This window comes from Neodiprion fabricii, chromosome 7 (genome assembly GCF_021155785.1).
Source record: "Neodiprion fabricii isolate iyNeoFabr1 chromosome 7, iyNeoFabr1.1, whole genome shotgun sequence".
NCBI classification, from domain to species: domain Eukaryota; kingdom Metazoa; phylum Arthropoda; class Insecta; order Hymenoptera; family Diprionidae; genus Neodiprion; species Neodiprion fabricii.
In genome coordinates, this window is record NC_060245.1 from 20,276,947 (window position 1) to 20,347,644 (window position 70,698).

The 70,698-nt window shown below is 39.7% G+C and overlaps 5 protein-coding genes and 1 long non-coding RNA gene across 12 annotated transcripts; 4 read left to right on the forward strand and 2 right to left on the reverse strand.

Annotated features, from left to right (window-relative positions):
- Positions 1 to 6,887: 6,887 nt before the first annotated feature.
- LOC124185949 (probable 28S ribosomal protein S6, mitochondrial) lies at positions 6,888 to 8,808 on the forward strand. Its single transcript, XM_046577206.1, has 4 exons — positions 6,888 to 7,075; positions 7,302 to 7,441; positions 7,617 to 7,778; positions 7,864 to 8,808. The coding sequence occupies exons 1-4, from the start codon at positions 7,031 to 7,033 to the stop codon at positions 7,958 to 7,960; spliced, it is 444 nt and encodes a 147-aa protein (XP_046433162.1). The 5' UTR covers positions 6,888 to 7,030; the 3' UTR covers positions 7,961 to 8,808.
- Positions 8,809 to 8,930: 122 nt separating this feature from the next.
- LOC124185948 (myophilin) lies at positions 8,931 to 21,928 on the reverse strand. Of its 2 annotated transcripts, none has more exons than XM_046577203.1 (4): positions 21,704 to 21,928; positions 9,818 to 9,954; positions 9,496 to 9,700; positions 8,931 to 9,376 (listed from the first exon to the last, which is right to left on the reverse strand). In XM_046577203.1, the coding sequence occupies exons 1-4, from the start codon at positions 21,755 to 21,757 to the stop codon at positions 9,206 to 9,208; spliced, it is 567 nt and encodes a 188-aa protein (XP_046433159.1). In that variant the 5' UTR covers positions 21,758 to 21,928; the 3' UTR covers positions 8,931 to 9,205. The 2 variants fall into 2 exon arrangements, with proteins under 2 accessions (XP_046433159.1, XP_046433161.1); XM_046577205.1 differs by lacking the exon at positions 21,704 to 21,928 and adding an exon at positions 18,804 to 18,947.
- A 2,293-nt stretch (positions 21,929 to 24,221) lies between these two features.
- LOC124185950 lies at positions 24,222 to 26,929 on the forward strand. 2 transcript variants are annotated; one of them, XR_006871510.1, is made up of 4 exons: positions 24,222 to 24,300; positions 25,146 to 25,436; positions 25,531 to 25,639; positions 26,235 to 26,929. It is a non-coding gene; the product is annotated as an uncharacterized LOC124185950 (long non-coding RNA). The 2 variants fall into 2 exon arrangements; XR_006871509.1 differs by lacking the exon at positions 24,222 to 24,300 and having other exon boundaries at positions 24,879 to 25,436.
- Positions 26,930 to 28,081: 1,152 nt separating this feature from the next.
- Positions 28,082 to 30,576, forward strand: LOC124185947 (60S ribosomal protein L13a). The gene is made up of 6 exons (XM_046577202.1): positions 28,082 to 28,123; positions 28,632 to 28,762; positions 28,959 to 29,068; positions 29,727 to 29,872; positions 30,074 to 30,196; positions 30,444 to 30,576. The coding sequence occupies exons 1-6, from the start codon at positions 28,103 to 28,105 to the stop codon at positions 30,525 to 30,527; spliced, it is 615 nt and encodes a 204-aa protein (XP_046433158.1). The 5' UTR covers positions 28,082 to 28,102; the 3' UTR covers positions 30,528 to 30,576.
- A 160-nt stretch (positions 30,577 to 30,736) lies between these two features.
- On the reverse strand, positions 30,737 to 32,090 carry LOC124185946. Its single transcript, XM_046577201.1, has 4 exons — positions 31,856 to 32,090; positions 31,528 to 31,783; positions 31,083 to 31,451; positions 30,737 to 31,004 (listed from the first exon to the last, which is right to left on the reverse strand). Exons 1-4 carry the CDS (start codon positions 32,005 to 32,007, stop codon positions 30,792 to 30,794), a joined length of 990 nt encoding a protein of 329 aa, XP_046433157.1. The 5' UTR covers positions 32,008 to 32,090; the 3' UTR covers positions 30,737 to 30,791.
- A 410-nt stretch (positions 32,091 to 32,500) lies between these two features.
- Positions 32,501 to 42,205, forward strand: LOC124185945 (transient receptor potential channel pyrexia). Of its 5 annotated transcripts, XM_046577198.1 has the most exons (3): positions 32,556 to 32,601; positions 33,531 to 33,699; positions 37,133 to 40,608. In XM_046577198.1, the coding sequence occupies exon 3, from the start codon at positions 37,180 to 37,182 to the stop codon at positions 40,171 to 40,173; it is 2,994 nt and encodes a 997-aa protein (XP_046433154.1). In that variant the 5' UTR covers positions 32,556 to 32,601; positions 33,531 to 33,699; positions 37,133 to 37,179; the 3' UTR covers positions 40,174 to 40,608. The 5 variants fall into 5 exon arrangements, 4 of the variants coding, with proteins under 4 accessions (XP_046433154.1, XP_046433153.1, XP_046433156.1 ...); XR_006871508.1 differs by lacking the exon at positions 37,133 to 40,608 and adding an exon at positions 41,690 to 42,205 and having other exon boundaries at positions 32,501 to 33,699; XM_046577197.1 differs by lacking the exon at positions 32,556 to 32,601 and having other exon boundaries at positions 33,520 to 33,699.
- The last annotated feature ends 28,493 nt before the right edge of the window (positions 42,206 to 70,698 follow it).

Consider the following 70,698-nt stretch of genomic DNA (forward strand, 5'->3'; position numbering starts at 1 on the left):
AAAGAAAAAGAAGATAAGTCTCTCGATCAGTGACTGTGAAATTGAACGAATCTGCTTAATCATTTCCAAACAATTTTGAAGAAAGCATAGTTAAACCATGTATTTGAATAACGAGGCTTGATAATGTTTCGAAATCTGAAATCAAACGACAGCTACACAATTTTTGCAACCGTCAAATTGCAGGGCTTGTTGTAATTCATGCCAAAAGAAAAGACACAAATTTTTACACGCTTGCATGATTCGCGAAGATTGCAATACTGTAAAATAAATTGCCTCATCGCTTTGAGTAAAAAAAAAATAGATGAAAAAAATGTTAATTCGTGTCTTGCAATTTTCACAGATAGAAAGAAAACGACGAGATACTGAAAATTGGGAGAGTTTGATTTTGTTTTCACCGTTCTGAAATATCGACTTGGATAAATAAATTTTGGGTACCGAAACAGAAACACACGGAAAAATCAATCTCTATAATAAATATGATACATAGTACAGTATCGCCATTATGCTATTTGGGGATGTAAAATCGATCCTGATGGTCTCGCCGAGTCGCAGAAGCGAATATAGAGTTTATAGTTTTATATTCGTAAAACTTATCAAATATTACGACGAATGTTATATACAAAGTTACATAAGGTGAAAGGATATATTTCGGGCGTTTGTAGGAATCGTCGACCGGTGCCGTATAAATTTCGCGTTCACGACGCAGTCCGTGAATTTTTGCCGAATATTTTATAATCCGGTTGGCTGAGAAACGGGGATGAAGAGCTGTCTTAGCTGTGCGTTATACATTTAGATTTACACGCGTGCCAAGTTGAGTTTTATCAAAGGCATAACGAACAAATTCGCTGCCGCACCCTGCAGCCGGGTAGCTAATTATAAACCGGCGCAAACCCATGTAACGTGGATTCTGTTTGATCTGGGTGAAATTTCCATGATAAACCTGTTAAAAAAATTCGGTAATCTTGTCGGAGAAACACTCTGACGTCGACTCGGCTTACCTCTTCCCAAAGCTAAGCCCCCTCCTCACCCACCTTTTGCTTCGTCGCAGAAGCAATTTGGGAGCACCGGCTAAGTAATCCGAGTCAAAGATTTCGCGACATTTGAACTCGCAAGGATTCGACGAAATTTCCGTTCTCCGACTCCGTATGCTGATATTAATTCGTATTTTGCTTTATCGAAAAGTATCGATAATTATTTTCTCAGATTACGTGATGACGATGGTAAAATTATATCAGACAATAATTGGGGTTGACAAAATTTGGCTGTTGGAGTATTGAATCAAGTCGATGTTCAAGTTCGGTTGAAACATCTCTTGCCTGCATGCACCGAGAGAAATTTTTCTGCAACCTTTTTTTATTTTTTCACCACAATCGACGAAATATAGTTCTAGGGAGAAAATGAAAGTTAGTTTTATAGCTGTTGCCGGGTGTGAATGCATAAATTGAAATATTTTGAAAATTCGCTAGTTCAATGCGCTACTACTTGTACCACCTGAGGATTTGGCACTTGTTAGAGGGTGGATGGTGCGAAAATTAAAGACCCTACCAGACCGATCGACGGTTTCTCTTTAGGGGATGAAGGCGGAACGGGATTGGGAACGGAAATGGAAAGGGACGACTAATCGGGTGAGAAGTTTCTCAGGGGTGTTTGATTCCGCTGGCTATACCCAATTCAATTTCTAAAGCATTTCGTTGCACCCGGGCATTGAGATGAGCCTGATTGGGGATGTTAACGATTTTGCCGTGATTTTCAAGACGTGTGACGAAGAAGAATGAAAATGATTGCAAGAGAAAATATTATACGGTATCTCGTATCGTCACATTTTTATGAACATATCGACTTTTAGACAAGCGGCAAACCGTCTATACGCGGAAAATTCTCTCGGAAGCTTTCGAGTTTAAGACCTGCCGTTAAAATCACAACCCCGAGTAGCTTTTCTCACACTATTCACCTTCCAGAGTCGATAGTTAACATCGACGAAATAGAGAAAATATTGATCACTCCGGTGCTCTTTTCCTGCGCACATACAGTCGCGCTCAAAAGTATTTTGATAATATGAAATTCGTTATTACTTCGATGAATCGTTTTTCTTACCCTTCTTTGTTTTAACTTTATATTTCCGAGTAATCGAGAGACAATTTTTAACAACTGTGTAGAACATCGAATTCGTTTCAACAAATAATATTGCTGATTTTTGTAGCTTATTCTTGCACGTAATTGACTCAACTACTATCTTTGTCAAAATACTTTTGAGCGCTACTGTACGTACGTGTATCGTGTTCTTTATCAAGACTCCACGTGAAAAAAGAATGAAACCAAAGTCGTAGTCACCGCCTGTATCCACCTGCGTACTCGAATATCTATAAGGTAGGCCAATATACGACGTATATATATGCATAGCGTAATGTATGCGTATGTACATTATCGTCCATGTACCGGGTCGTTTTATGTGCACAACGTGCATGCATGGGAACACGTATCATATGTATACATACCCGCCGATACGCAAGTCAGAATCGTAAATCGGAACGAAGTATTCGAAGCGAAGATCTTAGGGTTCGCCGATTCTTTTTTCCTTTGTTTAAATCGTTCAAACAAGTTTCTACGGAAAAGCGAATATGTCGCGATTTTTCCTCAGAAAAATCATGTCTCTGGGTTAAGAAATTGGTCGAAATTTGACATGAAATTTCCCCGCAGATGTATCTTTCGGAACGCTTTTCCATTATCTCGTATTACTTGCCCACCAACAGTCGAAATTGAATTGGAATTGAGCCAAAGAATTGCCGATGAATTTTCTGGGCAATTTGAAAAATGATAAATGAAATCCCAACTGTTATTTCCACTCGCGCAGGCTTGATTCGGAAAACTTGGAATTTCTGAAATTCTTTCTCACCCGAGCGTCAAAAAATGGGAACAATACGAAATTCCAGAGAACGTAACGCTCGTAGAGATAATTTCAGAGACATTCCTGTCGGGCGAGTAAATTCATCGCTAGCCGGTTGCAAAAAAACCTAATTAACTTATTTCTAATCCGGTTGGAACAGGAGGAGGATATTACACGCGAAAGCGAACCCTCCCAAGACAGGAGCGGCAGCATCAGCGTGTAACGAGAATGTGGCTTTTAGCATAAGGTCTTCTCCTTTTTCCATCCGTCAGGATAGAATCTTGGGTACGAACCCCGTGACGCGTCTGCTTCTTCCCATTTCCCTTGGCATTTCAATTATGCTCGTCCCGTCGTCGCCGCGTCGCGGCGTCGTTGCAAAACGGCACCCGCCATTCCTCGTTCATCCACCCACCCCTATGGACGGGGGTGAGATTTTGTACACGCGTAGTTGTAGGTATACACGAGCGTCTATTTAGACCTTGTCAGTACCGAGTGCCGGCACTTGACCCCTGACCCCGGGGCTCAAGGGTCGAAGGATCGAGGCTGCTGCGGAACGTCCGGAGGACCAAATTCATCGGCGATTAATTCCTCGGTAAATTTTCACCTTTGATCGGGGTGAATTTTTCCGCCCGGTAGATGAGCTGGGAAATTTTGCGAGATCGCCTAGCCGGAATTTTTTTCACTTCTTTCCCCGGGGGAAAGACTCGATTAACGATTAATTATTTCATCACTGGGTTTACGTGTTCGTTATTTTTCCAAACCCACCGCTCGCTCGCTCTTTCCTGCATTCCCCTCGTTTTCACCCCCCGTAATCCGAGGGCCCCTCAACCCTTCAGTATAAGCACCGCTCAGTTCACCTTAACGTTTTGCCTCCGGGGGCTGAGGGCGCGATTTCCGAGGGTCAAGCTTCAAGTATTCATTCTGGCCGAGGTGCTAAAGTCGATCCCTGAGGTGCCGTAAATTTTCTTTATTTAGCCAGGTGACTGCTGAGCGGAGAACCGGTTGGCATTCTTATAAGTCAGTATTTCGATGATCTTCATTTGGGACACGCAATTTTAGTCGTATATTCTTTGTTTCGACTGTAATCGATGAGATCTTATTTGTTAGGACCAACTGACGTTACTTTGCATCGTTTTCACAAGTTTCTTCGGTGTTGTTCGTACCTGTCAATGAGCTGAAATTAATACTGTTCAATCAACGATTACACCGGTCAACGCGAATTTTGAGAGTCTGGGTTATAGACGTCAAATTTTGATTTTTTCCACCTAACCAATGAAAGGAAAAAATTGTTTTATTGGATAAGGTTTGCTTTTGTAGAAACCAGAACGATGTTTCGGATTTTAAGAAAGATTGCCCATTTTTTCATACATTTATTGTGAATAACAATTAAACAAACATTGGTTTAGTATTTAAATCACTTTTGTTAAAAAAATAATATTGCTTCGGTTTTTTTTTTTATTTACTGAATCATTAAAATCATATAGATTCTCTTCAATTTTGAAATAGCAAAGTCAAACTATTTCAGCCACAAAATCTCTACAGACTTGTGACGGCAAAATTATTTCTCCCAAGGCAACAAAAGCAAAATTTAATAGGATGGGGTGTATATATTATTTCCATTGTCTTGACGTATGCCCAATAAAATAATAATGAACCCAACCCAGGCACAAAAATAAAAAATGAAAATTTTTGTTTAGCGGTGTTAACATGGCCTTGCACATTAATTATTTATCCTAATTAAAGTCCGACTTCCTATAATTTATATATACTGTGTAATTTCGGCACGGTTTTTCCCGCCCACGAATCCGTGAAGGATCGCACTTCGAATGATTAGTATCGATGAGTGTGCAAAACGGATGTAAAAAGCGTCACTAACATCCGGTTAAAACTCACCCCCCGAAGATCGAGATCGTCGATAAGGATAATGCTATTGCGGGTACTATTCATGAGTAACTGACGAGACGGATAGGCGTGCAACGTAGCTTTAGAGTGGTGCACTTTACCTGTGCGCGAAACATCGATCCGATAATAAATTACCTGTTGAACGATACCCGCGCTGTATGTTCGAACGTAAGTTTTCAGTTTTTTCTTCTCACACCTCTCCTGTCCCTATTTTTTTTTTTTTTTATTTCATTTTTTTGTCATTATTCTCAAATTGACCGTTTTCTACTAGAACTTATACATACATATTTACATTGGCAATTCTATGTATGTTCAATAGGGTGGTCCTTGTTTAGGATGTTGACGAATTTTTACCGCCCCATCACGGAAATGAATTTCAAATAATTTAAAAAGAGTCGCCAAATTTTTTCAGATTCTTACAGCAAGTCTGAGATAGCCCGCATTGTGATCGAAGTTTCTTATGGAAGTGACACGAGAAAAGATTTTTTTCGCACTATATATTTTATCGTGAAAGTAATAATGTTCCAAAAAATCTGTAACTGCGAGGTTTTATTCGGCAGTATTGATGCTATATGAAAAAAATTATACACAGCGTCGTACGAGGCAATCTAGACGAATTGCACTTCCTCTGAATAAAAAAAAAAAAAGGCAGGTTTCGAGGTTGTGCAATTCGTCTAGATTGCATGGTACGATGATGTGTATTTTTTCCCAGATAGTAGCATTAATTCTCACCAAAACCTCGCGGTTACAGATTATTTCGAACATTATTACTCTTGCAATAAAATATATACTGAGAAAAAAAGTTTTACCCGTGTTCATTTCCATAAGAAACTTCGACCACAATGCGGACTATCTTAGAGTTGATGTAAGAATCTGAAGAAATTAGGCGATTGTTTTCGAATTATTTAAAGTTGATTTCGGGGATGGTCTGGCAAAAATTGAATAAACCTGAATAAGAACCACTCTAATGTTCAATCGCCTGCATTTATGCAATCTGGGATACATTTTCACCCCTCGACTTTGTTTCAAACTCCACGATTCGTTGGTGAGTGAAGAGTGTCGGCGAATCGTGAAAAATGAGATAAATGTCGATCGGTAAAATTTACTTTCAGTTGCCTGAATGCTGGCGGACTTTGGTATGTCTACGGTAATGATCATTAATAGGTTTCCAGTGGCTCACTATTTTTTTTTTTTTTTTTTTGGGAATTTAATTTGGAACGAGTTTTCTTTCTAAGTAAATTTTATGTGCCAATGATTAGCAACGCACGTCACAGGAGAAACGAACGATACGTTGATCATAGGCACATAAAATTTCCATAGAAGGAAAACTTGTTTCAGTTATGACTCCAAAAATATAGTTAGCAACTGGAAACCCATTAATGAACATTATCTATATATTTTCACACTCCAGAGTTTGACTTTATCCTCTCGTTAACTGTACAACCAGCTGTCTATCACGAGCCACCCTCGAAATATTCGTAATGCGAATGGCTCCTGAATTCTGATTGGATATGATGAAATTTCAGAATTCATAACGATGGATATAATGTCAGGTGATTACTAGCGATTGGCGTCGAACGAACTCGATGGGAGAAATTCGAGGGATCGGTGAAAATAATTTTATCCTAAAAAATATCTTCGATCAAACCGTCGTACGACTTGACAACCAGCAAAACATTATCGTAGACCGTCATTGATCCAAATTAGGTCAGAGTGTCTCAAAAAGTTAGAATTTCTAAATGTAGAATTTTTTGATGCAGTAATATTATTTTATAATACAATCTTCTATGTTTCTAGAAAGTTTTTGAAATTTTGGCATTCAGAATTCTATCGCAAACTGAAATTTTGCAAATTCTTGAAACCCTGCGACAGAATTTTATCATCCATCAAATATATGCGTTAATTCCAACTTGAAATCGGTTATCGGAAAATTTCTAACTCTACTTGTAAGACACTTATCGAGAAAAAAAATATCGGAACCAATTCTCAGACGTTCGAATTTCAAACTTCACGCTTAATATCGATTCCGTAAATATTTTTCCGCCGCGCTGCTAAATGGCGCCACAACACAGGATCCGTTTAAAAGTTCAGTTGATGGTGGTCGTGGTCGACGCGAGTGTGGTTGGCAGCACTGATCAATACCGAATTCGTTTCGGCGTTTCGGAGTACACAAGGATTTCATTCGGACGGATTGTCGTAATTTTTCTGATTCCGCGCGAGAATTAAACCTGGAAAGTCTCCGAAATGCCGACATACGAACTGGCGATGCTCCTTCGCGTCATGCCAAAGGTCTGTTGTGGCTAACTTCGACTATTTCTGCTTAACATAACCTAATACTTAGCCAACCGCAACATAACCTACAACTTTGAATAAACATTCATGTTGCGAATTTGTGCTTTTTGTGCAGAATTCTTAGTTATCAGCGTCGATTATGCTGTGAAATTATTCACAATATAACTCGGAACTTGGAATTATCCACGTCGGTTGAGTCGTGAAATTATTTTTGTTCTTGCAGACCGATATCGTGTCGACTCTGAAGAGGACGGCGAACACAATCTTCAGCACCGGAGGCATAATCCGGAAAATCGACAGTCTGGGGTTCAAGAAGATGCCGTTTAAGACAAGTGCTCACAGTTTGGTGCACAGAGAGGCAAAGTATGAGAAAAATATCGAACCCAGCGAAGAAAGTGTCGAGAGCAGGAGACGGGCGTACATTCTCAAACGAGGAAAACAGCGTCGCCGTCTTTGTTCCGACACTTTTTTCGGCTATACCGTAAATATCCTTGAATAACACACGATCACTATCGACGTCGGTAATCTATTCTTGCAGCTATTTCATCATTTATTTTGATGCCCCGCCGTCGAAGATCTTTGACTTAGACGAGGCGTTTGGCAGAGACGTGGATGTCGTCAGGAGGCGCATTTACAAACAAGATAGCGAGCCACCCGAACCCTGCACTCTGGCTGATGAGATAAAGCCACCGCCTTATAGGTGAGAAGCTGAGCGAAAGAGAATGCGAGAATCTTTCATCGTCGCAGACTTCTGATTGAGAAAAAAATGTTTGCTTCGTTTTCAGGAGCGAGGTACAGAAAATGCTGGAAATGGCTAAGAAGGCAAAGAAACCACAGTTCAGTTACAACACTGGCTTGGATTATTATCCATTCCAGAAATAAAATTTTTCAACAACTTATCCCCTTGAACCGGTGATACTCGTCTATGAAAAACGTAATTTTTTGTACATAAATGTTGTACACGTTGTAATTCTGATTGTGTACGTGACCGTAGAATATATTTATTACGCATAAAGTCGAGGTCCCTGATATGTCTTGAAATTATTTGTTTTATCAACTGCTCGCATAGTCGTTGGTATCTGAACGTTACGCGCATTGCTATGATATTCTGTACACCTTCGAAAAAACGATTTCTCTCTTATCGTCGAATTTTTCAGAAATTTCGCAACGTGCAACAAGTGTGAAAAAAATAATATCAGTTGATAAAAATAATGTTACCGTCGATTTTTAAGAGTACTTAGTTTCTCTGCAAGTATGGAATGAACGCAATTCCCAATTTTCATTTCGCATTTTCAATCTATAGTTTGATTTATTAATCTATAATCTTTCTTAATACATTATTAAAAGTTACATCTGATAATAGTATATATAACCACCAAAAAAGAGTTTGTACAAAATACTTGGTAAATAATCTTTCTATCTTATTTATAGTGTATAGTATGATTATCATATAACATAATAATCGTTATTATATTATTAATAATAATAATAATGGCAACATTATTATCTTCGTTTATCATGAATATCTCCTCGCGTTAGAGAATCCAACGAGAACGTAAAGCGACTTGGAAGATTTTTGCAACGCGTAAATTTTAAATTAAAAAACCAAATTACTTGAAACGCAATCGTCACTTCCGTAATCGTTAATTGTTGTTACACGCTATCGCGCGAATCGTGTCGCAAACATATTTCCGTCGTTGCCTCGTCGCGAGGAGATGAATGAAAACAAACGTGGGAAAGAAAAAGATAAAGAAATGAAGCAAAATGAAAAATTTCGTGAAACGTTGCAATATTATGTTCGTCAATTTATCTTAAGTAAACTTGAATAGCGATTGCGAACGTCGCAGCTTCGTTGTTTGTTGTTTTTTTTTCTCGTTATCGAACCAAAGAAAAAAAAAATATATATATATATATGTATATATATATATTTAAAAATAATAAGGGAAACGAAAGAAAAGGGGAAGAAAAAAGATATGAAAGGATGTACGAAACGTTCCGTGTCCTTTGAATGTAAAATTAATCGAGTTACATGTGTGTGTGTGTGTGTGAGAGAGAGTTGTCTAATTGTAAGGCGGTTTTGGAAGTCTGAATTTTGGAAAATGTGCTCGAGCAGGATGGCGGGATGATTTACATGTGTCTTGTATTTCCAAAATTGATACCACTCTGGGTTGCTCCCTTGTTGCTACCGTATTGAAGACTTATCACACCAGCACCAGCCTTGAGCTGTTCGTCGCTAAAGTTTCGCACGTTCTTGTCAGCCTCTTTCGGCCCGATGCTCGGTTTGCCGTAATTTCCAGCCTGAGGTAAAAATGAAGATAAATTTATTCTTTATTTATTTATTTTTTTTTATGTATTTTTCAAGCGACGCCTATTCTCAAAATCTTTGTCAAGAAAAAAAAATAAAATTATCCACCCACCTTGCGGCCTAGCGATTGAAGACAGATTACGACAGAGTTTAAATTTTGTCTTTCCCATAGATCGACGGTCTGAAATGTTTCCTGGGCCGGTACTCCCAGAGCTCTTGCATTTTCCAAAAACGCGTTTATGTTCTCCATACACTTGAAAGCTAGCCCGGTGTTGTTTATCTTCTTAACCGATCCCTCCTTGATGCTGTTCACCAATCTGCGAAATTAAATTTATTTATTTATTTTTTTGTTTTTTTTTTTTTTCTTCGATTTCAAATTATTTCAACTCAAAATTTCGAGACGAGTTTCGAAGCCTGAGTTTAAAAGCTCTCACCTGCAGAGGAGAGTTCCGTCCTTGAGGGTTTCGTAAAAATTGTCCATGTCTCCGCTCGTGTTTATGTCCTCGCCGGTTATTGTTTTTATCCATTCTAAACTCTCCTGGGCCAATTCCTCGCTGTATTTACTGTTTATCTGAAAACAGAAAGAAAAATAAAAAAAATCGTTTTAAAATTGACGGTCAAATATCGTGTCGATACTTAGGCTAAGAACGTGTAATGGAAAATCGATTTTCAATAGTAAAAAAAAAAAAAGAAAATTGTCAAATCTTCATTAAAATCGTACACATTTAGGCGGTTATATATTTTTTTCTCGTTCGTATATTGATAATCGACCAAGAAAATTGATACGTAAATAAAATACAGATTGTTTTCTCTAAAAATAATATACTTTACTCTGCATACGTATTGCATGAGTTCTAAAATCTAACCGATCTAAAACATTATCTTGTTATATACTGCCGTCCTAGTTTTGTTATTCGATATCGATCGATATCGATCGCGATTGCTACATATTTTTTATTTTTTTTCTATTTTATTATTCAAATTGTAACAACACTCATATATATATATATATATATATACGATATCGCGACACTTTACGAGGGAATTATAGTTATCGGATTACTGGATTGGCGGTTGGAATTAATCGTACCCGAAAACGAAATATTTTTTTTCTTTTTTCTTTTTTTTTTTTTTTTCCTTTTCTCCCGCATCATGGGGAAAAATTCACAGAAACGTTATTTCACAGGTATAATTTAACGAAGGATATTTCGCGGAAAGAATTCGTTGGCCCCGTGAACGACGTCAAAAGATATATTATGCCAACGGCTGCATTCCATCGAGCATGACTCATATTCCCAGACGGTGACATCACGTGGCAAAATCGATGACGAGTTACATTTTACAAGAATCCTTGAGAACGTCGTTGCTGTCTTTTAATGAATATCACGCTTGATACAACTGGAATAAATTATAAATATTTTAATTACATTTTGCGGAATGAAATCGCCAATATTGACGATATTTTCATCGGTGTAATTGTGAAAATGATGAATTCCGTTGGATATTTATCGTTTATAGTTATAAACAACAAATGAATAAATCTTGATATTCCCGCACGTAAATCGGCAAATTTCTACGAGGTACGAATTTAGGAACGTGTCGAGCAAACTTGACGTTATAATTTTTAAGAAAATATATATATATATATATATATAAATATATACACAAATTTCAAAGAAAGAAGAGGAGGGGTAAAATTATTACGAAATTTTTAGTCACATGCGATGCGCGTTTGAAAATTGAGACTTGAAGATCAACGTCACGTCCAATTTCTGCAAGAAGCAATTCACGTCTAAATCTAAACGTAAAAGTAAAATTCCTTTCAACGCGATCGAAGCATGAAATTGCGGTTTACCGAGCCGTAAAATTCTCTACGACATTTTGACACCGCCTTTGACCTTACAGGCAGAATGGCGAAACAACCATCCGGTTATCTTTAAAAACAGCGACTATAAATATGCATGAATATAATAATGCGTAAAATCGACTAACCTCATTGTCAAAGATTATAATTAATTAATTAGTTCGCGGTTGTTTGACGATAATGCCAAATCCGTTTCTTAATGAAAATTATTACGAAATTCACTTGGCGGTGTAAAAAGAAAAAAAAAATCGTTTTCATATTCGTTTCTTTTTCAAAAATTAGTAAAATTAGTAATACAAAAAAAAACAAAAAAAAAAAAACGAGAATTTCTACATCAGCTCCAAGTACTGAAAAAATGTTTTTTCTTCTCTACTACTATTTTTTTTTTTTTTTTTTTATTTTTCATTGTTTCCACCCTGATAGTCAAAAGTTTTATTAAGCGAGTAGTTCGGCGGATGTTCTCATAATATGCGGTCAGACATTCGCGTTATCAGGAACCGAGCAAGTCAGACCGACGTTTTTATTCCTGACGCAATCCGCTCTCCTCAGCTTTTCGCGATTTCGCTTGCATACGTTTTTGCTATTGTTATTATTATTTTCACCGTCAGCATTACGTGTACATATTTAATGAAAGACACGTGCGTTTATGCACATATACATGTTGCGCGTGTTGGAAGAAATTCCGAATGATAAGGCTAACTGAAATATGTTACATAATTCCCGCGATATGAATTAATCGTTATTTATGTACATATGTGTATGTATATATATATATAAACGCAATGCAGATGTAGTATCAATTAATAATAAATTAACGATTATCTTATCGTAAGTAAAGCGATTATATTTAAAACACTTTTTTTTTTTTCTTTTCATATCCTTACACGTAAATAATATAGTAACGGATCGATAAATTACGGTAAAGTTTGAAGGAAATTGATTCATTTTTTTTTTTTTTTTTTTCAACTATTCCCTCGTTGTTACACTCAACCAGCTGAATTCTGTATAATATCATAATATTTAAAAACTGATATTCAAAGTTGCCGGATTTGTATAAGGGAAGATATTAAATACTCGGTTGGATACTTTCGACGAAGTTGCGAGATATTTAATATAAACGCAACGTCGCGTTTGGATAACATTAAACCTGCCTTAGGAGAATCGCTACGTAGTATATCAAATATGTGCGTACGTACATAAATAAAATATGTGGAAATTCAGTCCCAATAACGATTGGAGAAAAAAAAAAGTGTCTCGATCCGATATAAGCGAAAGTCAAATTTTCGTATAACGTGGAGAATTTTATTTTATATCTAAAAATGTTACGGCAAGCGTGTTTTTAATTAAAACAAACTTTCTGGCAACTGTAATATTATCAAAAGACAGCTACAGATATATGTTATGCATATATACATATGTATACATGTATATGTATGTATACTATGCGTGATAATAAAACATTTTTATACTCACTGTATAATTAATTTTATCGCGATACTTGTAATTTTATTTCTTTTCGTTGGATCGTGGATAGAAAATTGATGAATTTATATGCATACGTACAAACGTATAATCTTCGTTTTATTACTTGGTCAAGAATTTGAAACACTATCGGTGTAGCGTCGATTCTTCATTTATATTGATTCGCGAGTATATTAACGCATATAATATATCCATGTAACGTTCTTAAGACTGTATAAAATAGGAATAATAAAAAGTAAGATGAAATAATGAAGAGTGAATAAATCCCGGGATTTCGTAATCGACGTTTTCGAAAATTTCATCGAAACTCCGCGTAAAAAGTCACAGCGATAACGATAAACACGCGTCATTATACTCTCGGCTGTAAATGCATCGTCGGATTTTTGTATAACCTGCTGTTAAAAAAAACGGCATTAACTATGATATTGAAATTTTTATACCCTTCGACGTGCCACGCGGCCTAAGATATTATACTTTTTATACACTCAACTGCGTGCCGTCGACTGATGCATCCGAACGCGATAAACTCTACGCATATCCATGTATATGGGTTCGTATGTAGGTGTATGTAAAGTATAAACATGTGTCGTGGTGGTGTTAAGAGCAAAATAAAAAAAAAAAGAAACGAAAAATCCAAGTGGAATTTCTCCTGACGTCATTTTGCGGTAATAAACCGTCGGAAAACTCTGTACACACGATATCCGATTTGTGCAATATTGAAATTTCAATGGAATTTTTCTCTGCTTTCGGTTTCCCTTTATCTTATTTTTTTTTTTTCTTATCGTTCGAGACGCGGTATTAATATCATTCCAAGTCTCCTTATCACCTTCGTACAAGTGAATTTATCGTGTCATTCAATATGTAACGTGTTATATATGTCAGGTATGTATATAGTTCGTGCCTCGGAGAATTTCGGCGTTGCCTTATCGGTTGAAATTTATTGATATAAATGTACCATATGTACGTACATACGTACATGCAAGCAGAGTATATACGACGACACGGTGTTCAGATTATATTATAATCGAATACCTGCTTTATATGTATGGTCGGAAATTGTTTTCGCGAAAAGACTTGATTCCAATTAAATTTTGCGTGAAAAACTGGGTCGCGAACGTGACAGGTATACGCAATGCATTACGAGAGTAAATAATAAAGATTTTAAATATCGTCCGATAAGAATAAAGATCCGCGAAAAAAAATTCAAGCTGGATGAAAAAGAAACGATCGACGAGGTTAATTGAAAAGGGCCGCAAGTAACGTTGCTTTTTTCTTTTTCTTTTCGGTAAACATTCGCCTTTGCGCATAAATATTTTCCTAAGAAATTTGTTTTGAAAAATAAAACGACACTTTTACAACACTTTTCTTTTTTTTTTTAGACTTTTATTCGACGACGCTCAAGACGTTAGCATTCGGTTATAATGTGTGCGGAAATCGGAAACGTCCAAAGTGTAATCAAGTTTATTACTCGAAAATTATTGATTGTATAAAAAAAAAAAAAAAAATTACATGTAATACGTAATTGGCTCGAGTTGAGAGACTCTAAAGATCTCTCTCTCTCGTTGATGCTGGGTCGAGGCAGTCGAGTTTGCGGTCTCGGATCTCGAGAAGTCCGTAAAAGGAGCTAAACGGACCTCCCGGTATGTATAAGGTACGTGTAATGACACATACGCGTGATTCAAACGTTAAGTGTCTTCACATACACGCTTGTTGCTTTTACGCTAGTATGCTTCGGGCATTAATTTACACAGGGTTCAGGCGTCGCATATATATTTACATATATATGTATTATTACGTATATGTGGGTACAATTCTATTTGTGTGGTTGTTATCCCGAGTGTAAAATCGTTGACCCACATGCAACAAATCGTTTCGTGTTTAAATACGTACGTGTCCATGTATTGAAAAAAGAAAAAAAAAAAAAAACTCGGTCATTCGGTGGCATCATCGTTGCTGATGTCTTTAACTCTCGTGACGCGATGTACGTATATATATATATGTATGTATATATATGGAATTGATTTGGATTTTACACATACGTACAACGTACGTGTGTACGCGTGACTTGATTGAACGAGAACGAGATCCTAATTCGGTTAATAATTCACCTGCATTTACGCTACATAACGCAATACTGACACGAATCGTCTCGCGATCGTTGATACGACGCGAATCAACAGTTTCGTAACAGGAATTCATCGCGGCTTTGGATCGTTTTAGATCCTTATTAGGACACGATTTTTTTTACGAGTATGCAAACTGGTCCGATCGCACGGTCTTGTTTTTTGTTATATTACCTATCGCGTAGTGTTATAATCACTGTCTGAAGGGTAAAATTGCGAGACAATGAAATTTTTTTTTAACGAGATTCAAAAGGTTCGATGAATGGTTCGTCGGTCGATCGAGTTACCGTTGAATGTCGATACCTTTTTGATGATTTCTTTAGCAACTTGACGAATCGTTTGGTCGTATCTGACAAGTAATTGAAAGAAAAATTTTTAACACTAAAATCATTGACAGGGACTTGGAAATATAAGCTTCTTTCGATTTATTTATGCGATATTGTACACAATGCGACTGTTTGGGAATAAGAATAAATAACCAAAGAATATCGACATTTAACTTATCGACTTCCTGAACTTTGAAATACGTAATTTCGAAATCCACCGACAATGTTTTTAAATATACGAAGAGAGGCTTTCGCGAGGACGAAGATTAATTTTTAAAAATTCAACTTTTATGAAAATCCGAGGACGAACGTTGCCGGCTGGCAAAAAATGAAAGAAAAAGAAAAAGAAAAAAAAATCAACAAAGTAAAATTGGAGCTTGAGCGCAAGATTGAAATTTTTACGAGTTTCAACGTAACGGAATTCTCGTTTCTATATAAAATATTTCATCCGCGTATCCAGCAAGCATTATTTTCAATTTTTCGAATGTTCTTCCAACACTTTCCACAATAATGAAAAAATAAATAAACAAAAATAACGTCACTGTACATTCGTCGAGTAATCTTCGCCGAAATTTAACGACGCGATTGAATACCAATAGAATAGAATAACGCTTCTGTATCTTGAAATATGAATATTACGAAATGGTTTTTGCGGATGAAAAGACCTCCAGGCCTATCTTACAAGCTTTCATATACCTGTAATAATTCGTACACGTATGTACGTACAAATTCGAAATACTCGCACCGTTGAACGTTTAAATCTTGTGTTTGTGTGCTCGGCATATCACGAAACACATGCAATGCACTGAAACACGTCTGAAGGATACGCTTGTGAGAATCGTTTCGAATCTCTATCGGGAAAAAGAGACTTTGCCCCTCGGCCAGCCGCGCTCTCAGATAAGAAAGACGATGCTTGTTGTTATACCGGTTTCTCACTGTCTACACGTAATACAGTCTGGGATACCTCGTTCTATCTCCAGGAGCACCAGACTCGACGGAAATCCAGGGTTGAAATATATTTATTCACTGTAATCGACTCTCTTCGTTTTTATGCTGGTTGGAGATTGTAGTTTTTTTTATTTATTTATTTTTTCTATCATTCAACACGTCGTCGATTTCTTTAAATCTTGACAACGGTGTTATAAAAATTAGAGCGTTTTGTTTCTTAACATATGTCGCGATTAAACGTAGAACATAGATAATTTACTACATACATTGAGAAAAAATTCATTCGTTACGGTAACTAGAAAAATTCAGTAAAACAGGTATCGTTAAAAAAAAAAACTGTTTTAATATTGTTGGAATTACGAAAAGCGAGCTATTATCGATCCTTTTTTGGTTATTGCAACGCAAAATCAGTTTCTACTTTTTTTAGTTAAACAAGGCTTTAACGTCAATTTATTCTCGCGCGTGCATTAAATTTTCGCATCAGTTACGAGAAAATATAGCAACAGTGATCGTAAGGAGAAAGAATAGTAACGGATGCTATACTTTCCGGTAACAGCTAGAAAGCTAATTTTCATTTTCTACCTAGAACTGTATTTTGTCGATTTTGATAAAAAATGAAAATAGTTAAAGACTGAGCGGTAACAGGAAATAAAAATTTCTCTAGGTGTACGCAAACAGTTCGGCGATAACCGACGGTCGGTTATTTTCGTGTTAAATGTGATGGGAAGTTTCGCGTTAATCACCGATTATTGGTTATTAATTCGAATGAGTTCGGAGAACGCGAAACCGGGTCGAAGTAAAAAAATAAAGAAAATTAGAAAAAAAAATAGAAAGACATCGGTATATAAGCACGAAAGTCGGCTAATTATCGCGAGAAACCGAGATACGAAAACTTGTACGTCAGAAATTCGTTTAGAAACTTAATTACACGCATGTATTATAATAATATCTTCTATTCTTCGATTATCATTATATAGCTTAGCAAACATACATCTTACGTTTTAATTAGAATAATCAATTTATGTATGTACAACAACGGCCGACGAACCGCAATTCAAGATAGTAATTGTATAATTTGATACGTTGATGAAGTAGTTGGCTAATTATAAACTTGCCGCGTGAGTCAGATGAATGACTTTAACTTACGAATGGTGTTGTGTTTTTTTTTTTTTTTTTCTTCTTCATACTTCTGTTCAGCAGAAATGAAAATTAATCAAAAATCGGAATAACCGGCAGTCACAGTCACGGTATTAGAAAAAGCATGTATAAAAAAAAAAAAAAAAAAAAACACTGATTGATTTCGCGGTTACTCTTCTACAACCGAATTCGGGCAACTCTCTGTCACTGTCTTGATCGGTGGCAATGACTACTGGCCATGACTGTGTATATATATATATATGTAAACTATACAAGTTATACAGTGTATAAACGTACAAGTTTGTACAGCCGTACGCTTATAAGCACATGATGATTATTATTAAGTAAATCGTCGAGTTGGATATGAAATAGTATAATAACGATATCCGGGTGACTCATAGGGCCAGAATCCCCCCTATATGGCAAACTTCAAGTCTACACATCTATTCCTCTCTCTCTCTCTTTTTAAAATATTTTTATTTGTTATTTTCTTATTCATATATTTAATTTGTCAAGTTTTTCAACTCATTATTTCTTCATCATATTTATTGTTCCGTCTTTATTTTGTACTCCCTTTCGGTCTGTTTACCTATTTATCTATTTTTTATCTCCTTCTCTGGTCATTACTTTTCATTGTTTTTCAACCTTAATTTTAATCTACGTTGATTTGTTGTTAGTTTTGCTTATGCTTATAATTTGTTTCTACAAGCTTTCTGTATGCCGAATGAAGGGACTTGTCCTTTGCGTTGCAGATTACGCGGAAGACACCTTCCGCGAACACGAGGTTTGATCATCATTCGATAATTTTACCTCGAAGGTGAAATAACGAGGCGTAACCGCAGTCTGAGCTTACAAATTAGCTTCGTACTTTCAACGTCCGACAAATGTCGATGTGTGTACTTGCCGCATGGAAAACAGGAAGTCTGTCTAATCAGTATTATGGCTCTGTGCTGTGTGTACAATGCACACCTTAATGTGTATAATGTGTTTAATGTGTACGAAGAGCCGCTTTGTCGACGTCGGACTAATTGCTAATTACCGTTTCACCTCGGACGTTGATTAAATGTAACGAAAGGTTTAACCGGCCATCGTACATTTTCGCCAAATTATTTTTATCGCGGCTTATAAATATATACGTATACATATATATATATTTATTATATATTTACGTCGGAAACTCTTTGCACGCTTAAGTGCTCTTATCTTTTAAACTGTTAGTAATTAAATTCAGCAGGTGCGACGGTAAATAAATTATCCTGACACAAAGAGAAGGACGAAAAGAATCGGTACTAACCGCGGCGAAATAATTTTTAGCAAGTAAATAAATCAAGCTTATATGGATAGACACTGTGGAACAATTGTTGTACGAGTTACAAGTTTGCGGTGATGGAAAATGATTCGATATATCATTTCGCGGCTTAATTCCTCCGCGAACGGAAATTGTCGCAAATACATGCACGTTTGTACGTAAAAAGTTGAATCGACGAGGTAACGAACAGATCGGACGTGATTAATAAACCGCAAATGGAAAACGACTTACTTTTCTCGACGCCATGCTTACGTCAAAGTTTCTCGAATATACGTAATTACGTTTGCGATATCTACGATGTATCAGCGACGATGTTGGCAATTCAACCGAACTACACCTCTTTGAGGAAATAGGCAATCGTACTGCAGTATTTCGCGATTTTAGCTATCTTTATATTCGCAGATTGCGTATCTTTGACACGACGCACACATGCAACACCTTACATACGACAAACATTGTGCGAGCGACATGCGATTAGATTTACCGATTTAACGCTCGCTGGTCTATGCGATTATTTGCACCTCGCGACGCTCCGCGTTTGCGTCATTTTGTAATTCTAGAAATTATTCACGTTTCATCGGGTTATTTATTTATTTATTTTTTTTTTTAATGTTTTTTTCAGAACCGGTGAAATTGTTCCAAAGACGATAAGAAATTATCGTAATTCGTACGATATACACTGAGAAGAATTTCATTTGTTACGGTAACTGGAAAAATTCAGTAAAACAGGTATCGTTAAAAAAAAAAACTGTTTTAATATTGTTGGAATTACGAAAAACGAGCTATTATCGATCCTTTTTTGGTTATTGCAACGCAAAATCAGTTTCTGAGGTTTGATCTACTTTTTTTATTTAAACAAGGCTTTAACGTCAATTTATCGTTGCACGAGCGTTAAATTTTCGCAACAGTTGCAAGAAAATATGGCAACAGTGATCGTAATGAGAAAGAACAGTAACGGATGCTAGACTTTCCGGTAACGGCTAGAAAACTAATTTTTATTTTCTACTTAGAATTATATTTTGTCGATTTTGGTAAAAAATGAAAACAGCTGAGGACTGAGCGTTTACCGGAACTAAAAATTTCTCTGAGTGTATCGACGCTGATGTATTTAAAGTGCGGTTTTAATTCAATTACAATCAACCGATAATTTTCCCCTACGAGAATTCATCCTCGTTACGGTATTCAGGATGTGGATAAAACCGCGAAAAGTAATCTCGTTTCCACCTTTGATCCTGATAATCATAATTTCCTCTTTCAAGTATTACCGAAGTCGGGTGTTTCTTCGGAATACTTCAATCACTCCTCGATATAGCGATGACACAATATATACACATATACATATAACTAGGATTCCGTTGTAAATTTTTCTAGAAGCGATAAGCCACTCTTTAGATCTCGACTTGTAGATATAAAGATTTTATTCTCGCGATTAAATTCTCCGGCTGCAATTGGACGTCGATTACTACTGCCGGTATTATACATATAGGAAAGACTGTTAATCCTCAACCTTAATGTCGGAAACCTATCAAAAATTATCGCGGCATAATACAGCCAGACGACTGATACGCCTAATACTTGCAATAATATTCTTCGGGAATAATTTATCGATAGTCAAAATTGACCGTTTGAATGAATTTTTTTTATTTCATATTCTTGTAGATTGGAAAAAAATATTTTGGACGTATTTTTTATTTTTTCGATTGAATCAAAATTGCCATTAATATAACAGATTGAAAACTTTGAAAACTATAACATTGTGACGTCACCCATGTTAAGATATATCTATATATATATATATATGAAAATCAGTGAAATTCAATCACCTATGACATGAAAAATTATCGTTCTTAACGAAAAACAAAAAATACGTCCTCGTTATTTTGGCTTGCACTGATTTGTGCACCCCTAAAAATGGAAAAAAAAAAAATTTAATTCAAATACTCAATCGAAAATCGCATTTTGCAAGCCTGTTGTTTAATCTGACGTTGAAAATAATTTGGATCATCGGCAGCCGCTCAATGAGCAGCGTTCCGCACCGTAAACGGATGAAAAAGTGTTCCATGGTCACCGGGTCTCGTACTTAAGTTACGTGCAACGAAAGTAGAATAATCCCTTTTACACGTTAATCGCAAAACTGGGTCGTCGCGAAACTCACCGGCTACCTCGCAATTAAATTATCTTCACCCGTTAATTGGCGAATTTTAAATAGCGCGGGTGGTGAATTTCTACCTTCCGGATTTCTCACATTTTCTCAATATCTCTGTCAGCTAATCACGAGAGAATTTAGCAGTTTCGCGAAACGACTGTTTTAATCTCGCGAATTTAACGTCACACCGTTCAGAAATTAAACTGCTTACTAAAGCGACTAAATGTTGATTTTATTCAAGAATCTGGTATATTTTCATTGAAAGGAAAAAAACTTTTTCATATCATATTTGATACGTACGTGTGTGAAAATTTTTAGTCATCGAATCGTAGTAAAACGTAACTATAATAACTTACGTTGCAACAATTTAAACAATCAATAAAAAGAAAACAATATTGACCAATTTTCGACCAATCATTTTTAATGTATAATAACTTACTGTCAGTTGTCTCGTAGGCCTTAATTTTTTTAGATTGAAAAATCACCTGTCCGTAAAATCAATTGAAACTCGGTATATTGTTCCCCGTCAAATATTCTGACGTACGTTTTTCAACCGTTCTTCGAGTCTTACGGGGATGCTCAAAGCCGCGAATATCGGAAAAGCACCACGTTTCTCGTGATTAAAGTCGGCACGAGGGTGAACCGGACGAATAAACCGATTTCCAAAATTTCACGGAACATGCGGTTCAAGCCGTTTGATATTGCGAGGGCGGGTGTAAAAAGCGGGAAATTGGTCCAGGAGGCGACGGAGAGTCTGGAGCCTCGGGGTATCTGGGAAATAACGATTTCTCGGTTGACCTACATTTACTCGACTACACGAGGAGCGAGTGTGCCACCCCAAATATCGGGGGTACACGGTATCCAGCATCCCGCGTTAAACGTTCCGAATAAAAAAGAATATTTTAACGATACAGCCGGAGCGATATCGAGATTTGAAATTGAGAAACGGGTGTAAAGATAACGCAGAATCGTGTCGTGTGTTCACCTTGCGTTGAGCTTCGGCGGCGAATCCGGACTTGGTTGCTCTGTTGTTAGCCATTGTTGTCGTTGTTGTTGTGTTTCTTTTTTTTGTTTTTTTTTGTTTTTTTTTTTTTTAAGCGTAGGATCAAACGGAGCGAAATAACACTGCGGTACTACGGTTAAACACTGAAAAACAGGTGATGAAACGGGTTTTACAAAGCTGCCGCTTCAACGGTCGCAACTCTACTGTTCGCCGTCAAAGGTGACAGCACCGGGCTTCCACGACTCCGTTTTCCTCCTCTTCGCAGCTCCAGCTGCGACTCGAGAGCCAATCGCGAGGATGCTTCGGACTCCCGGGTCACGTGGGAAGCGATTCGAGGCTTCGATTGGCCGCCGGTGACGTGACGGATTCAACCGCCGCCAATCGGAGTGCCGGCTGTCCTTGCCGCGAACGTAACTGTCAAAATACGAATTCAACGCTAAGGATTAACGCTGTTTAATTTTCCTGTAGATACCTATATCGTGCACGATTCAAAGGTCGCGCAAACGTAAAACGTAACCTAGATCTTCGTCTTATCGTTATTTTAAATCCAAATTTAAATTTGGATAATTATTTTCACGCGAAACTGGTTTCACTTCCCGAATTCACGTCTGTTCGTCGAATAAATTTACCATCGCGTTACGATTCCGTACGCGGAGCACGTCTCGTTACGTTGGAAATATCGTATATTTAGCCTTGTACGCGGATGGTATTGAGAAACTGTTTTCATTCCAGCAGAAAAGTCTGCAATATGTCTTAATATAGGCATGCGAACGTCGAGACGATATTACGCTTGAAAAATTCAACGTCGCGATTCGTTGCGCGCTTTTCAAACGTTCACGAAGTTTTCGTTCATTCGATCGCGTGTACTCATCGTCATTGAAATACGGAATTACTCACAAGCTTTGACCTCTTGTCGCGAGAAATGTGGTTACGTACGTAAATATAAATGAAAAATCGTCGCATTTTCAATTACTTGGCTAATTTGTAACGTTGTAGTCTGATTTCAGCGAAATTCGCGAAACTATTTAAAACGATAATAATGCGAACGGGTTATCGCTGAATTATAGGATGACTTCTCGTCACCCGTCGGTGAATTGCATATTTCAAAAAATTTCTCTCAGTATATAACCGTCTATATATATGTATAGATGTTGCGGATGCGATTAAATTATCGTAGTCTTGTATCGCGACTATATTCCTGCAGACCGTGAATCCTAACGTTACTTCCATCATGTTCAGTCCAATGTAACATGAAAATTTCATGTACCTCCGTACATATATCGTATCAATAATAATACGTGATAAGTAGCTTATACGCGGCGGAAACGTGCAGATCGAGGGCGAATAAGCAATATACACACGGACTTGTTTGTTTAGCCACGCATATATGTGTATACATATATATATATATATATATATATATATATATATATATATATATATGTATATATATATATATATATATATGTATAGTAAATTCCTGCGCATATACATGTATATACATATGGTAAATTCCCGCTGAGTGGATATATTTTTCATAATATATAACTAAATTAAAAGGCGTGCACGCAGGCCGAGCTACGCGTGTCAAGTTTCCTGCGTATAATATTCTAATCGCGGGATTGACATTCCACTTGACCGTCGGGACAAGGACGGGGTTGTTACACCAGGTTTCTCGAGGTCCAAATGCTGCATAGCAGCAGCAGCAGCAACAGCTCGTTGTTCGTTACTCGATAACGCGAGGAGAGAAAGAATGTGCGGTATATGCACGTAGGTGGTTACGTACGAGTAAAACCGAGGTAGAGAAAGAGAGAGAGAGAGAGAGAGAGAGAAAGAGGGAGGGGGCATAAATGGGTCATAGAACCCCCGTTTGGTAACGACTCTGCACCGAGAGAAATTTTTATTTCCGTTTACCGCTCGGTCTGCAACTATTTTCATTATTTACCAAAATCGACATGATATAGTTCCAGGTAGAAAATGAAAATTAGTTTTCTATCTGGTACCGGAAAGTCTAGTGTCCGTTGCTATTCTTCACCATTACGATCACTGTTGCTAGATTTTCCTGCAACTGTTGCGAAAATTTAACGCTCGTGCAACGATAAATTGACGTTAAAGCCTCGTTTAGCTAAAAGTGTAGGGTAAACCGCAGAAACTGATTTTGCGTTTCAATTACCAAAAAAGGATCGACGATAACGCAAAATGGTTAGGCGTAGCTCGTTTTTCGTAATTCCGACAATATTCAAACAGTTTTTTTAACGATACCTGTTTTACCGAATTTTTCTAGTCACTGTAACAAATGACATTTTTCTCAGTGTGCCTCGTACCCAAAGCCCGGACTTTGGTCGAGGCCTGTACAAGCCTCTGCTTCTTCTTCCACTTCCTTTCCTCCTTCCTCCTCCTCATCTTCTTCTTCTTCTTCTTCTTCTTCTTCTTCCTCCTCTCCTTTCGAAAGGAGGTAAAACTCGTTTTAAAATCTGATATATTCGCTGCCTGCAGGACGAACTCGACGACCCCGTTCGAAGAGAGGAGAAAAAAGGGGGACACGTGTCAACCGGACCCTCGGAGCGAGCATCCGAAAGGTGTGAGTTTAAGCTTACACGTATATCGATCCCGAAGGATAATCAAGCGCAGGACTACTCGTCAATATGAGTCAGAATTTGGAAGGATCGAGCAAACGAGACACCGAAGTTCGTTTAGTTCGTTGATCAAATATTCTTTCGCCTCAATATTCATCGTGGAAATATCCTTGACATTTTGCTTGTCTTTAAATAGTCCTGGAAGCTACCCTCCAATTTTTTTTCTGTCTTCCAAATATTCTATTTACAATTTCTAATAAACAACGAATATCATTCGGGGCAGTGTTTAGTTTATTTCTGCGAAATTACCAGCACTCGGTCTTACAAAGAGTACGAATTTGCACGATGTACAAACGAGCCGGTTGAGAGGCACGGTTTCGCAGCATTTCGCGAAGAAGCGGTCTCAAGGTCGAGAGAGATCCTCTGTACAGGCATCGAAGCTACGAAGCTACAATATCGTCGGTCGTTGTGCCGCAGAAAGCTGACTATATAAAGCTACGGCTTTGCCGTTACACTCGCCTCTTGTAACGTATTATAATGAACCGAGAACAAGTATGCGCGTCTCTTCGTTCTCACACTGTTATTGTTATCGCGTGTTACTTATTCGACGACAAATATTCTCCAACAGCTATGACATTATGCCTGTAATTCAATAAGGAATATTCGCCGTACCGTACGTGTAGGTGTATATACGATTATTCCTCGGAGCGTGTACGATAATCCTGAAGAAATTTAACACGTATCTTCAAATTGTTACGTTACTTGCGGAAATTGAAGTATGCCACTGATTCGTACACCACGGGTGAAGACAACTTTTGGTTTTTGAAAGTAATGGGAAAAATTTGCAGATTTCTTCTACAATACACCGTAAAGAGGGGACTTTAGCTGGGAAATGAATCATTGAGCCACGCGGTGCACATTTTTTCTTTTTCCTGACTCGCCGTTTCACGTTTTCGGCAGGTGATTTCATCCGCGGGAAACTGGCTTAAGAATTCAAGTCGAACCGTGTAAGTCACGTGGGTGCCTCACTATGGCTGAGCTGATTGTTAATGCCGATGCACATCCTGTAGACGAATGTACAGGGTGTTCAAAAAGCGTCTTTGCAGCGGCGTCGGTTCGTTATTCTCGCCGAGTGAATGGTAAACCTTTGTTAAAAAAAATAAAAAAAAAATAAAAAATCTCGATATACTTTACCGTGATAATAATTCTCATCGTTTCACTCCACGCCTCTAGAGTCTCTCTGTAAATTCTTGTATCCAGCTGTGCAAGCGAATTCCGTTAGTGGCGTAGTGGATTCACGATCTCCATTCCTCGGACTCTGTACAACGGATGATTATTATAGGTACATATAATATTTGAGAGCTTGTTTAACGGAACAATTGTACAAGTTTGCGAGGATGACTCAGTCAGTCGTTAATAAAATTGCGAAAAGTGGTACGAGATTTATTTTTAAACACACACGACGCGGATGGACTTTTACTAGATTTGTAATTGCGTTGATTGCACTGAGAAAAATTTCATTTGTTACGGTAACTGGAAAAATTCAGTAAAACAGGAATCGTTTAAAACACTGTTTGAATATTGTTGGAATTACGAAAAACGAGGTACGCGTAAACATTTTGCGCTATCGTCGATCCTTTTTTGGTAATTGTAACGCAAAATCAGTTTCTGAGGTTTAATCTACTTTTTTTAGTCAAACAAGGCTTTAACGTCAATTTATCGTTGCACGAGCATTAAATTTTCGCAACAGTTGCAAGAAAATATAGCAACAGTGATCGTAATGAGAAAGAATAGTAACGGAGACTAGACTTTCCGTAACAGCTAGAAAACTAATTTTCATTTTCTACCTGGAACTAGATTTTTCGATTTTGGTAAAAAATGAAAATAGTTACAGACTGAGCGGCAACCGGAACTAAAAATCTCTCTCATTGTAATAGGGGAAAAATGAAGAAGCGTCCGCGTCTTGTTGCTCGTCAAAATAAACTTTGCTTGTGGCGGGTCGAAGAAACATAACATAGGAGAGCGTTCGACCCTGAGAATGATCGTCGAACATCTGGCGCTTTCTGGGCTTTGAAAAAGGAACCGGAAGAGGATGGCGATCAGGAATGCCGATGCTTTTGGGGCGAGGGTGCAGATGAGCCTGATGGCCTGGTGGATGAGCAGCCTTCACGAAGAATTAGCCACGTGCCAAGGTTGGTTTAGGGTGCAGATGTTTCAGGCTCGCAATGCGGTTTACAGAAATCGTTTACTGCAGGGGCGTGCATCGGGTTCGGTTATATTGGCAAGCTGCATCGATATGCATAACGCGTTATACAAATAAATAGTCGCTGCTCTGCAAGCGAGGTAAAATCGTATGTGACGCGAGGATGATGATTATAATAGTCGATTTGGACGCCGGCTAATTTATCATATATACTATGAATTGCATAGATTATAGATATAGGTAGATAATTAAATTATTTTTTAATTATTATTAGTATTTACGTAACGATCAACTGCATTCGGAATGTGTAAGAAAAGAACCGAACGTCGCGTCGATGAGAATGTACTTCGTATGTTAATAACCGTTGCGGCAGTATCGTCGTTACTTAACAATGCAAATATTTCGCTGTAAATAATAATTTAACTTAACAGACACTTTTGCATCGTTTGGGCGTGTCGTTCTCTTGAACGAGAACAGCGCCCGCAAACAGCGTAGTGTAATACACGTTTTTTTTCGAGCTGTTTATGATATGCGTGTAACGGTGTATTTATGTACATTATATTCATCACGATGTTATTATGTATACATATTTTACAGACGTATGTATAACGATATCCTTTCAGCTACTTTGTAATAAGTACCGTAGTGTCTATCCTCTCCTTGTCGACGCCCCAGTTTCAATTATCAGTGCTTCCTGTTTCCGATGATATAATATAATAACTCTTATAGTAATATGTATGAGTGCGGTATGATCGCAGCAGGCGATATACATAAGCGAAAAGGCTCGCTGTTTATGTGCTCGTTCTTTTTTGAATTAAAAAGGAATCAAGAATCGAGCCTTTGGCCTCGAGTCGCACAGTGGCAGCATCGATCGATTCTCGACGCTATGTTGTGTCGGTATGGCAGGTCTCGTTGTGATGTGTTTCGATATTTTCATCTCTCTATTCAAATTATTGACATAACAGTACAGTGAATATTTGGTGAGCGATTTTCGAACGCAGCTTTCACCTACCTACGAGTAATAATTGCTAATTTTGTAGCTGAGCACGTCGCGAAAATTGCTGCAGTTTTTCAATGAAAAGATCGACTGAGTACCTTATTTTCGTGTAGGCTGGATTTTATCTCGTGGAAATGTCCGATAAACAATGCAACGCAAGTTTAATTTGCCTGCATCTATGCAATTCAGGGGACATGCAACGAAAAACGCCTGCATTGCGGCAATTGGGCACACATTTTACCGATCGATAATAATCGTTTCGCTGTTCGCGATTCGCAGACTCTACACACTTTCTCCAATCATGGACGATGGAACCAATATCGATTGATAAGATGTACCCCGAATTTTGGATAATGACCTGTAAGTAGTTTCGGCAAATAATCGTCGTCTTTGCGAGTCAAAGAAACGGCACAATTAACGGGTAAAATAAAATCCTCACGGCCACTTGCGACAGAATTTGAATTGAAATTCGATCTGAACGCAGCCACAGAACATCAGCCGATAGCTGAACGCATCTGCGCCGACAGCGCCGCGTTTTAATGGCGGTTTCCGGCCGCTCTGACTTCCTTTCACTTCTGTAGACCCTTTTCCGGTCGGATAACAAAATGACTGGCTTCAGTGAAAAGGTTTGTAGAGTAAAATTACCGGTTATAAATGCGAAACGGCGATCCCGACGGTTAATAATCGTGCGAAAAACATAGCCGCGACACTGAAAAGCCAAGTGAACGGCGTTCAGTCTCCGCGGAGATCTTTTTACTCCGACAAAATGTACGGCTGGTCAATTCGTTTACGGCTGTGGTTTACACGTGTTGCTGTTTTTAACCTGCGCATATTTCGCCTTCTCGAGTCGCGCTGGATCGTCACATTTGTGCGAATGTGTTTCGGGTTATTTTTCCTCTTCGTTCCGTGCCTTTCGGTCGAATCGGCTGATCGAACCGACTGAAAATTCTTCCTAACCATAAAATTGACAATGACGCTTAACACGTGCGTCTCAATATCGAATCGTTGATAACTGATTCTGTCTTCTCGCCCGAAAGCCGCGAACCGTTGTGAAATTTCTGCCTCTAACTTCACCCACCTTCAGTCGAAAACTGACTTTCAAGTAATCTTTCTTTACAATTTTTTTTCTTACAGCCAATACTGATAGATGGCCGTGGCCATCTTCTCGGCCGCTTGGCCGCTATCATCGCCAAAACAATTCTGCAGGGCAACAAAGTCATCGTTGTTCGGAGCGAGCAGCTCAATATATCCGGAAACTTTTTCAGGTACGTAACTTGTCTCTTTGTCGATTAGATAAAAAAAAGTGGTGAACAATCCACATGATTAACAATGTTCTTACCTACATTATTTGATGTGATATGAAACTACGATACGCAATGATCTCCCAAACCTCCATCGGACAATGCGCACCGTTATTTGGATTTTTGTCTAATGCAAAGCGTCGTCTTCTTTCTGTTACAGGAACAAATTGAAGTTCATGTCTTTCCTCCGCAAGAGGTGTAACGTGAACCCGGCGCGTGGGCCTTTCCACTTCCGTGCCCCGAGCAAAATCCTCTGGAAGACCGTGCGTGGTATGTTTTTCTTTTTTTTTTTTTTTAATTTCTTTCTACAAAGAGTGAAAGTCTTGCATTCATTCCAAAGTTTTTACCGTGAATTGTTAATATCCTGATGGTTGTTATTTCTCGAATTATTCTTCGATTTTTTATTTATGTATGTCGCGAGTAGTTTGATCACTGGTAATATTTTTCCTCTATGATTTCATTGGAGCCAATTAATCGTCGGATTCATTTGGGATAAAGCACGATTGTTTGGAGTTGCGTCTGGTTCGTGCGAAAATATACCTTGCAACACTTTAACTATACTTTTTCTGAAAAATTCCAAACTGTCTAAAATTTAGCGATCTGTACTATGGCATTAACTTATTGATATTTTGCAAACACAACTTTACGCTAGTAACTTCAAAGTTACAAAATAGTTATGTTTCTCTTGTGTTACCTTAACATTAGTAACTTCAATCTCTGAAAAATATGTAGATTTGTAAACTGCGAAACTATTCGCTTAAATGTCATCGCTTCCAATGATTATCCAACTTCTTACCTACATTATTTGATAGTGTTATGAAACCAAGTGTTTTTAATGAGATACTCATATCTGTTATTTACTTACAAAGTAATCGCTCTTCGCGGAATTAAAGGAAAACTTTTTTTTTTTTTACTTGGATTTCTCAAGGAATGGTACCACACAAAACCCAGAGGGGCAAGGACGCTCTTAGGAGATTAAAGGTTTACGAGGGTTGCCCGCCTCCCTATGATCGCAGGAAACGCCTTGTCGTTCCAGGAGCGATGCGAGTCATGTGCTTGAAGCCTGGCAGAAAGGTGAAATTTATCTTATACTTCTGTTTGTTTATTTTTCAACGATGTATCGACATTACATACAATGATGGTATGGTAATTTGCGACTGAAAATGGAGTGATCCACGTTTGTTGACAATCTTTGCTGAGTTTTGGTGACAAGTGAACTTGAATCATCGCTAAGTGCTGCAACTTGACATAAAAATTTTGTCATTTCTCTTTCAGTACTGTCATGTCGGTCGACTTTCCCACGAGGTTGGATGGAAGTACAAGGCTGTTGTACGCACCCTGGAGAACAAGAGGCGTGTCAGGTCCATCCTAGAAGTGCAGAAGAGGGATAAGCTTAAGGTTTGTATATGATTTATGTATTTTTTTTTTTTCTTTCGTACCACAGGGAACTTCTGCTTAGTGCCGTACAAATAAGCATTCCGTTACGGTATGTAATTGTAATTTGCGACTGAGGGATGAATAATTCCTCAACAGTGGTGAAAATTTATAGCTGAGATTCATGTTCCCGTATTTTTCCACGATAAAGTACTACATCGATATTTGATTTCATATCTTCAATCGCCTGTGTTTTTACTACTGTTTACAGAAACTTACGAAACAAGCTGGAGAAGCTGTTGTTAAGAGCACGGCACCCTATACTAAGATCATCAACAGCTTTGGATACAACTAATTGCTGCATTATATAATAAAGACACAATAAAGTTTTGTCTAAAACAAAATCATACTGTAAATTAATCGTGTTCATGCCTTTAATTTTACAAAATTATCATAGAATTTTTCACGAGTAACTAAATTGAAAATTCTTTAAATTTCTTGACGTTTTTAGCTAAAAATTTAATTTACCAACACGGAGAATAAATGAACCGACGGGAAATTTTGCAAAAATATATTCATTCATTTATTTCTACAAAATTGATACATCACAATTGAATGGCTAATTTTCGATCATGTAAGTAACAGTTCCGGCCTTGTCGTCATCGTCGTCATCATCGCGCGCTTCGTTTTCTTCATCATTGCCCTCGGAATCCGAGGAGCTGCCGTTCGAGATCGTTGACCGATGATTTCCCACCATACGCGGCGCCGAATCGCCAATTTGCGAAGTAAATTGTTCAGCGAGTTTCATGATTGTGTTTTGTGTTTGAATTTCCTGCATAGAAAGTATTCAGGAATTAGAATCAAGAAGGCTATTAAAAAGAAATCAAATTAAAATCCGCCAATTCTCAACCTGGAATTTTTCAGCCTGTTTCTTCTGCAAGTTTAGAGATTCCATTATGTTCACTTCCTTGACCGTTCCATGAATCGAAGGGGGTGGAGTAGCGGCAGTAACTTCCCAGTGCGGATGCTTTCGCCTTTTGAGTTCGTTTGAAGGATCGTGAACGTTGCTTCTGGTTGTTTTGTACGGTTTAAACGATTCGTGCTTCTCCTTTTCACCCTTAACTCTGGGCCTTTCGACTACTCCCAGAATATATTTAACGTGCTCAAGGCTGACTGAGTCATCGAAAGTTTCAATCTCCTTAAAGTCTTCCGGTGTAATCAGACTCTCCTCAGGCGGCAGATGCACCACCTTTTTCTTGTGCGTGCCGCTCCCTGTGGGCTGTAAATTTGATCGTTTTACTCATAAGAATCGACACGAAAGGGCGGTGCGAACAGGGTAATATCTCGAATCGAACCTGGGCGAGTATCTTCAGGGGATCGTCTTCGTCGTCGCTGTCCAACTGGACGACCTTTATAGTTCCTCGATCCTCGGTGTACTTTCCAGTCCATTCGAGTTCGTTCATCTTTGCCTTGCCTTCGGAGGCGATGTTGAGCCTCGAGAAGAGATCACCCGCCCTCTCAATATCATTCTTGGACTTTAATTCTCGTTGTATTTTATCCCGAAAATTTATTATCCTCGCGCCCTTGTCCGGCAGTTTCGCCACGAACTTTCTGAAACAGAAATAACGCCGCGGTTAGGGATTTTTCCTGTGACAGAAACCTCGCGCCCCGGGCAACACGTACTCGTTTCTCAGCAGCTTGTTTTGCCGCTCCAAGAGCTCCTCCAATTCGAATATTTGCTTCGAGGAGAGATCATCGATGTAACCTTGTTTCTCTCGCATCGGAGGCGGCAAAATTGCGCCCGGAACTTTCGCTACTACTTTTTCATGGTACATCTCGTACTGTGCTTGTGGCTTACCTCTCTCTTCTGACGTTAAACGTCAATTGCAACGTTTGACGCGATTTTTGAGGTTATATTAGGATTTGCGTGATCGCAGCAAAGGAAGCAGCGACTCTTTGATTGCAGGTTACCCGAATCACGTTCGTGTATAAACGGTTTTTGGTGATTAGGGGCAAACGCGTTTTGTCGCGAATTAATTCATTTATCAAAATTGCTATTTTAACTCGAATGAAAATCGATAAGAATATTTATAACGATGATGAGCAAAAAAATAAAAATCAAAATCAGAGAAGCGAAGAAACACAATTAACAGTAATCTTGAATTATTGTATTACAAATTCAAAAATAAGTTGAACGAAGTGTTCGTAACGTCGACTACACAATGACCGAGTGTTGTGACAAAATAGTGAACAAATAGCTTCTATACTTCTCTTTTTAGGTGGGTTCAATGCTCACTTGAATTTTGGACAGTATTTAATCTTTGTACTTAAATTGCAGTAACCCAGATCAAATCCTCTTTTCAAGGGAGATTCTCAACTTGAAATCTAACGGACTGCGACTGAAGTTGATGAACGATCTAAGGCAGACGGTACGTATGTGTATATCTTATATCAAACCTTATGGCTATGTAAGGCTTATAATCGAATAAAATTGAATCCTATAAGTAGAAATAATATTCGTTCAACCTGATCCGAGAAAAAAAGCTAATTTTTGTGTGATCAAAGTATGCGTAAGTTTCAGTTTTCAAAGCTCGTGTTAACGAGGATGAAAACTTTCGTATAAATAAAATCACGAAGTCCTATTACAAGGAGAATTTATAAATACTATAAAAGTTTGTTAGGTTTGTAAAGATTGTCTTGATTTGAAAAAAATGTCAGGCTATAAGAAGAATTCTGTGTATATGAAAGCAATGTGACGGGAATATAAAACTATTCTTTGATTTCCTAGAAAGACCGGTTTCTACGATCATCATGGTATAATTAAGGAATGATAATTGTTCATTCCTTAAACGAGCACGTGCAATAAGTTAAAACATCTAAACACCACCTAACCAAAGGTAGTCAGTGTTTTACGTATATCTGTACCGCATAGACGGATAAATATCACACACGACTAACAAATACGAACGCGAATTGTTTCGCTGTATAATACAGCTAAATTGCATAAATCACAGGCACGTTAATGACCGTGAATTCCATTTGTTAACCGTAACGCGTAAAGAATTTTCTCAGACCCTTGACTGAGCAACGAATCGAAATTACTTATCGCGTTATCCTCTACCGCTCTGGTGTTCGCGGTTGTATTAGAAAGGAAAATACAGCTCGACAATCATCCTTGTACACATAGAAACTATTCGCAGTCAGTGGGCAACAAATTTCCGGTTTTTATCCTCTCCATCCATTACAAAATAACGTAACAAATCTCGTTACGTACCGTCAGTGGAAATTCCCTGCATTCATTCATGATCAGACTGTTGCGGAATAAAGTTTACATCAAATTTTTGTTCACTATTACCAGCGTACCGTGTTCGTCCACCTACTCTCGTATCATGTGGACGGTTGGTTATGCAGAGAAGCGGAGTGGTGGTCATGCCGGCGACTGGTTTCCACGATCTACACGATCGCACAATCGTTTTCGTGTCAGCTGTTACAACGATCGTGTTCCACCCAGCAATAGTTTTCATACGGTAAGTACGCGGCAAGCTAATTATCAGTGCCCGTTATAAACGGTTGGATTAAACGATAAATTAGGATAAATCGTCTGCGGTATCCGGTAAAAATTACAGTTTCTAACTATAGTGCTAAACGTGTATGACGCGACGGGATTCTCCATGTTTGTTCCAATTTGCAAACAATATACATATACACTGTATACACGTATTGCGATGTTGATATGGGCTCGGTTTTTCTTTCGGGTCAAAAGATCGGGTCGAATGAGTCGGAGTGGGACAATGTATATAGCGAACGTTTCAGCTATTATTTATGAATGGTTCAGAGGAACCCGTTAGTTTAATTCAGACCTCGAGCCAAATCAGTCCCATGCTGATTTATTATGCTGGCCGTGGACAAACCATAGTGTAGTCTTTTATTTCCGCAGAGTTTACAGACCTATATAGACGAATAATAGGAGATGTGGCCTAGAGATGAAACGGTTTCGGTCTTTCGGACATGTCAACAATATGCTTAAATTTACGTACACACGGTCTCGCAATGTGTTTATTTCGTATTCGTTGCAAGAAATTGTAATTTAAACACACGTCACGTTATGAGAAATGATGCCATTCGATTTTCTTCTCTTAATTATTCGCTGACGTCAAGTGGTTGGAAAAACGTTTTTCCGCGTGGTGCGTAGCTGAGTAACCAAGATCGGGTATTAACACAACAATTAATTGTTTTACTCATGATTCCCGATAATCTTTCATGCAGAAAAAGTCACGAAAGTCAGAAACGGAACACATTTTTCGGATGTTTAAAATTCTGGTGGTTTTATTGAATTTCAATGATTTTCCAAAAAAAAAAAAAAAACAATGTGAAAATATGTCAGTGACAGCCGTCAGTTTGCATTGATCAATCCATTGGCGTATGGGTTGAAAGAGAGGAGGAAAAATTAGCAAGAATTACGAAGCCTGCTGTCTATAGACATTGAGCTAATGTCACAGGCGAGTTTCACTTCTTGGAATAAGATCAATGTAATAGTAAGCATCTTGAGGATCAACTTTTTACCGGCACTGTATTGTGGTTAGTTATTTTTTTTTTTTTTTTTTGGGTTTGTGCATTCATTTAGCATATTTTTGCAAACTGCGTTTATACTTCAAATATTCAACCTACAGTTATTGCGCATTTAATTTGAATATGATTAATAAGGATTTCGCACAGTAATTTTCCATGCAGTTGAAACACCAGAGATTTGAAAATATCTCGTCAAATATGCGTTGCTGTGAACGGGTGTAACGCCATAATTCATACATTATCTATAATAGCGCGAATGATTCTGAATTTGGGGCTAAACAGGATTTTTATGCTGTACAGGAAATATCCAATCACTATTCGCGGAAACATGGGCTCTAAAACGGACACCTTTATTGACTTAACCACTGTATTTCGGTCCGTAGGTAAAATACAAACGTCTGTCGAGATTTGCATTTGATAGACGATGATTCGATTGCCGAATTTTATGCCTTGCTACGCCAGATAAGTTCTTAAGACACGCGTCAACGGTTGAAAAAAAAAAAAAATACCGCGTAGAGAATCTCTCACGTGGGCCATTGGAATTTTGGAATACCCGATGAACTTTATTATACGATTCTAATTTACGGTCGAATTAGCAGAACTCGAATATAGCAAAGCACCAGGAATAAATTTGTGCGTATTTTGAGCCCTACGTAATTTAATCATATTTTATGAATACCAATTTTTTTCGTAAACTATCATTTTTCTGTACATACAATACAGGTGTCCTCTTTTGTCCATTAATTATGATTACATGTGCGCATAACTTGGCTGACGGTAAGGTTTGGGATCCAAGCAAATGTCGTGATAAATTGGCTCTTCCGACACGAACAGTGAATCATTTGAGTATTTAAAGGTCAGAGAAACCGAAGTGAGTAACTTTTGAATGGGAAAGTACTGGAATGCGATTTCTTTCAAAACAACGATAAGGATAATCGAGGCAACATGAATCAGAGCCGCATCCTTCCGAAATTCGTCTTAGTGACTATTGACTTTTAATTCAGCTACGAATTACCAACAGACTGAAACATCTTTCAGAAAATTTCACTGCAGGTTTTTTGTTTCTAATCCGAAGGCCCTGGTCGTCGGTTTCATCGCAGTTTGTGAAATTCAACTCATACCGGCCTTTCTGATGCTGTTGACCGATAGCTTTGAAATTCAGATTGACAAGAACTGTTGTCAATTAAATTGGATTCACTGATTGGACGTAGACTACAAATTTCAATCGACGGTTTAACAGCAATTGAAATCAATTCAAGTTTTGTTATATGAATTTAAATGATGTTGAGTCGCCTGAATTTAATAACAGTCAGTTGTACGATCTGTATGGTATACATTTTAGTCTAGAATGGTGAACCCTGCGATTATGATTCATACCCACGGTCTCGAGTTATTTTTTTTCTTTTTTTTTTTTTTAACTTATTTATGGAATCGCATCGCATTGTAGGTCGGGGATAGCGGCGCATTTTAGATCTGTTCTCAGCTAGCATTCAATTTTAACCTATTAAGGACGCGTATTCGTACACCATAAGTCGACCTTTTCTAACATCGTTAATCGTTACGTAGCTTAACCGGTATACCTCATTAACTATTCAAATTCTGCAATATAACCGTTAAGCAGTATTCTGCGATATATTGCATCTATTGTAATTATACCAAGAAGGGAACCGCTTTTAAAATCGGATCTACTAATGGGTCACCCAGGTATGAAAGGGTCGGGTAGAGTTTAACCTTGAGATATGTCTAATCTTTTTACCACTATTTTCCAACTAATGACCTCTCGAGCCTTCCCACTCCTTTCCATGAATAACCTCTTCGGCCAATTGAATTAACTAAAATTATCTACACCACACTTCTTTGCCTTCGCCCATTTCCGTCAACGTTCAAAGTCCTCCCCGAGCAAGTTGTGAGAAGTCAGTGCACATAAATCCTTCGGAAGAACAACACCCATTTTACAGACACAAATATTCGAGTGCCCAGTCTCTAATATTACAAGGTAAAATATATTTTCAAACTCTAACAATATCCTCAAAGTACCAAGTAATATTTTCAACATAATTATTTCACAGAGTCCTCAGCGTTATTGAATCAATCCGTTTGTAAATAAATCAACCGATTTCAAGAAAAGAAATACCCCCATTCTGATTGAAGTGCACTTTGGGAGGAAACGAAATTTGTGTAGACTAGTTTCGTTACTTTTCTGTATGATACGATTTGGTATTTATATTTATAGTTTCTAATGTACGCGGGGACCGTTTTTGCGCTGTCGATGCGATTATAACTAATATTTTAGAGTGTACTGCATCGATATCTTTAACGCCAATTATCGTATAACAATTCTTCGATGATCTCAAATTTCCTCATCTAATATCCGTGTACGTCGATTTTCAGGTCCGAGATTCCCGGCAGCATGTAGATAATCTGCTGAAACGAGAAAAATGGGCGCCGGAGAGAAGCAACCGGGAGTGCCAAGCCTGCCGCCCCCAAAGAAGCGGGTGCAGTTGGAAAGAACCTCGAGTTTACAAGCGGTGGCGTCACCGACGCCGAAAAAGCTGAACCGGAGAACAGCGACGTCACTGTTACTGACGCGTTGGATAGGAGGAGGTCACGATCGTTCTTCGCTGGTGAAACAGGAGGCGACCGTAGAGGACGGATGGGTACCGGAGGAACACTGCATGGATTTTGGAACACCGCCACCGGTCGAAGAGCCGCACTGTTACTCGATGTGCTTGAGCGAAAGCTCCTTTACGGAGGAGTCTAACTACGTGATAGCGGTCTGCAGGGAGACCATCAAGGGCATCCTTACCGAGCACATGAGGGGTGTCGGGGGGCGTTTGCAGCTCTTCGAGGACGTCGAGTTGGGCCGAATAACCGACCAGAGCATCGGACGCGTCCTTGACAGTTGCAAGTCGGTGGAAGCCGAGGCGCTCTTCCTCTACGCAAGCTTCCTTGGCCGCAACGAGCTCCTCCCAAAATTTTTGGAAGCCGAAGTCGACGTGAACCACGCCGAAGCGGAGCAGGGATTGACGGCCCTGCATCTCTGCGCGTTCAGTAACTCCCTGAAGGGTGTTAAGTTTTTGATAAAAAACGGGGCCCGCGTTAACTCCCGAAAAATCTACACTCCCTTCCAGTACGCGGCTTTTGGAAACTCCTACGACGTGGCGAAGTTCTTCCTGGACGAGGGTGTGGCCCAGGTCGTACCCAGCGGCGATGACACCGTTCTCCACTGCGCGGCCAGGAGCAACGCACTCGAGGTCCTGCGGCTCGTTGCTACTGGAAATCCCGACCTCAACACCCTCGACTGTGCGGGCCTTGCGCCCATCCACTACGTCACTGATCGCGACCACCCTGGATGTCTCGCTGCGCTTCTCCAAGCCGGCTGCCAAGTCGATGTGACCACCAGGAAGGGCGATACGGCCCTACACCTCGCGGCCGAGGCCGGCTGCGCCGAGAATCTCGAAATTCTTCTGGACCACGGGGCCGATCCCACCCTGAAGAACCATCGCGCTCAGACAGCGCTTCATCTGGCGGCAAGGGCGCACTCGCTAGAGGGCGTCAAGGTCCTGCTCAAGAAAGGCGGCAGCAACCCCAACGACGAGGACAACGACGGACGCACTCCGCTCCACGTCGCACTGGGAAGATCCACCCTTGCCTTCGACGTTTCGGAGTTCCTCGTCGCCTGGAAGGCGGACGTTAACAAGGCCGACAAATACGGATACACACCCCTCCATGTTGCCGCCATCAACGAGCTGTCCCAGTGCGTCGACATCCTGATACTCAACGGCGCTGACCTCAGCGCCAAGACCAAGGGCGGAACCACCGCGCTCTCCATAATACTCAGAAAGACACCGACCTCCCTCAACGTCTTCAAGGAGAAACTCGACAGCTCAATCGCACTACGTCAGCACGGCTCGGCCACCGGTGAGGTCGAACTAAGGCTCGACTTTCATCCGCTCCTGCAGCACGGTAGGCAGAGCGAGATCGGCTACCTGGCCACCTTCATCACCGAGGGGTACAAGGAGGTCCTCGAACACCCGCTCTGCCAGTCGTTCCTTCACCTTAAGTGGCAGAAGATCAGGAAGTACTACGTGGGCAGGCTGCTCTTCTACCTCCTCTACGTCCTCGTCGTTACCGTCTGGGTGATGACTGCGCTTGCTCATAACTACTACAACGAGAGTCGGGGGGTGTTCGACGAGGGCCGACAGCCCGGTAACAACACGACAACGAGTATCATCAACGAGATATTGTACCATCATCCGGTCGTCATGGAGATCGCGTGGTACGCGTTGACGATACTCACGGTGCTGGAAGTGCTGCGGAAGGTAGCAGGGATTTCGACCTTCGTCTCTGTCCGGCAGTTCTTCACCCAGGTCGATAATCTCGTCGAGTGGTGTGTCGTCATCAGCGTGTTCGCCAGCTCGTTCATATTCACTGGAAGAACCTACAGCTGGCAGAACCACATTGGTGCCTACGCCGTTCTCTGCGGGTGGACGAACCTTATGCTGATGATCGGACAACTCCCGATGTTCGGTGCCTACGTCGCCATGTTCACCAGCATTCAGGCCCAAGTCATAAAGCTTCTCATGGCCTATGCTTGTCTGCTGATCGGCTTCACCGCCAGCTTCTGCGTTATGTTTCCTCAATCGAAAGCGTTCAGCAGTCCCCACACCGGGCTGATCAAGGTACTTGTGATGATGACGGGCGAGGTTGACTTCGAGAGCCTGTTCTTTCCTGGGAATGACGACCTTGAGACCATGGCTAAGTCCAACGGGTCGTCTTGGGTCCTTTTACAGGTTTCGGCTCAGCTCTGCTTTCTGCTCTTTCTCCTCTTCGTCACGATCGTCCTGATGAATCTGCTAGTCGGTATCGCCGTACACGACATCAAGGGCCTCCAGAAGACGGCCGGCCTTGCCAAACTCGTCAGACAAACGAAGCTCATCTGCGAGGTCGAGACCGCACTTTTCCTCGGTCTTCTGCCTCGGCGACTCATCAGAATGCTCAAGTGGACGGCCTTCGTTCTACCTCCATGCCTCAGGGTCGTTCTTACTGTTCGGCCTCTCAATCCCAGGGAGAAGAGACTTCCGCCCGACGTCCTTGCCTCCGCTTACAGGATAGCTAGGGACCGGAAGTGCACACCGATTGGCGGAACTCTTCGCAGCAGGGCGAGTTGCAGTACTACTTACACTTACGTAAAAAGCGATGGTGACTCAACGCTGAGACGCGATGTTCACATCGAAGATGACGAGGACGACGCGGTCGTCAGGGCGTCTAGTCAGCCGGAAACGATTCAAAGATCTTCGGGCGGTGACATAAGTCAGTTGAGGGAGGAAATTTTTGAGCTCAAAAAAATATGTGACCAAAATCAGAAGCTCATTCAAGATTTGGTAGTCGCCTTGGCGATGGATTCGAGAAACGGTTCAGAAGACGTGTAAAGTTAAGATCACTGACTTGGTGATATATTTTTTATAATTACGTCATGTGAGGTCAACTTTCCAGTGACTGATAAAAGTGTGCTGAAAATACTTTACTTTCCATGTAATACTAATATTAGAAAATATTATCAGTATCGTATTCAACAACTCCGTCTGCGTAGGATGTTTGTATTACGTATTGTGATTCGTAACTGATTGGTTTGACTGAGCTAAGATAAAAACCAATGTCGTGAATTTATTTGATGATTTTACAATGAACTTGATGTAGCTAAAAGAATCGCAATTGTCTGAGACGAGCCATTTATACTCAAAAGACGTGTCGGCTCGTTACAGCCATTTCAGGTACTTAAGTAATGTTGTTCAACAAATATTGTAAATAGGCATGTATTTTTGTTGAAACAGATTAAAGCACGGAATGGAAGCACTTTTATCATACATTGTGTTATTTCTTTTGTAATTCCTTCCTGGCGATATTTAAACGCGTACAGATATACTTCGTCACGTGACAAACGAAACGAAATATTGGCTTAAAAATGGTTAGAACTGTCGGGAATTTAAAGCGGTAAAATTTTTGTATCAGATTCGATGTGCACTGAACTTATATGCCTGACTCGTAGACCTCACCAACCCCTGAATCAACAAAAGAGTATGATAGAATGAACATTCGCAGGGATAAGACGAAATTTCTCCTTTCTTCGGCTGTAACTTTTAGTTAACATTGCCAAACTCCTTTTAATAAATTATGCAATCAAAGCACTGATCCGTCCATTCTCTTATTGCAGTATCTTATTCGCGATTATATAATGCTCAAAATATCGTGAAAGACGTGTTGAAGGATATATGGATTATTATGACCAAATTTTTACATTTTTTGGAATGATTTTTTAATCCGTTGGTTGCAAAGTCCTTGAACTGCGTGTAGTCGATTTTTTTTACGGAACCACAACGATACATGAAATTGAATATTCTTAGTGAATAAATTCTGGAAATTTTCGAAGTCAGCCTTATTTTGAACGAAAAAATCTAGAAAAGAGTGAGTCTGTTTTCACTGAAATTTTCGGAGCGAAAAGCTTGTCTTATTAGAATCCCTTCGACGAACCCTTGCAAAGTAATACTAAGGTATTTCGACTTTGCCAGTTGTCAGTTTTTTGAGTTCCTCGCAGCGCCTCTGAACTGTGCGCGAGCAGTTCTTGTCGCAAAAATGACATTTGTGCAACCCTCTCTAGACTAATCGGTCTCGTGGAGATTCAAAAAGACAGAAAAAGAACTGGACCAGCATCAAAAGAATTATTGGAAAATGGATATTTTGGAAATAAGTGGAAATTTTCAGTAAAACTCGAAAGGGGTGACATGTTATATATGAGATATTTCTAGAATATTTCCATATCAATATTCGGGAATATTATAAGAAAAAAGCAAAACTACTACTATATTTTACATAAGTGTAACTTATACGAGAATGAATGAGAAACTGTAAACTGAGACTGGGATTAATCGGGTTAACCTTGATTTTCAGGTGATGTTGAAGAAAAAAAGCTTGATGTCGCAGAATCAATTGTACGACGCTTTCTAGACGATTTGGACCCTCAGAAACAAGTGAAAGACGTAGAAAGCAAACAGCCAGCAGCGAAGAAAATGCCATGTCTTGCAAAACGGGTGTTTGAGCTGGCGTAGGATTAGCAGCTGATAAACTACGAAGTATATACAGGAAAATTCGATTATTAATTGATTTTAATACAAGTGACATAAAGAAGTGACAGTGAATTAGCACAAATGTTGTATACTGCGGAGATGAGTTACAACTGTGTGAAAAATAAAACAAAGTATATTAGGAAACTGAGGGAACAAGTATCTCATACAATATTTGTCGTATTCTGCTCGAAGTAATGTATATTGCATAATTTTAAGGCATATTTTCTTAGTTTTTTGATTCAGTACAGTCTGGTAACTTTTGAGTATACTATACACTGACATGACATACAAAAACTTGTACTCAAATTCAGGCATATTACTGTCATACACTGAGGCTAAATAAAATCATAAACTTTGCGGTTATGAATTGGTCATTTTCCTTCCCCTTCGATCTTAGATCTAAGGAAGATTTTCAGGATTTTTGGCTGAGACTTCTGAACCAGTGCTCGCAGTCTATTGAAAGTGTGCCCGATAGATTTCTCTCGCAAAATGATGTCATAGTGAAGATGTTTGGTCTCAGATTCAATTTGAATGACCCTTGCCTGACTAATTGCACCCCCAGGAACTCAGAAAACGCAGCGAAAAGAGCGTGGGATCAACAGGAGAGGAATTACGTAAAAAAATGCACCTGCTGAAAAATGTCGAAAACACGGGTTCTCGTTTTTTGGTTGTAACTTTTGATTCATTGATCGCAGCGTATTGGGACTGCGCCCAATCGATTTCTTTTGCAAAATTACGTCGAAATCGTGCCACAATTGATTTATTCCAGCACTTTTCAGAATCGCGAAAATTTTCGCAAAAAATGCGAAGGGGTAAGCCTTACTTTTTCTTCATTTTTCGACCAAAAATTTTGGGTCTCAGATTCGTTTCGTGTGACTCTTACCTGACTAATTGGACCCCCAGGAACTCAGAAAACGCAGCGAAAAGAGCGTGGGATCAACAGGAGAGAAATTACGAAGGAAAATGCACCTGCTGAAAAATGTCGAAAACACGGGTTCTCGTTTTTTGGTTGTAACTTTTGATTCATTGATCGCAGCGTATCGGGACTGCGCCCAATCGATTTCTTTTGCAAAATTACGTCGGAATCGTGCCACAATTGATTTATTCCAGCACTTTTCAAAATCGCGAAAATTTTCGCAAAAAATGCAAAGGGGTTAGCCTTACTTTTTCTTCATTTTTCGACCAAAAATTTTGGGTCTCAGATTCGTTTCGTATGACTCTTACCTGACTTATTGGACCCCCAGGAACTCAGAAAACGCAGCGAAAAGAGCGTGGAATCAACAGGAGAGAAATTACGAAGGAAAATGCACCTGCTGAAAAATGTCGAAAACACGGGTTCTCGTTTTTTGGCTGTAACTTTTGATTCATTGATCGCAGCGTATTGGGACTGCGCCCAATCGATTTCTTTTGCAAAATTACGTCGGAATCGTTCCACAATTGATTTATTCCAGCACTTTTCAAAATCGCGAAAATTTTCGCAAAAAATGCAAAGGGGTTAGCCTTACTTTTTCTTCATTTTTCGACCAAAAATTTTGGGTCTCAGATTCGTTTCGTATGACTCTTACCTGACTAATTGGACCCCCAGGAACTCAGAAAACGCAGCGAAAAGAGCGTGGGATCAACAGGAGAGAAATTACGAAGGAAAATGCACCTGCTGAAAAATGTCGAAAACACGGGTTCTCGTTTTTTGGTTGTAACTTTTGATTCATTGATCGCAGCGTATTGGGACTGCGCCCAATCGATTTCTTTTGCAAAATTACGTCGGAATCGTGCCACAATTGATTTATTCCAGCACTTTTCAAAATCGCGAAAATTTTCGCAAAAAATGCAAAGGGGTTAGCCTTACTTTTTCGTCATTTTTCGACCAATAGTTTTGGGTCTCAGATTCGTTTTGTATGACTCCTACCTGACTAATTGGACCCCCAGGAACTCAGAAAACGCAGCGAAAAGAGCGTGGAATCAACAGGAGAGAAATTACGAAGGAACATGCACCTGCTGAAAAATGTCAAAAACACGGGTTCTCGTTTTTTGGTGGTAACTTTTGATTCATTGATCGCAGCGTATTGGGACTGCGCCCAATCGATTTCTTTTGCAAAATTACGTCGGAATCGTGCCACAATTGATTTATTCCAGCACTTTTCAAAATCGCGAAAATTTTCGCAAAAAATGCAAAGGGGTTAGCCTTACTTTTTCTTCATTTTTCGACCAAAAATTTTGGGTCTCAGATTCGTTTCGTATGACTCTTACCTGACTAATTGGACCCCCAGGAACTCAGAAAACGCAGCGAAAAGAGCGTGGGATCAACAGGCGAGAAATTACGAAGGAAAACGCACCTGCTGAAAAATGTCGAAAACACGGGTTCTCGTTTTTTGGTTGTAACTTTTGATTCATTGATCGCAGCGTATTGGGACTGCGCCCAATCGATTTCTTTTGCAAAATTACGTCGAAATCGTGCCACAATTGATTTATTCCAGCACTTTTCAGAATCGCGAAAATTTTCGCAAAAAATGCAAAGGGGTAAGCCTTACTTTTTCTTCATTTTTCGACCAAAAATTTTGGGTCTCAGATTCGTTTCGTGTGACTCTTACCTGACTAATTGGACCCCCAGGAACTCAGAAAACGCAGCGAAAAGAGCGTGGGATCAACAGGAGAGAAATTACGAAGGAAAATGCACCTGCTGAAAAATGTCGAAAACACGGGTTCTCGTTTTTTGGTTGTAACTTTTGATTCATTGATCGCAGCGTATCGGGACTGCGCCCAATCGATTTCTTTTGCAAAATTACGTCGGAATCGTGCCACAATTGATTTATTCCAGCACTTTTCAAAATCGCGAAAATTTTCGCAAAAAATGCAAAGGGGTTAGCCTTACTTTTTCTTCATTTTTCGACCAAAAATTTTGGGTCTCAGATTCGTTTCGTATGACTCTTACCTGACTTATTGGACCCCCAGGAACTCAGAAAACGCAGCGAAAAGAGCGTGGAATCAACAGGAGAGAAATTACGAAGGAAAATGCACCTGCTGAAAAATGTCGAAAACACGGGTTCTCGTTTTTTGGTTGTAACTTTTGATTCATTGATCGCAGCGTATTGGGACTGCGCCCAATCGATTTCTTTTGCAAAATTACGTCGGAATCGTGCCACAATTGATTTATTCCAGCACTTTTCAAAATCGCGAAAATTTTCGCAAAAAATGCAAAGGGGTTAGCCTTACTTTTTCTTCATTTTTCGACCAAAAATTTTGGGTCTCAGATTCGTTTCGTATGACTCTTACCTGACTAATTGGACCCCCAGGAACTCAGAAAACGCAGCGAAAAGAGCGTGGGATCAACAGGCGAGAAATTACGAAGGAAAACGCACCTGCTGAAAAATGTCGAAAACACGGGTTCTCGTTTTTTGGTTGTAACTTTTGATTCATTGATCGCAGCGTATTGGGACTGCGCCCAATCGATTTCTTTTGCAAAATTACGTCGAAATCGTGCCACAATTGATTTATTCCAGCACTTTTCAGAATCGCGAAAATTTTCGCAAAAAATGCAAAGGGGTAAGCCTTACTTTTTCTTCATTTTTCGACCAAAAATTTTGGGTCTCAGATTCGTTTCGTGTGACTCTTACCTGACTAATTGGACCCCCAGGAACTCAGAAAACGCAGCGAAAAGAGCGTGGGATCAACAGGAGAGAAATTACGAAGGAAAATGCACCTGCTGAAAAATGTCGAAAACACGGGTTCTCGTTTTTTGGTTGTAACTTTTGATTCATTGATCGCAGCGTATCGGGACTGCGCCCAATCGATTTCTTTTGCAAAATTACGTCGGAATCGTGCCACAATTGATTTATTCCAGCACTTTTCAAAATCGCGAAAATTTTCGCAAAAAATGCAAAGGGGTTAGCCTTACTTTTTCTTCATTTTTCGACCAAAAATTTTGGGTCTCAGATTCGTTTCGTATGACTCTTACCTGACTTATTGGACCCCCAGGAACTCAGAAAACGCAGCGAAAAGAGCGTGGAATCAACAGGAGAGAAATTACGAAGGAAAATGCACCTGCTGAAAAATGTCGAAAACACGGGTTCTCGTTTTTTGGCTGTAACTTTTGATTCATTGATCGCAGCGTATTGGGACTGCGCCCAATCGATTTCTTTTGCAAAATTACGTCGGAATCGTTCCACAATTGATTTATTCCAGCACTTTTCAAAATCGCGAAAATTTTCGCAAAAAATGCAAAGGGGTTAGCCTTACTTTTTCTTCATTTTTCGACCAAAAATTTTGGGTCTCAGATTCGTTTCGTATGACTCTTACCTGACTAATTGGACCCCCAGGAACTCAGAAAACGCAGCGAAAAGAGCGTGGAATCAACAGGAGAGAAATTACGAAGGAAAATGCACCTGCTGAAAAATGTCGAAAACACGGGTTCTCGTTTTTTGGTTGTAACTTTTGATTCATTGATCGCAGCGTATTGGGACTGCGCCCAATCGATTTCTTTTGCAAAATTACGTCGGAATCGTGCCACAATTGATTTATTCCAGCACTTTTCAAAATCGCGAAAATTTTCGCAAAAAATGCAAAGGGGTTAGCCTTACTTTTTCTTCATTTTTCGACCAAAAATTTTGGGTCTCAGATTCGTTTCGTATGACTCTTACCTGACTAATTGGACCCCCAGGAACTCAGAAAACGCAGCGAAAAGAGCGTGGGATCAACAGGAGAGAAATTACGAAGGAAAATGCACCTGCTGAAAAATGTCGAAAACACGGGTTCTCGTTTTTTGGTGGTAACTTTTGATTCATTGATCGCAGCGTATTGGGACTGCGCCCAATCGATTTCTTTTGCAAAATTACGTCGGAATCGTGCCACAATTGATTTATTCCAGCACTTTTCAAAATCGCGAAAATTTTCGCAAAAAATGCAAAGGGGTTAGCCTTACTTTTTCGTCATTTTTCGACCAATAGTTTTGGGTCTCAGATTCGTTTTGTATGACTCCTACCTGACTAATTGGACCCCCAGGAACTCAGAAAACGCAGCGAAAAGAGCGTGGAATCAACAGGAGAGAAATTACGAAGGAACATGCACCTGCTGAAAAATGTCAAAAACACGGGTTCTCGTTTTTTGGTGGTAACTTTTGATTCATTGATCGCAGCGTATCGGGACTGCGCCCAATCGATTTCTTTTGCAAAATTACGTCAAAATCGTGCCACAATTGATTTATTCCAGCACTTTTCAGAATCGCGAAAATTTTCGCAAAAAATGCAAAGGGGTAAGCCTTACTTTTTCTTCATTTTTCGACCAAAAATTTTGGGTCTCAGATTCGTTTCGTGTGACTCTTACCTGACTAATTGGACCCCCAGGAACTCAGAAAACGCAGCGAAAAGAGCGTGGGATCAACAGGAGAGAAATTACGAAGGAAAATGCACCTGCTGAAAAATGTCGAAAACACGGGTTCTCGTTTTTTGGTTGTAACTTTTGATTCATTGATCGCAGCGTATCGGGACTGCGCCCAATCGATTTCTTTTGCAAAATTACGTCGGAATCGTGCCACAATTGATTTATTCCAGCACTTTTCAAAATCGCGAAAATTTTCGCAAAAAATGCAAAGGGGTTAGCCTTACTTTTTCTTCATTTTTCGACCAAAAATTTTGGGTCTCAGATTCGTTTCGTATGACTCTTACCTGACTTATTGGACCCCCAGGAACTCAGAAAACGCAGCGAAAAGAGCGTGGAATCAACAGGAGAGAAATTACGAAGGAAAATGCACCTGCTGAAAAATGTCGAAAACACGGGTTCTCGTTTTTTGGTTGTAACTTTTGATTCATTGATCGCAGCGTATTGGGACTGCGCCCAATCGATTTCTTTTGCAAAATTACGTCGGAATCGTGCCACAATTGATTTATTCCAGCACTTTTCAAAATCGCGAAAATTTTCGCAAAAAATGCAAAGGGGTTAGCCTTACTTTTTCGTCATTTTTCGACCAATAGTTTTGGGTCTCAGATTCGTTTTGTATGACTCCTACCTGACTAATTGGACCCCCAGGAACTCAGAAAACGCAGCGAAAAGAGCGTGGAATCAACAGGAGAGAAATTACGAAGGAACATGCACCTGCTGAAAAATGTCAAAAACACGGGTTCTCGTTTTTTGGTGGTAACTTTTGATTCATTGATCGCAGCGTATTGGGACTGCGCCCAATCGATTTCTTTTGCAAAATTACGTCGGAATCGTGCCACAATTGATTTATTCCAGCACTTTTCAAAATCGCGAAAATTTTCGCAAAAAATGCAAAGGGGTTAGCCTTACTTTTTCTTCATTTTTCGACCAAAAATTTTGGGTCTCAGATTCGTTTCGTATGACTCTTACCTGACTAATTGGACCCCCAGGAACTCAGAAAACGCAGCGAAAAGAGCGTGGGATCAACAGGCGAGAAATTACGAAGGAAAACGCACCTGCTGAAAAATGTCGAAAACACGGGTTCTCGTTTTTTGGTTGTAACTTTTGATTCATTGATCGCAGCGTATTGGGACTGCGCCCAATCGATTTCTTTTGCAAAATTACGTCGAAATCGTGCCACAATTGATTTATTCCAGCACTTTTCAGAATCGCGAAAATTTTCGCAAAAAATGCAAAGGGGTAAGCCTTACTTTTTCTTCATTTTTCGACCAAAAATTTTGGGTCTCAGATTCGTTTCGTGTGACTCTTACCTGACTAATTGGACCCCCAGGAACTCAGAAAACGCAGCGAAAAGAGCGTGGGATCAACAGGAGAGAAATTACGAAGGAAAATGCACCTGCTGAAAAATGTCGAAAACACGGGTTCTCGTTTTTTGGTTGTAACTTTTGATTCATTGATCGCAGCGTATCGGGACTGCGCCCAATCGATTTCTTTTGCAAAATTACGTCGGAATCGTGCCACAATTGATTTATTCCAGCACTTTTCAAAATCGCGAAAATTTTCGCAAAAAATGCAAAGGGGTTAGCCTTACTTTTTCTTCATTTTTCGACCAAAAATTTTGGGTCTCAGATTCGTTTCGTATGACTCTTACCTGACTTATTGGACCCCCAGGAACTCAGAAAACGCAGCGAAAAGAGCGTGGAATCAACAGGAGAGAAATTACGAAGGAAAATGCACCTGCTGAAAAATGTCGAAAACACGGGTTCTCGTTTTTTGGTTGTAACTTTTGATTCATTGATCGCAGCGTATTGGGACTGCGCCCAATCGATTTCTTTTGCAAAATTACGTCGGAATCGTGCCACAATTGATTTATTCCAGCACTTTTCAAAATCGCGAAAATTTTCGCAAAAAATGCAAAGGGGTTAGCCTTACTTTTTCTTCATTTTTCGACCAAAAATTTTGGGTCTCAGATTCGTTTCGTATGACTCTTACCTGACTAATTGGACCCCCAGGAACTCAGAAAACGCAGCGAAAAGAGCGTGGGATCAACAGGCGAGAAATTACGAAGGAAAACGCACCTGCTGAAAAATGTCGAAAACACGGGTTCTCGTTTTTTGGTTGTAACTTTTGATTCATTGATCGCAGCGTATTGGGACTGCGCCCAATCGATTTCTTTTGCAAAATTACGTCGAAATCGTGCCACAATTGATTTATTCCAGCACTTTTCAGAATCGCGAAAATTTTCGCAAAAAATGCAAAGGGGTAAGCCTTACTTTTTCTTCATTTTTCGACCAAAAATTTTGGGTCTCAGATTCGTTTCGTGTGACTCTTACCTGACTAATTGGACCCCCAGGAACTCAGAAAACGCAGCGAAAAGAGCGTGGGATCAACAGGAGAGAAATTACGAAGGAAAATGCACCTGCTGAAAAATGTCGAAAACACGGGTTCTCGTTTTTTGGTTGTAACTTTTGATTCATTGATCGCAGCGTATCGGGACTGCGCCCAATCGATTTCTTTTGCAAAATTACGTCGGAATCGTGCCACAATTGATTTATTCCAGCACTTTTCAAAATCGCGAAAATTTTCGCAAAAAATGCAAAGGGGTTAGCCTTACTTTTTCTTCATTTTTCGACCAAAAATTTTGGGTCTCAGATTCGTTTCGTATGACTCTTACCTGACTTATTGGACCCCCAGGAACTCAGAAAACGCAGCGAAAAGAGCGTGGAATCAACAGGAGAGAAATTACGAAGGAAAATGCACCTGCTGAAAAATGTCGAAAACACGGGTTCTCGTTTTTTGGCTGTAACTTTTGATTCATTGATCGCAGCGTATTGGGACTGCGCCCAATCGATTTCTTTTGCAAAATTACGTCGGAATCGTTCCACAATTGATTTATTCCAGCACTTTTCAAAATCGCGAAAATTTTCGCAAAAAATGCAAAGGGGTTAGCCTTACTTTTTCTTCATTTTTCGACCAAAAATTTTGGGTCTCAGATTCGTTTCGTATGACTCTTACCTGACTAATTGGACCCCCAGGAACTCAGAAAACGCAGCGAAAAGAGCGTGGAATCAACAGGAGAGAAATTACGAAGGAAAATGCACCTGCTGAAAAATGTCGAAAACACGGGTTCTCGTTTTTTGGTTGTAACTTTTGATTCATTGATCGCAGCGTATTGGGACTGCGCCCAATCGATTTCTTTTGCAAAATTACGTCGGAATCGTGCCACAATTGATTTATTCCAGCACTTTTCAAAATCGCGAAAATTTTCGCAAAAAATGCAAAGGGGTTAGCCTTACTTTTTCTTCATTTTTCGACCAAAAATTTTGGGTCTCAGATTCGTTTCGTATGACTCTTACCTGACTAATTGGACCCCCAGGAACTCAGAAAACGCAGCAAAAAGAGCGTGGAATCAACAGGAGAGAAATTACGAAGGAAAATGCACCTGCTGAAAAATGTCGAAAACACGGGTTCTCGTTTTTTGGTTGTAACTTTTGATTCATTGATCGCAGCGTATTGGGACTGCGCCCAATCGATTTCTTTTGCAAAATTACGTCGGAATCGTGCCACAATTGATTTATGCCAGCACTTTTCAAAATCGCGAAAATTTTCGCAAAAAATGCAAAGGGGTTAGCCTTACTTTTTCTTCATTTTTCGACCAAAAATTTTGGGTCTCAGATTCGTTTCGTATGACTCTTACCTGACTAATTGGACCCCCAGGAACTCAGAAAACGCAGCGAAAAGAGCGTGGGATCAACAGGCGAGAAATTACGAAGGAAGACGCACCTGCTGAAAAATGTCGAAAACACGGGTTCTCGTTTTTTGGTTGTAACTTTTGATTCATTGATCGCAGCGTATTGGGACTGCGCCCAATCAATTTTTTTTGCAAAATTACGTCGGAATCGTGCCACAATTGATTTATTCCAGCACTTTTCAAAATCGCGAAAATTTTCGCAAAAAATGCAAAGGGGTTAGCCTTACTTTTTCTTCATTTTTCGACCAAAAATTTTGGGTCTCAGATTCGTTTCGTATGACTCTTACCTGACTAATAGGACCCCCAGGAACTCAGAAAACGCAGCGAAAAGAGCGTGGAATCAACAGGAGAGAAATTACGAAGGAAAATGCACCTGCTGAAAAATGTCGAAAACACGGGTTCTCGTTTTTTGGTTGTAACTTTTGATTCATTGATCGCAGCGTATTGGGACTGCGCCCAATCGATTTCTTTTGCATAATTACGTCGGAATCGTGCCACAATTGATTTATTCCATCACTTTTCAAAATCGCGAAAATTTTCGCGGAAAATGCAAAGGGGTTAGCCTTACTTTTTCTTCATTTTTCGACCAAAAATTTTGGGTCTCAGATTCGTTTCGTATGACTCTTACCTGACTAATTGGACCTCCACGAACTCAGAAAACGCAGCGAAAAGAGCGTGGGATCAACAGGAGAGAAATTACGAAGGAAAATGCACCTGCTAAAAATGTCGAAAACACGGGTTCTCGTTTTTTGGTTGTAACTTTTGATTCATTGATCGCAGCGTATTGGGACTGCGCCCAATCGATTTCTTTTGCAAAATTACGTCGGAATCGTGCCACAATTGATTTATTCCAGCACTTTTCAAAATCGCGAAAATTTTCGCAAAAAATGCAAAGGGGTTAGCCTTACTTTTTCTTCATTTTTCGACCAAAAATTTTGGGTCTCAGATTCGTTTCGTATGACTCTTACCTGACTAATAGGACCCCCAGGAACTCAGAAAACGCAGCGAAAAGAGCGTGGAATCAACAGGAGAGAAATTACGAAGGAAAATGCACCTGCTGAAAAATGTCGAAAACACGGGTTCTCGTTTTTTGGTTGTAACTTTTGATTCATTGATCGCAGCGTATTGGGACTGCGCCCAATCGATTTCTTTTGCATAATTACGTCGGAATCGTGCCACAATTGATTTATTCCATCACTTTTCAAAATCGCGAAAATTTTCGCGAAAAATGCAAAGTTAGCCTTACTTTTTCTTCATTTTTCGACCAAAAATTTTGGGTCTCAGATTCGTTTCGTATGACTCTTACCTGACTAATTGGACCCCCAGGAACTCAGAAAACGCAGCGAAAAGAGCGTGGGATCAACAGGAGAGAAATTACGAAGGAAAATGCACCTGCTGAAAAATGTCGAAAACACGGGTTCTCGTTTTTTGGTTGTAACTTTTGATTCATTGATCGCAGCGTATCGGGACTGCGCCCAATCGATTTCTTTTGCAAAATTACGTCGGAATCGTGCCACAATTGATTTATTCCAGCACTTTTCAAAATCGCGAAAATTTTCGCAAAAAATGCAAAGGGGTTAGCCTTACTTTTTCTTCATTTTTCGACCAAAAATTTTGGGTCTCAGATTCGTTTCGTATGACTCTTACCTGACTTATTGGACCCCCAGGAACTCAGAAAACGCAGCGAAAAGAGCGTGGAATCAACAGGAGAGAAATTACGAAGGAAAATGCACCTGCTGAAAAATGTCGAAAACACGGGTTCTCGTTTTTTGGCTGTAACTTTTGATTCATTGATCGCAGCGTATTGGGACTGCGCCCAATCGATTTCTTTTGCAAAATTACGTCGGAATCGTTCCACAATTGATTTATTCCAGCACTTTTCAAAATCGCGAAAATTTTCGCAAAAAATGCAAAGGGGTTAGCCTTACTTTTTCTTCATTTTTCGACCAAAAATTTTGGGTCTCAGATTCGTTTCGTATGACTCTTACCTGACTAATTGGACCCCCAGGAACTCAGAAAACGCAGCGAAAAGAGCGTGGAATCAACAGGAGAGAAATTACGAAGGAAAATGCACCTGCTGAAAAATGTCGAAAACACGGGTTCTCGTTTTTTGGTTGTAACTTTTGATTCATTGATCGCAGCGTATTGGGACTGCGCCCAATCGATTTCTTTTGCAAAATTACGTCGGAATCGTGCCACAATTGATTTATTCCAGCACTTTTCAAAATCGCGAAAATTTTCGCAAAAAATGCAAAGGGGTTAGCCTTACTTTTTCTTCATTTTTCGACCAAAAATTTTGGGTCTCAGATTCGTTTCGTATGACTCTTACCTGACTAATTGGACCCCCAGGAACTCAGAAAACGCAGCAAAAAGAGCGTGGAATCAACAGGAGAGAAATTACGAAGGAAAATGCACCTGCTGAAAAATGTCGAAAACACGGGTTCTCGTTTTTTGGTTGTAACTTTTGATTCATTGATCGCAGCGTATTGGGACTGCGCCCAATCGATTTCTTTTGCAAAATTACGTCGGAATCGTGCCACAATTGATTTATGCCAGCACTTTTCAAAATCGCGAAAATTTTCGCAAAAAATGCAAAGGGGTTAGCCTTACTTTTTCTTCATTTTTCGACCAAAAATTTTGGGTCTCAGATTCGTTTCGTATGACTCTTACCTGACTAATTGGACCCCCAGGAACTCAGAAAACGCAGCGAAAAGAGCGTGGGATCAACAGGCGAGAAATTACGAAGGAAAACGCACCTGCTGAAAAATGTCGAAAACACGGGTTCTCGTTTTTTGGTTGTAACTTTTGATTCATTGATCGCAGCGTATTGGGACTGCGCCCAATCAATTTTTTTTGCAAAATTACGTCGGAATCGTGCCACAATTGATTTATTCCAGCACTTTTCAAAATCGCGAAAATTTTCGCAAAAAATGCAAAGGGGTTAGCCTTACTTTTTCTTCATTTTTCGACCAAAAATTTTGGGTCTCAGATTCGTTTCGTATGACTCTTACCTGACTAATAGGACCCCCAGGAACTCAGAAAACGCAGCGAAAAGAGCGTGGAATCAACAGGAGAGAAATTACGAAGGAAAATGCACCTGCTGAAAAATGTCGAAAACACGGGTTCTCGTTTTTTGGTTGTAACTTTTGATTCATTGATCGCAGCGTATTGGGACTGCGCCCAATCGATTTCTTTTGCATAATTACGTCGGAATCGTGCCACAATTGATTTATTCCATCACTTTTCAAAATCGCGAAAATTTTCGCGGAAAATGCAAAGGGGTTAGCCTTACTTTTTCTTCATTTTTCGACCAAAAATTTTGGGTCTCAGATTCGTTTCGTATGACTCTTACCTGACTAATTGGACCTCCACGAACTCAGAAAACGCAGCGAAAAGAGCGTGGGATCAACAGGAGAGAAATTACGAAGGAAAATGCACCTGCTAAAAATGTCGAAAACACGGGTTCTCGTTTTTTGGTTGTAACTTTTGATTCATTGATCGCAGCGTATTGGGACTGCGCCCAATCGATTTCTTTTGCAAAATTACGTCGGAATCGTGCCACAATTGATTTATTCCAGCACTTTTCAAAATCGCGAAAATTTTCGCAAAAAATGCAAAGGGGTTAGCCTTACTTTTTCTTCATTTTTCGACCAAAAATTTTGGGTCTCAGATTCGTTTCGTATGACTCTTACCTGACTAATAGGACCCCCAGGAACTCAGAAAACGCAGCGAAAAGAGCGTGGAATCAACAGGAGAGAAATTACGAAGGAAAATGCACCTGCTGAAAAATGTCGAAAACACGGGTTCTCGTTTTTTGGTTGTAACTTTTGATTCATTGATCGCAGCGTATTGGGACTGCGCCCAATCGATTTCTTTTGCATAATTACGTCGGAATCGTGCCACAATTGATTTATTCCATCACTTTTCAAAATCGCGAAAATTTTCGCGAAAAATGCAAAGTTAGCCTTACTTTTTCTTCATTTTTCGACCAAAAATTTTGGGTCTCAGATTCGTTTCGTATGACTCTTACCTGACTAATTGGACCCCCAGGAACTCAGAAAACGCAGCGAAAAGAGCGTGGGATCAACAGGAGAGAAATTACAAAGGAAAATGCACCTGCTGAAAAATGTCGAAAACACGGGTTCTCGTTTTTTGGTTGTAACTTTTGATTCATTGATCGCAGCGTATTGGGACTGCGCCAAATCGATTTCTTTTGCAAAATTACGTCGGAATCGTGCCACAATTGATTTATTCCAGCACTTTTCAAAATCGCGAAAATTTTCGCAAAAAATGCAAAGGGGTTAGCCTTACTTTTTCTTCATTTTTCGACCAAAAATTTTGGGTCTCAGATTCGTTTCGTATGACTCTTACCTGACTAATTGGACCCCCAGGAACTCAGAAAACGCAGCGAAAAGAGCGTGGAATCAACAGGAGAGAAATTACGAAGGAAAATGCACCTGCTGAAAAATGTCAAAAACACGGGTTCTCGTTTTTTGGTGGTAACTTTTGATTCATTGATCGCAGCGTATTGGGACTGCGCCCAATCGATTTCTTTTGCAAAATTACGTCGGAATCGTGCCACAATTGATTTATTCCAGCACTTTTCAAAATCGCGAAAATTTTCGCAAAAAATGCAAAGGGGTTAGCCTTACTTTTTCTTCATTTTTCGACCAAAAATTTTGGGTCTCAGATTCGTTTCGTATGACTCTTACCTGACTAATAGGACCCCCAGGAACTCAGAAAACGCAGCGAAAAGAGCGTGGAATCAACAGGAGAGAAATTACGAAGGAAAATGCACCTGCTGAAAAATGTCGAAAACACGGGTTCTCGTTTTTTGGTTGTAACTTTTGATTCATTGATCGCAGCGTATTGGGACTGCGCCCAATCGATTTCTTTTGCATAATTACGTCGGAATCGTGCCACAATTGATTTATTCCATCACTTTTCAAAATCGCGAAAATTTTCGCAAAAAATGCAAAGGGGTTAGCCTTACTTTTTCTTCATTTTTCGACCAAAAATTTTGGGTCTCAGATTCGTTTCGTATGACTCTTACCCGACTAATTGGACCCCCAGGAACTCAGAAAACGCAGCGAAAAGAGCGTGGAATCAACAGGAGAGAAATTACGAAGGAAAATGCACCTGCTGAAAAATGTCGAAAACACGGGTTCTCGTTTTTTGGTTGTAACTTTTGATTCATTGATCGCAGCGTATTGGGACTGTGCCCAATCGATTTCTTTTGCAAAATTACGTCGGAATCGTGCCACGATTGATTTATTCCATCACTTTTCGAAATCGCGAAAATTTTCGCAAAAAATGCAAAGGGGTTAGCCTTACTTTTTCTTCATTTTTCGACCAAAAATTTTGGGTCTCAGATTCGTTTCGGATGACTCTTACCTGACTAATTGGACCCCCAGGAACTCAGAAAACGCAGCGAAAAAAGCGTGGAATCAACAGGAGAGAAATTACGAAGGAAAATGCACCTGCCGGAAAATGTCGAAAACACGTGTTCTCGTTTTTTGGTTGTAACTTTTGATTCATTGATCGCAGCGTATTGGGACTGCGCCCAATCGATTTCTTTTGCAAAACTACGTCAGAATCGTGCCACAATTGATTTATTCCAGCACTTTTCAAAATCGCGAAAATTTTCGCAAAAAATGCAAAGGGGTTAGCCTTACTTTTTCTTCATTTTTCGACCAAAAATTTTGGGTCTCAGATTCGTTTCGTATGACTCTTACCTGACTAATTGGACCTCCACGAACTCAGAAAACGCAGCGAAAAGAGCGTGGGATCAACAGGAGAGAAATTACGAAGGAAAATGCACCTGCTAAAAATGTCGAAAACACGGGTTCTCGTTTTTTGGTTGTAACTTTTGATTCATTGATCGCAGCGTATTGGGACTGCGCCCAATCGATTTCTTTTGCAAAATTACGTCGGAATCGTGCCACAATTGATTTATTCCAGCACTTTTCAAAATCGCGAAAATTTTCGCAAAAAATGCAAAGGGGTTAGCCTTACTTTTTCTTCATTTTTCGACCAAAAATTTTGGGTCTCAGATTCGTTTCGTATGACTCTTACCTGACTAATTGGACCTCCACGAACTCAAAAAACGCAGCGAAAAGAGCGTGGGATCAACAGGAGAGAAATTACGAAGGAAAATGCACCTGCTAAAAATGTCGAAAACACGGGTTCTCGTTTTTTGGTTGTAACTTTTGATTCATTGATCGCAGCGTATTGGGACTGCGCCCAATCGATTTCTTTTGCAAAATTACGTCGGAATCGTGCCACAATTGATTTATTCCAGCACTTTTCAAAATCGCGAAAATTTTCGCAAAAAATGCAAAGGGGTTAGCCTTACTTTTTCCTCATTTTTCGACCAAAAATTTTGGGTCTCAGATTCGTTTCGTATGACTCTTACCTGACTTATTGGACCCCCAGGAACTCAGAAAACGCAGCGAAAAGAGCGTGGAATCAACAGGAGAGAAATTACGAAGGAAAATGCACCTGCTGAAAAATGTCGAAAACACGGGTTCTCGTTTTTTGGCTGTAACTTTTGATTCATTGATCGCAGCGTATTGGGACTGCGCCCAATCGATTTTTTTTGCAAAATTACGTCGGAATCGTTCCACAATTGATTTATTCCAGCACTTTTCAAAATCGCGAAAATTTTCGCAAAAAATGCAAAGGGGTTAGCCTTACTTTTTCTTCATTTTTCGACCAAAAATTTTGGGTCTCAGATTCGTTTCGTATGACTCTTACCTGACTAATTGGACCCCCAGGAACTCAGAAAACGCAGCGAAAATAGCGTGGGATCAACAGGAGAGAAATTACGAAGGAAAATGCACCTGCTGAAAAATGTCGAAAACACGGGTTCTCGTTTTTTGGTTGTAACTTTTGATTCATTGATCGCAGCGTATTGGGACTGCGCCCAATCGATTTCTTTTGCAAAATTACGTCGGAATCGTGCCACAATTGATTCATTCCAGCACTTTTCAAAATCGCAGAAATTTTCGCAAAAAATGCAAAGGGGTTAGCCTTACTTATTCTTCATTTTTCGACCAAAAATTTTGGGTCTCAGATTCGTTTCGTATGACTCTTACCTGACTAATTGGACCCCCAGGAACTCAGAAAACGCAGCGAAAAGAGCGTGGAATCAACAGGAGAGAAATTACGAAGGAAAATGCACCTGCTGAAAAATGTCAAAAACACGGGTTCTCGTTTTTTGGTGGTAACTTTTGATTCATTGATCGCAGCGTATTGGGACTGCGCCCAATCGATTTCTTCTGCAAAATTACGTCGGAATCGTGCCACAATTGATTTATTCCAGCACTTTTCAAAATCGCGAAAATTTTCGCAAAAAATGCAAAGGGGTTAGCCTTACTTTTTCTTCATTTTTCGACCAAAAATTTTGGGTCTCAGATTCGTTTCGTATGACTCTTACCTGACTAATTGGACCCCCAGGAACTCAGAAAACGCAGCAAAAAGAGCGTGGAATCAACAGGAGAGAAATTACGAAGGAAAATGCACCTGCTGAAAAATGTCGAAAACACGGGTTCTCGTTTTTTGGTTGTAACTTTTGATTCATTGATCGCAGCGTATTGGGACTGCGCCCAATCGATTTCTTTTGCAAAATTACGTCGGAATCGTGCCACAATTGATTTATTCCAGCACTTTTCAAAATCGCGAAAATTTTCGCAAAAAATGCAAAGGGGTTAGCCTTACTTTTTCTTCATTTTTCGACCAAAAATTTTGGGTCTCAGATTCGTTTCGTATGACTCTTACCTGACTAATTGGACCTCCACGAACTCAAAAAACGCAGCGAAAAGAGCGTGGGATCAACAGGAGAGAAATTACGAAGGAAAATGCACCTGCTGAAAAATGTCAAAAACACGGGTTCTCGTTTTTTGGTGGTAACTTTTGATTCATTGATCGCAGCGTATTGGGACTGCGCCCAATCGATTTCTTCTGCAAAATTACGTCGGAATCGTGCCACAATTGATTTATTCCAGCACTTTTCAAAATCGCGAAAATTTTCGCAAAAAATGCAAAGGGGTTAGCCTTACTTTTTCTTCATTTTTCGACCAAAAATTTTGGGTCTCAGATTCGTTTCGTATGACTCTTACCTGACTAATTGGACCCCCAGGAACTCAGAAAACGCAGCGAAAAGAGCGTGGGATCAACAGGCGAGAAATTACGAAGGAAAACGCACCTGCTGAAAAATGTCGAAAACACGGGTTCTCGTTTTTTGGTTGTAACTTTTGATTCATTGATCGCAGCGTATTGGGACTGCGCCCAATCAATTTTTTTTGCAAAATTACGTCGGAATCGTGCCACAATTGATTTATTCCAGCACTTTTCAAAATCGCGAAAATTTTCGCAAAAAATGCAAAGGGGTTAGCCTTACTTTTTCTTCATTTTTCGACCAAAAATTTTGGGTCTCAGATTCGTTTCGTATGACTCTTACCTGACTAATAGGACCCCCAGGAACTCAGAAAACGCAGCGAAAAGAGCGTGGAATCAACAGGAGAGAAATTACGAAGGAAAATGCACCTGCTGAAAAATGTCGAAAACACGGGTTCTCGTTTTTTGGTTGTAACTTTTGATTCATTGATCGCAGCGTATTGGGACTGCGCCCAATCGATTTCTTTTGCATAATTACGTCGGAATCGTGCCACAATTGATTTATTTCATCACTTTTCAAAATCGCGAAAATTTTCGCGGAAAATGCAAAGGGGTTAGCCTTACTTTTTCTTCATTTTTCGACCAGAAATTTTGGGTCTCAGATTCGTTTCGTATGACTCTCACCTGACTAATTGGACCTCCACGAACTCAGAAAACGCAGCGAAAAGAGCGTGGGATCAACAGGAGAGAAATTACGAAGGAAAATGCACCTGCTAAAAATGTCGAAAACACGGGTTCTCGTTTTTTGGTTGTAACTTTTGATTCATTGATCGCAGCGTATTGGGACTGCGCCCAATCGATTTCTTTTGCAAAATTACGTCGGAATCGTGCCACAATTGATTTATTCCAGCACTTTTCAAAATCGCGAAAATTTTCGCAAAAAATGCAAAGGGGTTAGCCTTACTTTTTCTTCATTTTTCGACCAAAAATTTTGGGTCTCAGATTCGTTTCGTATGACTCTTACCTGACTAATAGGACCCCCAGGAACTCAGAAAACGCAGCGAAAAGAGCGTGGAATCAACAGGAGAGAAATTACGAAGGAAAATGCACCTGCTGAAAAATGTCGAAAACACGGGTTCTCGTTTTTTGGTTGTAACTTTTGATTCATTGATCGCAGCGTATTGGGACTGCGCCCAATCGATTTCTTTTGCATAATTACGTCGGAATCGTGCCACAATTGATTTATTCCATCACTTTTCAAAATCGCGAAAATTTTCGCGGAAAATGCAAAGTTAGCCTTACTTTTTCTTCATTTTTCGACCAAAAATTTTGGGTCTCAGATTCGTTTCGTATGACTCTTACCTGACTAATTGGACCCCCAGGAACTCAGAAAACGCAGCGAAAAGAGCGTGGGATCAACAGGAGAGAAATTACAAAGGAAAATGCACCTGCTGAAAAATGTCGAAAACACGGGTTCTCGTTTTTTGGTTGTAACTTTTGATTCATTGATCGCAGCGTATTGGGACTGCGCCAAATCGATTTCTTTTGCAAAATTACGTCGGAATCGTGCCACAATTGATTTATTCCAGCACTTTTCAAAATCGCGAAAATTTTCGCAAAAAATGCAAAGGGGTTAGCCTTACTTTTTCTTCATTTTTCGACCAAAAATTTTGGGTCTCAGATTCGTTTCGTATGACTCTTACCTGACTAATTGGACCCCCAGGAACTCAGAAAACGCAGCGAAAAGAGCGTGGAATCAACAGAAGAGAAATTACGAAGGAAAATGCACCTGCTGAAAAATGTCAAAAACACGGGTTCTCGTTTTTTGGTGGTAACTTTTGATTCATTGATCGCAGCGTATTGGGACTGCGCCCAATCGATTTCTTTTGCAAAATTACGTCGGAATCGTGCCACAATTGATTTATTCCAGCACTTTTCGAAATCGCAAAAATTTTCGCAAAAAATGCAAAGGGGTTAGCCTTACTTTTTCTTCATTTTTCGACCAAAAATTTTGGGTCTCAGATTCGTTTCGTATGACTCTTACCCGACTAATTGGACCCCCAGGAACTCAGAAAACGCAGCGAAAAGAGCGTGGAATCAACAGGAGAGAAATTACGAAGGAAAATGCACCTGCTGAAAAATGTCGAAAACACGGGTTCTCGTTTTTTGGTTGTAACTTTTGATTCATTGATCGCAGCGTATTGGGACTGTGCCCAATCGATTTCTTTTGCAAAATTACGTCGGAATCGTGCCACAATTGATTTATTCCATCACTTTTCGAAATCGCGAAAATTTTCGCAAAAAATGCAAAGGGGTTAGCCTTACTTTTTCTTCATTTTTCGACCAAAAATTTTGGGTCTCAGATTCGTTTCGGATGACTCTTACCTGACTAATTGGACCCCCAGGAACTCAGAAAACGCAGCGAAAAAAGCGTGGAATCAACAGGAGAGAAATTACGAAGGAAAATGCACCTGCCGGAAAATGTCGAAAACACGTGTTCTCGTTTTTTGGTTGTAACTTTTGATTCATTGATCGCAGCGTATTGGGACTGCGCCCAATCGATTTCTTTTGCAAAACTACGTCAGAATCGTGCCACAATTGATTTATTCCAGCACTTTTCAAAATCGCGAAAATTTTCGCAAAAAATGCAAAGGGGTTAGCCTTACTTTTTCATCATTTTTCGACCAAAAATTTTGGGTCTCAGATTCGTTTCGTATGACTCTTACCTGACTAATTGGACCTCCACGAACTCAGAAAACGCAGCGAAAAGAGCGTGGGATCAACAGGAGAGAAATTACGAAGGAAAATGCACCTGCTAAAAATGTCGAAAACACGGGTTCTCGTTTTTTGGTTGTAACTTTTGATTCATTGATCGCAGCGTATTGGGACTGCGCCCAATCGATTTCTTTTGCAAAATTACGTCGGAATCGTGCCACAATTGATTTATTCCAGCACTTTTCAAAATCGCGAAAATTTTCGCAAAAAATGCAAAGGGGTTAGCCTTACTTTTTCTTCATTTTTCGACCAAAAATTTTGGGTCTCAGATTCGTTTCGTATGACTCTTACCTGACTAATAGGACCCCCAGGAACTCAGAAAACGCAGCGAAAAGAGCGTGGAATCAACAGGAGAGAAATTACGAAGGAAAATGCACCTGCTGAAAAATGTCGAAAACACGGGTTCTCGTTTTTTGGTTGTAACTTTTGATTCATTGATCGCAGCGTATTGGGACTGCGCCCAATCGATTTCTTTTGCATAATTACGTCGGAATCGTGCCACAATTGATTTATTCCATCACTTTTCAAAATCGCGAAAATTTTCGCGGAAAATGCAAAGTTAGCCTTACTTTTTCTTCATTTTTCGACCAAAAATTTTGGGTCTCAGATTCGTTTCGTATGACTCTTACCTGACTAATTGGACCCCCAGGAACTCAGAAAACGCAGCGAAAAGAGCGTGGGATCAACAGGAGAGAAATTACAAAGGAAAATGCACCTGCTGAAAAATGTCGAAAACACGGGTTCTCGTTTTTTGGTTGTAACTTTTGATTCATTGATCGCAGCGTATTGGGACTGCGCCAAATCGATTTCTTTTGCAAAATTACGTCGGAATCGTGCCACAATTGATTTATTCCAGCACTTTTCAAAATCGCGAAAATTTTCGCAAAAAATGCAAAGGGGTTAGCCTTACTTTTTCTTCATTTTTCGACCAAAAATTTTGGGTCTCAGATTCGTTTCGTATGACTCTTACCTGACTAATTGGACCCCCAGGAACTCAGAAAACGCAGCGAAAAGAGCGTGGAATCAACAGGAGAGAAATTACGAAGGAAAATGCACCTGCTGAAAAATGTCAAAAACACGGGTTCTCGTTTTTTGGTGGTAACTTTTGATTCATTGATCGCAGCGTATTGGGACTGCGCCCAATCGATTTCTTTTGCAAAATTACGTCGGAATCGTGCCACAATTGATTTATTCCAGCACTTTTCAAAATCGCGAAAATTTTACGCAAAAAATGCAAAGGGGTTAGCCTTACTTTTTCTTCATTTTTCGACCAAAAATTTTGGGTCTCAGATTCGTTTCGTATGACTCTTACCTGACTAATTGGACCCCCAGGAACTCAGAAAACGCAGCAAAAAGAGCGTGGAATCAACAGGAGAGAAATTACGAAGGAAAATGCACCTGCTGAAAAATGTCGAAAACACGGGTTCTCGTTTTTTGGTTGTAACTTTTGATTCATTGATCGCAGCGTATTGGGACTGCGCCCAATCGATTTCTTTTGCAAAATTACGTCGGAATCGTGCCACAATTGATTTATTTCAGCACTTTTCAAAATCGCGAAAATTTTCGCAAAAAATGCAAAGGGGTTAGCCTTACTTTTTCTTCATTTTTCGACCAAAAATTTTGGGTCTCAGATTCGTTTCGTATGACTCTTACCTGACTAATTGGACCCCCAGGAACTCAGAAAACGCAGCGAAAATAGCGTGGGATCAACAGGAGAGAAATTACGAAGGAAAATGCACCTGCTGAAAAATGTCGAAAACACGGGTTCTCGTTTTTTGGTTGTAACTTTTGATTCATTGATCGCAGCGTATTGGGACTGCGCCCAATCGATTTCTTTTGCAAAATTACGTCGGAATCGTGCCACAATTGATTCATTCCAGCACTTTTCAAAATCGCAGAAATTTTCGCAAAAAATGCAAAGGGGTTAGCCTTACTTATTCTTCATTTTTCGACCAAAAATTTTGGGTCTCAGATTCGTTTCGTATGACTCTTACCTGACTAATTGGACCCCCAGGAACTCAGAAAACGCAGCGAAAAGAGCGTGGAATCAACAGGAGAGAAATTACGAAGGAAAATGCACCTGCTGAAAAATGTCAAAAACACGGGTTCTCGTTTTTTGGTGGTAACTTTTGATTCATTGATCGCAGCGTATTGGGACTGCGCCCAATCGATTTCTTCTGCAAAATTACGTCGGAATCGTGCCACAATTGATTTATTCCAGCACTTTTCAAAATCGCGAAAATTTTCGCAAAAAATGCAAAGGGGTTAGCCTTACTTTTTCTTCATTTTTCGACCAAAAATTTTGGGTCTCAGATTCGTTTCGTATGACTCTTACCTGACTAATTGGACCCCCAGGAACTCAGAAAACGCAGCGAAAAGAGCGTGGAATCAACAGGAGAGAAATTACGAAGGAAAATGCACCTGCTGAAAAATGTCGAAAACACGGGTTCTCGTTTTTTGGTTGTAACTTTTGATTCATTGATCGCAGCGTATTGGGACTGCGCCCAATCGATTTCTTTTGCAAAATTACGTCGGAATCGTGCCACAATTGATTTATTCCAGCACTTTTCAAAATCGCGAAAATTTTCGCAAAAAATGCAAAGGGGTTAGCCTTACTTTTTCTTCATTTTTCGACCAAAAATTTTGGGTCTCAGATTCGTTTCGTATGACTCTTACCTGACTAATTGGACCCCCAGGAACTCAGAAAACGCAGCGAAAAGAGCGTGGGATCAACAGGCGAGAAATTACGAAGGAAAACGCACCTGCTGAAAAATGTCGAAAACACGGGTTCTCGTTTTTTGGTTGTAACTTTTGATTCATTGATCGCAGCGTATTGGGACTGCGCCCAATCAATTTTTTTTGCAAAATTACGTCGGAATCGTGCCACAATTGATTTATTCCAGCACTTTTCAAAATCGCGAAAATTTTCGCAAAAAATGCAAAGGGGTTAGCCTTACTTTTTCTTCATTTTTCGACCAAAAATTTTGGGTCTCAGATTCGTTTCGTATGACTCTTACCTGACTAATAGGACCCCCAGGAACTCAGAAAACGCAGCGAAAAGAGCGTGGGATCAACAGGCGAGAAATTACGAAGGAAAACGCACCTGCTGAAAAATGTCGAAAACACGGGTTCTCGTTTTTTGGTTGTAACTTTTGATTCATTGATCGCAGCGTATTGGGACTGCGCCCAATCAATTTTTTTTGCAAAATTACGTCGGAATCGTGCCACAATTGATTTATTCCAGCACTTTTCAAAATCGCGAAAATTTTCGCAAAAAATGCAAAGGGGTTAGCCTTACTTTTTCTTCATTTTCCGACCAAAAATTTTGGGTCTCAGATTCGTTTCGTATGACTCTTACCTGACTAATTGGACCCCCAGGAACTCAGAAAACGCAGCGAAAAGAGCGTGGAATCAACAGGAGAGAAATTACGAAGGAAAATGCACCTGCTGAAAAATGTCGAAAACACGGGTTCTCGTTTTTTGGTTGTAACTTTTGATTCATTGATCGCAGCGTATTGGGACTGCGCCCAATCGATTTCTTTTGCATAATTACGTCGGAATCGTGCCACAATTGATTTATTCCATCACTTTTCAAAATCGCGAAAATTTTCGCAAAAAATGCAAAGGGGTTAGCCTTACTTTTTCTTCATTTTTCGACCAAAAATTTTGGGTCTCAGATTCGTTTCGTATGACTCTTACCCGACTAATTGGACCCCCAGGAACTCAGAAAACGCAGCGAAAAGAGCGTGGAATCAACAGGAGAGAAATTACGAAGGAAAATGCACCTGCTGAAAAATGTCGAAAACACGGGTTCTCGTTTTTTGGTTGTAACTTTTGATTCATTGATCGCAGCGTATTGGGACTGTGCCCAATCGATTTCTTTTGCAAAATTACGTCGGAATCGTGGCACAATTGATTTATTCCATCACTTTTCGAAATCGCGAAAATTTTCGCAAAAAATGCAAAGGGGTAAGCCTTACTTTTTCTTCATTTTTCGACCAAAAATTTTGGGTCTCAGATTCGTTTCGGATGACTCTTACCTGACTAATTGGACCCCCAGGAACTCAGAAAACGCAGCGAAAAAAGCGTGGAATCAACAGGAGAGAAATTACGAAGGAAAATGCACCTGCCGGAAAATGTCGAAAACACGTGTTCTCGTTTTTTGGTTGTAACTTTTGATTCATTGATCGCAGCGTATTGGGACTGCGCCCAATCGATTTCTTTTGCAAAATTACGTCGGAATCGTGCCACAATTGATTTATGCCAGCACTTTTCAAAATCGCGAAAATTTTCGCAAAAAATGCAAAAGGGTTAGCCTTACTTTTTCTTCATTTTTCGACCACGAATTTTGGGTCTCAGATTCGTTTCGTATGACTCTTACCTGACTAATTGGACCCCCAGAAACTCAGAAAACGCAGCGAAAAGAGCGTGGGATCAACAGGGGAGAAATTACGAAGGAAAATGCACCTGCTGAAAAATGTCGAAAACGCGGGTTCTCGTTTTTTGGCTGTGACTTTTGATTCATTGATCGCAGCGTATTGGGACTGCGCCCAATCGATTTCTTTTGCAAAATTACGTCGGAATCGTGCCACAATTGATTTATTCCAGCACTTTTCAAAATCGCGAAAATTTTCGCAAAAAATGCAAAGGGGTTAGCCTCACTTTTTCTTTATTTTTCGACCAAAAATTTTGGGTCTCAGATTCGTTTCGTATGACTCTTACCTGACTAATTGGACCCCCAGGAACTCAGAAAACGCAGCGAAAAGAGCGTGGGATCAACAGGAGAGAAATTACGAAGGAAAATGCACCTGCTGAAAAACGTCGAAAACACGGGTTCTCGTTTTTTGGCTGTAACTTTGGATTCATTGATCGCAGCGTATTGGGACTGCGCCCAATCGATTTCTTTTGCAAAATTACGTCGGAATCGTGCCACAATTGATTTATTCCAGCACTTTTCAAAATCGCGAAAATTTTCGCAAAAAATGCAAAGGGGTTAGCCTCACTTTTTCTTTATTTTTCGACCAAAAATTTTGGGTCTCAGATTCGTTTCGTATGACTCTTACCTGACTAATTGGACCCCCAGGAACTCAGAAGACGCAGCGAAAAGAGCGTGGGATCAACAGGAGAGAAATTACGAAGGAAAATGCACCTGCTGAAAAACGTCGAAAACACGGGTTCTCGTTTTTTGGCTGTAACTTTGGATTCATTGATCGCAGCGTATTGGGACTGCGCCCAATCGATTTCTTTTGCAAAATTACGTCGGAATCGTGCCACAATTGATTTATTCCAGCACTTTTCAAAATCGCGAAAATTTTCGCAAAAAATGCAAAGGGGTTAGCCTCACTTTTTCTTTATTTTTCGACCAAAAATTTTGGGTCTCAGATTCGTTTCGTATGACTCTTACCTGACTAATTGGACCCCCAGGAACTCAGAAAACGCAGCGAAAAGAGCGTGGGATCAACAGGAGAGAAATTACGAAGGAAAATGCACCTGCTGAAAAACGTCGAAAACACGGGTTCTCGTTTTTTGGCTGTAACTTTGGATTCATTGATCGCAGCGTATTGGGACTGCGCCCAATCGATTTCTTTTGCAAAATTACGTCGGAATCGTGCCACAATTGATTTATTCCAGCACTTTTCAAAATCGCGAAAATTTTAGCAAAAAATGCAAAGGGGTTAGCCTCACTTTTTCTTTATTTTTCGACCAAAAATTTTGGGTCTCAGATTCGTTTCGTATGACTCTTACCTGACTAATTGGACCCCCAGGAACTCAGAAAACGCAGCGAAAAGAGCGTGGGATCAACAGGAGAGAAATTACGAAGGAAAATGCACCTGCTGAAAAACGTCGAAAACACGGGTTCTCGTTTTTTGGCTGTAACTTTGGATTCATTGATCGCAGCGTATTAGGACTGCGCCCAATCGATTTCTTTTGCAAAATTACGTCGGAATCGTGCCGCAATTGATTTATTCCAGCACTTTTCAAAATCGCGAAAATTTTCGCAAAAAATGCAAAGGGGTTAGCCTTACTTTTGCTTCATTTTTCGATTAAAAATTTTGGGTCTCAGATTCGTTTCGTATGACTCTTACCTGACTAATTGGACCCCCAGGAACTCAGAAAACGCAGCGAAAAGAGCGTGGGATCAACAGGAGAGAAATGACGAAGGAAAATGCACCTGCTGAAAAATGTCGAAAACACGGGTTCTCGTTTTTTGGTTGTAACTTTTGATTCATTGATCGCAGCGTATTGGGACTGCACCCAATTGATTTCTTTTGCAAAATTACGTCGGAATCGTGCCACAATTGATTTATTCCAGCACTTTTCAAAATCGCGAAAATTTTCGCAAAAAATGCAAAGGGGTTAGCCTTACTTTTTCTTCATGCATCGACCAAAAATTTTGGGTCTCAAATTCGTTTCGTATGACTCTTAACTGACTAATTGGACCCCCAGAAACTCAGAAAACGCAGCAAAAAGAGCGTGGGATCAACAGGAGAGAAATTACGAAGGAAAATGCACCTGCTGAAAAATGTCGAAAACACGGGTTCTCGTTTTTTGGCTGTAACTTTTGATTCATTGATCGCAGCGTATTGGGACTGCGCCCAATCGATTTCTTTTGCAAAATTACGTCGGAATCGTGCCACAATTGATTTATTCCAGCACTTTTCAAAATCGCGAAAATTTTCGCAAAAAATGCAAAGGGGTTAGCCTTACTTTTTCTTCATTTTTCGACCAAAAATTTTGGGTCTCAGATTCGTTTCGTATGACTCTTACCCGACTAATTGGACCCCCAGGAACTCAGAAAACGCAGCGAAAAGAGCGTGGAATCAACAGGAGAGAAATTACGAAGGAAAATGCACCTGCTGAAAAATGTCGAAAACACGGGTTCTCGTTTTTTGGCTGTAACTTTTGATTCATTGATCGCAGCGTATTGGGACTGCGCCCAATCGATTTCTTTTGCAAAATTACGTCGGAATCGTTCCACAATTGATTTATTCCAGCACTTTTCAAAATCGCGAAAATTTTCGCAAAAAATGCAAAGGGGTAAGCCTTACTTTTTCTTCATTTTTCGACCAAAAATTTTGGGTCTCAGATTCGTTTCGTGTGACTCTTACCTGACTAATTGGACCCCCAGGAACTCAGAAAACGCAGCGAAAAGAGCGTGGGATCAACAGGAGAGAAATTACGAAGGAAAATGCACCTACTGAAAAATGTCGAAAACACGGGTTCTCGTTTTTTGGTTGTAACTTTTGATTCATTGATCGCAGCGTATCGGGACTGCGCCCAATCGATTTCTTTTGCAAAATTACGTCGGAATCGTGCCACAATTGATTTATTCCTGCACTTTTTAAAATCGCGAAAATTTTCGCAAAAAATGCAAAGGGGTTAGCCTTACTTTTTCGTCATTTTTCGACCAATAGTTTTGGGTCTCAGATTCGTTTTGTATGACTCCTACCTGACTAATTGGACCCCCAGGAACTCAGAAAACGCAGCGAAAAGAGCGTGGAATCAACAGGAGAGAAATTACGAAGAAAAATGCACCTGCTGAAAGATGTCGAAACTACGGGTTCTCGTTTTTTGGTTGTAACTTTTGATTCATTGATCGCAGCGTATTGGGACTGCGCCCAATCGATTTCTATTGCAAAATTACGTCGGAATCGTGCCACAATTGATTTATTCCAGCACTTTTCAAAATCGCGAAAATTTTCGCAAAAAATGCAAAGGGGTTAGCCTTACTTTTTCTTCATTTTTCGACCAAAAATTTTGGGTCTCAGATTCGTTTCGTATGACTCTTACCCGACTAATTGGACCCCCAGGAACTCAGAAAACGCAGCGAAAAGAGCGTGGGATCAACAGGAGAGAAATTACGAAGGAAAATGCACCTGCTGAAAAACGTCGAAAACACGGGTTCTCGTTTTTTGGCTGTAACTTTGGATTCATTGATCGCAGCGTATTGGGACTGCGCTTAATCGATTTCTTTTGCAAAATTACGTCGGAATCGTGCCGCAATTGATTTATTCCAGCACTTTTCAAAATCGCGAAAATTTTCGCAAAAAATGCAAAGGGGTTAGCCTTACTTTTGCTTCATTTTTCGATTAAAAATTTTGGGTCTCAGATTCGTTTCGTATGACTCTTACCTGACTAATTGGACCCCCAGGAACTCAGAAAACGCAGCGAAAAGAGCGTGGGATCAACAGGAGAGAAATGACGAAGGAAAATGCACCTGCTGAAAAATGTCGAAAACACGGGTTCTCGTTTTTTGGTTGTAACTTTTGATTCATTGATCGCAGCGTATTGGGACTGCGCCCAATCGATTTCTTTTGCAAAATTACGTCGGAATCGTGCCACAATTGATTTATTCCAGCACTTTTCAAAATCGCGAAAATTTTCGCAAAAAATGCAAAGGGGTTAGCCTTACTTTTTCTTCATGCATCGACCAAAAATTTTGGGTCTCAAATTCGTTTCGTATGACTCTTAACTGACTAATTGGACCCCCAGAAACTCAGAAAACGCAGCAAAAAGAGCGTGGGATCAACAGGAGAGAAATTACGAAGGAAAATGCACCTGCTGAAAAATGTCGAAAACACGGGTTCTCGTTTTTTGGCTGTAACTTTTGATTCATTGATCGCAGCGTATTGGGACTGCGCCCAATCGATTTCTTTTGCAAAATTACGTCGGAATCGTGCCACAATTGATTTATTCCAGCACTTTTCAAAATCGCGAAAATTTTCGCAAAAAATGCAAAGGGGTTAGCCTTACTTTTTCTTCAATTTTCGACCAAAAATTTTGGGTCTCAGATTCGTTTCGTATGACTCTTACCCGAC

Bases quoted from the DNA above. Each gene is read 5' to 3' on its own strand.
- LOC124185948 (XM_046577203.1), bottom strand. From the start codon at position 21,757: ATGGCTAACAACAGAGCAACCAAGTCCGGATTCGCCGCCGAAGCTCAA. The intron at 9,955-21,703 runs GTGAACACACGA...TTCTGTTTTCAG, and splicing joins CCGCCGAAGCTCAACGCAAG to ATAAACAGTAAATACAGCGA. The intron at 9,377-9,495 runs GTGGGTGGATAA...TTTTTACCTCAG, and splicing joins TTCAATCGCTAGGCCGCAAG to GCTGGAAATTACGGCAAACC.
- LOC124185946 (XM_046577201.1), bottom strand. From the start codon at position 32,007: ATGTACCATGAAAAAGTAGTAGCGAAAGTTCCGGGCGCAATTTTGCCG. The intron at 31,452-31,527 runs GTTCGATTCGAG...TCAAATTTACAG, and splicing joins CCCTGAAGATACTCGCCCAG to CCCACAGGGAGCGGCACGCA. The intron at 31,005-31,082 runs GTTGAGAATTGG...CTTTCTATGCAG, and splicing joins AACAGGCTGAAAAATTCCAG to GAAATTCAAACACAAAACAC.
- LOC124185945 (XM_046577198.1), top strand. From the start codon at position 37,180: ATGGGCGCCGGAGAGAAGCAACCGGGAGTGCCAAGCCTGCCGCCCCCA.
- LOC124185947 (XM_046577202.1), top strand. From the start codon at position 28,103: ATGACTGGCTTCAGTGAAAAG. The intron at 28,763-28,958 runs GTACGTAACTTG...TTTCTGTTACAG, and splicing joins ATATCCGGAAACTTTTTCAG to GAACAAATTGAAGTTCATGT. The intron at 29,069-29,726 runs GTATGTTTTTCT...GGATTTCTCAAG, and splicing joins CCTCTGGAAGACCGTGCGTG to GAATGGTACCACACAAAACC.
- LOC124185949 (XM_046577206.1), top strand. From the start codon at position 7,031: ATGCCGACATACGAACTGGCGATGCTCCTTCGCGTCATGCCAAAG. The intron at 7,076-7,301 runs GTCTGTTGTGGC...TTGTTCTTGCAG, and splicing joins TCCTTCGCGTCATGCCAAAG to ACCGATATCGTGTCGACTCT. The intron at 7,442-7,616 runs GTATGAGAAAAA...CTATTCTTGCAG, and splicing joins TTGGTGCACAGAGAGGCAAA to CTATTTCATCATTTATTTTG.